The sequence below is a fragment of the Populus euphratica genome, unplaced genomic scaffold (assembly GCF_000495115.2).
Source record: "Populus euphratica unplaced genomic scaffold, PopEup_1.0 scaffold2.1, whole genome shotgun sequence".
NCBI lineage: Eukaryota > Viridiplantae > Streptophyta > Magnoliopsida > Malpighiales > Salicaceae > Populus > Populus euphratica.
In genome coordinates this window covers 5,449,751-5,520,193 of record NW_011499846.1, presented here as the reverse complement: position 1 = coordinate 5,520,193, position 70,443 = coordinate 5,449,751, and the positions used below count along the sequence as shown (strand labels likewise).

Genomic DNA, 70,443 nt, shown 5'->3' with positions numbered 1-70,443 from the left:
CTCATTCTTCAAACATTTGAAATCACCTCCGATCATGATTCTTAATTTATGCGAAATCCACTTGTGGAGTTTTTTTCTTATGCTGATGGGTCCTCTATACTTTATGTCAGGGCAATATTGTCTCTCTATCAACAGCAAACTGGCAACGGTATGTTAATCTTTGTCATCCATCACTTTGTTTTAGATATTCTTTGTGCATTTACATTACAGTCAACAGATATTTTCTGAAGTTTTATATCGGGCCAGAAATTTTTTATTCAGATTAGGCAGCCTTCCAGGATTATATTGTTCATTAATCGTTACTAATAAAATATAGTTCCTTTACATGTCCATCTAGTTTCAGATCAATGTAATGAAAAACAGAGTTCGGAGATTTGGTTTGCCTTATTAGTGAATTTAAATATAGAAGTCATCTTTCATCTCTGTTTTTCTGTTGGTATTCTCACACATATGCCACTCAATAGAGAAAATGTGAGCTATCTGAGACCTTCCCTTGTTGTTCCTGCAGAGGATGCTCAGCTCACTCCTCTTTTACGCCTTGGAGCTGGAGCATGTGCAGGAATTATAGCCATGTCTGCAACTTATCCCATGGATATGGTACGAGGCAGGCTAACTGTACAGGTATGACCACCGAGGTTCCATTGGAAAAGCCCTGGGCGAAGGATTTTTCCTTTTCTTGTATATGCTAAAAAATATTTTACTTTGATTTCAAGCCACAGGAAAACATTTTATATCTATGTAATAAGGCATGGAAATAAATTTATGCCAATAAAATAATTTATTGGAACAAATGAAAACTCATTTTTTTTTACTTGCCCTACTATTTTCTGTGACTATTTGGGGTTCTCTGCATCGGGTTTGCTACATAAGGTTTTATTTTTTCATTGTCTCGTCTTTGCAGACTGATAAATCTCCTTATCAATACAGAGGAATGTTTCACGCACTTTCAACCGTGCTCCGGCAAGAAGGCCCACGGGCTCTGTACAAGGGCTGGCTTCCTTCTGTCATTGGAGTTGTAAGTCATTAGTTGCCAAATAACACTGCATATTAGCATTCTCAATCTGTGAGGATAGCATCGAGTGAGATAGAGAAAAGGCCATCCATTGGTTGTTTTGATAGATTATGTACTATTATCTTCCCAGTAGAATTTTTGTTCCCTTGGATGATTGTGTTACTGCTGGCTAGCAAGGAGATGTTATTTGAGATCTTTTTCTATAATAGCCAGCACCCTTTTCTTGGTTATCCTTTTTGACAGATCATTTCTATTATTCTATTGTAGAGTTTCTTTCTCTCTTATGTTGTCATTCCTCATAAAATGCTTGCTCTTTTGAGGTTTTAGTTCTAAAAAGATACCCTTTTAAGGTTTCTTTTTTATCATATCTTGGCTCACATATATGTTAATTTCATGCAACTGATGATCTGGTATCTTCTTTTCTTTTTCTAAAGTTGGAAAGTAAAGACATTGCTTTATCTATCATGATTTATATGCCTGCATATACCATAGATATTTGTATTTCACACTTAGATGGAAAGACTATTTTGAGTCTCTTGATTTGATGATTTAAGTATGCAATCTTCTTTATATCTGGTATTATTAGCACTAGATGAGAGAATGTGGGAGCTATGTGTTGCTAAGATCAAGTTTTACTTGTGCAACTATGATGTATGCTTTGGCTTCACTCTCCCCTTCTCTCTTTCATTTCTCTTATATTTTTCAAAGGATCTTTAGGGCTTAATCCCATGCATTTAGCATTGTGTTCTTATGTTGTTTGGTGATATGTGGGAAGACAGCCCCCATTCTCCCGTTTCTTTGATATTAAATAAGTAATGTCATCTTTGCTGGTACTGTTAATATCACTCATCAGAACTCTTATGTGACCTGAGGATCAACTTGGTTTCCCTCAGTTTGCTGGCTGTAACCCTTTACTTGTGATGCTTGTTGGCAGGTTCCATATGTGGGTCTCAACTTTGCAGTGTATGAATCTCTAAAGGATTGGTTGGTTAAAGCTAGACCATTTGGACTAGTGGAAGATTCTGAATTGAGTGTAACTACAAGGCTAGCTTGTGGGGCTGCTGCGGGGACCATTGGCCAAACTGTTGCTTATCCTCTTGATGTTATTCGCCGACGGATGCAAATGGTGGGATGGAAAGATGCTGCTTCCATTGTCACTGGTGATGGGAGGAGCAAGGCCCCACTTGAGTATAATGGTATGATTGACACATTCAGGAAAACTGTTCGGCATGAGGGCTTTGGAGCATTATACAAGGGTTTGGTACCCAATTCAGTGAAGGTGAGACATTCTATTTTCAGTGTTTCATTTGTATATAACTTTCAGGATTGCCTTAAATTTTCCTGATCATCGTTTCCTAAAAGAAGGATTTAGCAAGGATGGGAAGACAGCCAATGTTGTCCGTTAGTTGCATAGGGCTTTCATGTTATCTTGTGGCATTTTCCCCTCTCACAAATCTTGGTATCTTGAGAATCAGTGTCAAGCATCTAAAATTCTTTTCATGCTCTATTATATGGAGTTGTTGTGGGGCTGCCGAATCATGAATCGCAACCCTCCACATTTTTTTGTTTTGCAAATTAGGATTGGTTGGTTGGTTCTGGAGTAACTGATTTGCTTTGATCCTGCTAAATAAGGATTTATGTCTGAATGCCTTGATAAGCAGAGTAATTGCCACCATAGTGATTAGTAGCATAAGTGACAATGATAACCATATCAATTAATACCTCTGTTTTGCAAACATTTTAGTGGAATTCTGAATGACATTTTTACGCATTTAGTTAAGCTATTTAAATCAATCCTAGAACAGGCATAGTTTAGATATTTTTAATCTTCTTTGAGTTCAATGCAGCTTTGTTCTGTGCATTTATTGCTATTTTTTTTCTACAAATTTTATAAGAGATCGCATTCCATTTATTTTCTTCTTTCCTTTTCAGGTAGTCCCATCTATAGCAATTGCATTTGTGACATATGAGATGGTGAAAGACATTTTAGGAGTTGAAATCAGAATATCAGACTGAAGTCTTGTGGTCCTGCCTGTTATTTGTTGAACCAGTGTGGTATTTTTGTAGGCAAGGGCACACAGAGAAGGTAAACTAGGAAATTTTTTTCCAGCTCTCTTACAAACAAGCGAGTTTAGAAACATGTCTGAGCCTGTGTTTATTTATGTATCATTTTCCCTCGTTTCCTTTCTTTGTTTCCTTGAGAACAAGCTTAGCCTTGAGCTTCTCATTCATATGATGTGTCAATAAAGCATGTTGATGGGACAACTCACGATTTTCAATTGTACGCCTCTTCATAAGAGCTGAAAGCATCTTCTGAGACTTGCTCTGCACTCACTGGCTATTAATTGAACTCCCCCTTATCTTTTGTGTGCATGCATGGATGGCAACGATCCTCAAACAATGCTAAAACTGTACTTGCGTTATGTCTGGTTTGCTAACAGCGTGCCTTAAGCTTAAGGTGCAAAAATCAAAGTGCTGTGTTATCCTAGGCAAAGCTCCTTCACCTACATGCACTCAAGCATGCGCCTTGTGCACCTAGGACTTGCTCAAGAGGTGCTTTTTTGTGCCTAGATTAAAATGTTTCTTGTATTATTATTAAATTTTCGTGAGATTTTATTTTTCCAATTTCGTTTTGTTGTGGACCGTATAATCATATCAATAGGATTGATGATGTTTTGCGGAATATTAGATACATTATGATTTTAAAAAATTACTGGGTTCACATTGAATTTGGATATGCAATCGTTGTGCAAAATCATAGTTGTGCTGATTATGTTAAGCCAGATCCCTAACAGCTCGTGATCATGTCTAAGCAGATGCCTTTCCCGTTAAAAAACCTGGGCGCATACGTATGCATGTCGCCTACACCTGCTAGGATAAGAATCCGGCATGTTATTGATTTATGATAAGTTGACGGCTATTGAAGTAACGCTTGACAGCAATACCAGGGGAACCGTAACAATTGTTTAGCGTGAAGAACCCAGGAGGGTGTTTATTTCATTGTTCCTGGCGGATTTTGTCACTCTCATTGCTCCTGATACCTTTCTCAAATTCTTCCGCCATGCCTGCACATGAGAGGAATGTTTCATCAATGTCTTTTTAGGAAGGCGGCTTAGAAATAATGGATTCTATTAATAGGGAGAACCCAAATGGCTCTTTGAAGTCTGGTCTTGAACCACAAATGGGCTGAGCCGTTTGCAATTTACTACAGCCGACAGGATTCACGAGTTCAGTCCAGAACTAGACCTTAGTGCTCTGTTAAGGTCCGATCATTGATCGATCAGAAGAGCGGCGTAGTGAAAGCCCACGTTTTGTGTCCGCCAAGGGAAACTGGTGGCACGTGCGAGCCGCTAAGTAGGGCCCACGACATGAAGGCCCTACCTCGCAAAATGTGTGCCACTAGTTCTCTTCCAATCCTGTAGACGTGTTGTCGCTAACTACCTCACGTTAAAAGCACGGAAAATCGCATATGCATAGCTAATGCCACTCTCTTTTACAGAAATTACAAGAAACACTCTCTCTCACTTGTCGCAATGGCATGTTAAGTAAATAATCGGTAACATCGGAGCGTTAACTAAAAACATAAAAAGAAATCCAAACGAGTGAATAAAAAAATATTAACAATATCTGAGTAACATATAATAAAAGAGCTAATTGGCTGGGAACTTAACTTAGCGACAATCTAAACAAACCAGAATCCATATAGAAATCCACCTGTCTGTGTATGCTATACTATACTATATTATTATTATTACTACAAATATTAATAAAAAAGTTCAAAAAAATATTGGCCAGAGAATTTGAAACGAGAGAGATTCTTCGAATAAAATATCTAATATTTATTCACTGTATAGTGCTATTCACATAATCTTAATTAATTAATGTTTTCATATGTTATTTTCTATATATATATATATATATATTATTTTTGCTTATAAACTTTAATTAATGAGAATTTAATTATGGTTGTTCTAGTTCTGGATATTGTTATTTAGAATCTCCCTATGACGTAGAAAAAACGGTGAAATTCCCTCATATTCTTGTATTGGAAGATATTTACGTTTCGTATCAGGTAAGTCCACCTCTCCACAGTTCTCTAGTGTTGGCATTTTTTTAAGACTGAAATCTTTTGCCTCTTTCGTTGGTAAATCGGATTTTTTTTTTATTTATTGCTTGCTGGAATTTGGTTGCTTTAAGGTTAACAGTTTTAATTTTGATGTTGCACAGAAAAATTCTGGAATGTTTCTTTCTTCTTCTTCTTATTTTGTAAGATTTTTTGAAATCCAAAACTTCTTATTAGAGTATTTTATTCTGCTTATGCAGAATTGGAAGTGTTCGTGGTGTAAGCTAATGTGTCTAAGCATGATGTTACCTAATTGTGAAGATTATAGGGCTTTTATTCTAAGTTCTAGTTTGGTGTTCTTGAGTAGCACTTTTTTTTTTTGGCTTCTGTTTGTGAATTGAATTGCAGGGTACTACTCTTTTTGGGTGCACAATTGATGACCTAATTTCACTTTTAAAGTCTGCATGTGACCAAGTGATGAATTTGGAGTTTAGGATTGAGCTGTGATCACTTCATGTTTGATTTGTTTGAGTGATTCGATTGTTTTTTGAGATTCCTATCACAGTGTTATTTTTCCATGAAAAACAAAATCAAGTACGCGTCCATCATCTTTGTGTGGTTTTGTAATATTAACATACGTTATCTATGCAGCGAAATTGTACACTCTTTGTTTAATGAAACTTGTTTTTTCACAGTATGGACCAAGTCGCAGAGGAGCTGGTTGCAAATGATGTACATGGGAAAGCAGACCTTCAAGCAAAAGGCTATGATCCCTTGACGCTAGAACCTCGCAATGCTTTGGGATCACCAATAATGTGTGCATCCATGAGGAGTGATTGGGCGGAGAGCTCCACCACTGATTATATGGATACAAGCAGAATGGAGGAAAAGGACTTAAGTAGAAGTGCAATAACTTTGGCGGAAGCTGAACCCCCTTGCAGTATCCTTAGCTCTGTGAAGGATAGTGAGCATGTGGTTGAAAAATTGACAGCGGGAAACTATTGGACTTCACATCAAGCTTTAGGTCGAAGCGTAGACAGTAACAGGCAACACAGATGGCAAAATATATATCAATTAGTAAATGGATCAAGAGATAAGGCCTCACACGGTGATTATGTGCACGAAGACAAGGAAAAACTGCTATCAAGAGCTGGAAAGCAGTTGATGACAATGCGTTCTGATCTATGGAGTGGCTTGAAACCTTTGTTGACGAAGCAAATTGGTCATGACAGCAAAGCAATTTCTCCACATTCGAGGGCTAGTGACAAGAGGGTTGTATCTAGCATTATACTGCCCAATGGGGAGACCTCATCCATGCCCGGCTTTTCTCAGCCACCGCTGAAGAAAGTCTTGAAAGGAAAGGGTGTTCTCTGCAGAAACCAAGAAGCTCTCCCTGAATGTGGGGTTGCAGATGCTGGTCCTATTGATGGAAAACTGGATTATGCAAGGAAAGTTGCTTCTGATGCACTAGTGAGGTCAAGTTCCAATAACGATAAAAATAGGGTTGATAGGTCTTGTCCTGAATCCTTGCATGAAGGGATCAGTTTGAGAGAGTGGCTGAAACTTGGGCATTGTCGAAGAGATAAAGTTGAAAGCCTGCTGATATTTAAGCAAACTGTGGAGTTGGTGGATTTAGCACACTCTCAAGGAGTTGCCTTTCAAGACTTACGTCCATCCTGTTTTAATTTATTGCCATCAAATCGGGTCATTTACACTGGTTCTTTTACCAAGATCGAACAAGGGGTTCCTATACCCTGTGCTTTTGTTAAGAAAAGGCCACTGGAGCAAGTTGCGAGTTCCTACTGTAGTTTAGTTCCAAAGAAGCAAAGAATGGTTGAAGAAACAAAATCACTTCAACGGCAGTCTCGGTATAGCTCTAGTTCTGGGTCTGGGACAAAGGCAATGGATGGAAATAATTTTCATGAAACTGGTGCACAAGACTCTAGATTTATGGAACTTCAGTCTCAGAAGCATTCTAATTACCAAAGTTCATGGATGGAAACGAGGCAACTGTCTTTGTCTTTAACTTTACAATTGGAAGAAAAATGGTATAGAAGTCCAGAACTGCTGAATGGAGGACCTAACACCTTTTCATCAAATATCTATAACCTAGGGGTCCTGCTTTTTGAGGTGACAAGATCTGGATTTTAACTTCGCATGCTGTTATTGAAATCAATTATGTGTCTTGCTGCTTAGCACACTAAATCAAATTTATGATTTTTTTAGCATGCCTGAGAATAATAGCTCAACTAAAACTGATTCACAGTCTTGACGCTCTTGGAAAGTAGTTTTTTGAATATGTAGTAACTTTTATCCTTTTTGTGATGCGTTAGAGCTTTTATTTAAACTATTTCAGTTTAGAAATTAGTCATTCTGTCATCTATTGTTGCTGAGCAATATTTGCCATCATACTCTTACATAGATGAGGAAAGAATTACTTCCCAAACATAAAAGTACTCCTGCTTAGTAGTTGAGCCAAAAGCCCATCCTTTCAATCTTATGTTTCTGTTGCTAGCAGTTGCTCTGGTTTGAGTCATTTGAGGAAAATTCTGTGGTGATGCTGGATTTGCGTGATCGGATTCTACCACCAAGTTTTCTTTCAGAAAATCCAAGGGAAGCTGGCTTTTGTCTTTGGCTTCTTCATCCTGAACCTTCATCTCGTCCAACAGCTAGGTATATAACCATGTCAGTATTTGATTTATCTACTGCCTTCTACTATAACTATTAAATTGTAATGTTCTTCAATCTCAATGGTGTTATTATTTCAAGGATCTGTGTCGTTATTGTTGCAATACATGATTCATTGAACATCAGTGATTATGAACATGCCTGAGAGAAGTGGAGATGTATTTCTGTATTCCTTTTCTTTAGTAGCCTTCCTGTTCCTAGCATAAACCAACCCACTTCTTTTTAGTATTTTTGTAGTGGTGCCACTTTTATGCCATCTACCGAGCATCATTGGCAACTAATTATAGGGATCCATATGGTGAACTTGAGCTGTTTCTTCAGTGGTGGCTTAGATTCTAGTTCAGCTATGATCATTCATTTGGATAGAGTGGCTTAGGTCAGCATGTAGTTCTATGCATTATTGGGCTTCTTATGATTACAGTTGAATGCCAACTAAAGTGAGCAAGGGGCTCTACTCATAACAATTAAGCTCTGTGTATCTAATTGCTTGTTTACATTGATCACTGATGTGTTTCTTATGCTTTTTATGTTCCTATTCCTATGTAACCCAAGATATAGTGGGTATAGCTTAAGTTATGAGATCTTTTGTGATGATCACAATCCACATGTAAAGAAAAATCATTAAATATTATTTCAATAGCCGACTTCAATGATTCAGAAGAAGATTAAAGCTCAATATTTGTTACTTTTTAATCTTTATTTATTGTTACTTTGGAGCCTGATGGGTTGGTTAATCTTCAACAAGGGCTAGTTTTTGCTATCTTTTTTTGAAAGTGGATTCTGTTATTTCTGCCAAAGAAACATGTCCTTCCATTACGATGCCTTTTACTCATTCTTGGTTTAATAACCTATACAACTCTAGCTGCCAGCAGTATACTGTTCGTTCTGTTTCATGTAGATTGTCAAACAACTGCGATGCATCATAATGATAGGTTAGTTTCTGTACGTTTTAGTATGTGAACATGTTTAAACATGATGCATTTCAAAGTCCTCTATTTGGTGTGCAACAGGGAAATCCTGCAGTCTGAATTACTATGTCGATCCAGGGAACTATCTTCCAGGAACAATGTATCAACAGCTCCTGACAATGATGATACTGAACCAGGGCTGTTGCTTCATTTTCTAAGCTTATTGAAAGAACAAAAGCAGAAACATGAGGCAAAGTTGCTTGTAGATATTGAATGCTTAGAAGAAGATATCAAAGAGGTTGAGAAAAAGCATTTAATGAGAACACCCAAAATTGTTTCTGAGACACAAGAGAGATGTCTCGATTCAAGAGAACAGGACCTGTATCCTGGTTCAGTTCCTATTTCTAGTTCGTTTTCAGTATCAAAGAAGAATGAGGCAAGGTTGAGCAGAAATATTAACCAAATCAAGAATGCCTACTTCTCCATGAGATCTCAAATCTGCCATACTTCTTCTGCCCCTCCCTCTGATAAATATTTGCTCAAGAACCAAGATAGTTTGCCTACAGTTCAGTATAACAGAGAGGACTCAAACACGAATCAGAGATCAGATGATCCCCTTGGAGCCTTTTTTGAAGGTCTCTGCAAGTTTTCTAGTTATAGCAGGTTTGAGGTGTGTGGATCACTCAAAAATGGAGATTTTATGAGCTCCACAAATGTAGTTTGTACTTTGAGTTTTGATCGTGACGAGGATTATATTGCTGCTGCTGGCGTATCAAAGAAAATCAAGGTTTTTGAATTTGGTGCACTTTTAAATGACTCCATAGATATCCATTATCCCACGGTTGAGATGGCAAACAAATCTAAGATCAGTTCTGTCTGCTGGAACAATTACATTAAGAACTATTTGGCTTCAACTGACTATGATGGTGTGGTTCAGGTCTGTAGTCTTTGAAAAGTATTTACCAGTTGAGCATTCAATTTTCTCTTGCATCCTTCACGATATCTTATCATGTTTTGATAAATACACATCGCGCTGTTAATAATGAATATCATGCTTTCCTCATGGATTATTGTCTATGTGAAATCTGTAACTTGAAGTTATTTACCATTTTGGCTTGGAAGGCATGAATTTTGATTTGTTTTTGGAGTTGGTTTGATAATTTTGCTCCAGTTATCCTCATCTTCAGAAGAATAATGCTAGTTCATGTCTTAAGTGTAGGGGATATATTACAGCATTATTACACAATTAGGAGCATATTTTCAAACACGCGTTCCCTTATGCCCTGCAACTGCAATTGTTTGGTAGTCAATTTAAGGATATATTTATTATCATTGTCATATAGGTTTTATGTAAATGGAAAATGAAAAGTCTTGTCACCTGTTTGACCTTTAAATTACTGTATTCATCTGGGGATGCTATGCAAGATACCATGGTTCGTATTTTTATGCTCATCATCTTATCCCTTTATAAATGGATAAATGGTTTATGGCATTATGTGAAATTGCATGGATGGTTTCAGATGTGGGATGCAGGCACTGGTCAAAGATTCTCCCAATACACAGAGCACCAAAAGAGGGCTTGGTCTGTAGATTTCTCTCTGGCTGATCCTATGATGTTTGTGAGTGGAAGTGATGACTGTTCTGTGAAACTATGGAGCATTAATGAGGCATGTTTTCTCCTCTATCATTCAATGTCTGGCCCTATTGTATCATCGATTTCATGGCACCAGCTTGCATAGCTATTTTCTCATAGCTTTCCATGTGCACCCCACACGTTCACATATGGGGGAGCAGAAAGTAGTAGTTGTTTTCTGTCTCAGTGCATGTGTCTAGGAATGTTTTCTGTCTGAACTATCAATTTGGTGAATCAACAGGGGAGATTTTCCTGGTCAAACTTACAGGCTGGATTGTTAGTTTCATAATTCTTTCATAATGTGTATGCTTATCAAATTGACTTTTTGCTGACTGGGGCATCAAATCCAGGCATTCAGATTTGTTCAGTCTTCCCTGATTCTAACCACCTCATCCTCTTGCATTGAAGTTTGGATTATGTTCATTTATAAAGCTGTCAGAAAAATTTGACTATAAGTATTTTGCAGAGAAGTTCTATTGGTACCATTGGGAACCCTGCCAACGTCTGCTGTGTTCAGTTCTCTCCCTCCTCTACTAATTTATTGGTTTTTGGATCTGCTGACTATAAGGTCTACTGCTATGATCTTCGGCATACTAAGATCCCTTGGTGCACATTACCTGGCCATGGAAAAACTGTTAGCTACGTGAAATTTTTAGATTCAGAGACCCTTGTTTCTGCATCCACAGACAATACTCTGAAGCTTTGGGATCTCAACAAAACTAGCTCTACTGGCCTGTCCTCTAGTGCTTGCAGTTTGACCTTTGGTGGTCACACTAACGAAAAGGTTGCAATAACTAGTACTGATGTATTGTAAGTTTGAACATCTACTATTTGTGTAGTTCTAACTGTTAAAAATTATGCTTCAGAATTTTGTAGGTTTGTCTGCACTGGATGGATACATAGCATGCGGTTCAGAAACCAACGAGGTAAAGCCATTTAATCTAAACAGAAACATAAATTTGAAAAATACGTTTTATCATAGGATTGTTCTTTGGTATAGCCTTCCCTACATTTGATTGATCCTGCTTAGTTGGCTGTGCTCATATGAAGCATGCTTGGTTCCATTCTGATTCCTGGTGATCATAAATGAAGAAATTCCTGGTCAAAACGTTCCAATAATGAAATTATATTTTTTGTTCGGGTATTTGGCTCTATAATTTTGTATCAAAATATATTGTCTCTGCATATATTACCCCTTTCGATAGGTCCAGTGCTTTTCTTTTTTGCCTGATTTTGGCTCCCATGGAATACGCCAGCCATCTTTCCAGTGTTGATTGATTTTGCGGAGTTCCCAGAGAAGATATACTACGCGCTAAAAATTTACTGCACTAAAAATAGATCATGGTTGGAATAAGATGTTCCTTGTTCCTGGATGAGGCATGGCCTAAGTGGTAGCTACACCTCTCCTTCAAAGAGGAAGTCCTAAGCTCGAATCTGCCCCTCCTCAAAAGTATTGAATTATGAGAAGAAGAAAGACAAAGGAAATTTGTGAAATGGACTGGGTGTTTGCATTTCATCCATCACATATTATGCACATGACTCATCAGATAGCCATTGAATCATAATTGAATAAGAAAAACTGTGTCCTGCAGCACTTCCAAGATTTCTTTCCTTTGAAAACTGTGGGAGAAGTACATGTCATCCTTCACTCTTTCTCGTTTTTCTTTGCTTTCCAGAATTCTGTCGATATTTTCAACTCTTCAAAGAAGAAACTTGGGAGAGGGAGGTTGAGATGAGGAAAAAGTACCCTAATTTATTTGAACTATCAGGTATGCAGTATGAAACCTCTTAAATGTCGAGGACGAAATTCCTATTAAAGGGGGGAGAATGTAAACACTCAAAAGATATATATATATATATATAGACAGAACTAAAATAAAATAATGAAAAGAGTGGATATCTGAAATCTTAACCATTCCCAGTTGTTTTTCTCTCTCAGGTTTATTGTTATTATAGATCTCTGCCAATGCCAATTACTTCTCACAAATTTGGATGTGTTGATCCTGTCTCTGGAAACGAGATTGTTGATGGTAGTGGACAATTTGTTTCAAGTGTGTGTTGGCGACGGAAATCGAATATGGTTGTTGCCGCCAACTCAAGTGGAAATATGAAGGTGTTACGGATGGTGTGAGGTGCTGAAAAAGTGCGCATGTTCTACTTTCATCCAGGAAACTTGCTGTTTTGTGAGCATTTCTTATTTGAATGTCAGTATCAAAAACTGCCATGTGCCTTCTTGGGGTATTAGTTGGAAGCTGAAATCTGGAAGGGTCAAAGAGTTGGAAATGGAGCTGTTCTCAACTGACGTGACTTTGTCTCGTATATTCTCCGCAAACAATCATTAATCAACAATGGCACGGATCATACTAGTTTATAGCTAAGCCCGTGGCGGATTTTAATGGGTTCAAAACTCCTGAAGAATTCAGCAAGAAATGTATGTAGCTGTTACAAGACCAGGGTTTTGATCTGTATCCCGTCAAAAAATCGGAGGCCAACTAAAAGATTATTCGACTGAGAGATTGAGCGAGTCCTCAAATCATTGAAATAGATCTTTGAAACAAGTTGATTTTGAAGGTCAATTTGAATAAGAAATTTTAATGGAGTTCATTTTCATGTAATCATTTGACTGTTGGACTGACGTTAAATGATTGAAACTCGAAATTTGAGAAAGGCTGATTGTTATGGATTGCTTCTGGGAACTGTAAATTTATACGCCCAAGTGTGCAGTCTTTTATTGAGTGAGGCGCTTATATAAGAAACAACCTGTTTTTTATACGACTATTGTCTAGTACGATTAATTTAATTATGTTCATGCTAATAATATACTCAGCCTATCGAGTTTTGCATGTACCTGTAATTTTATCTTGACGAGACCACCCTGTTGCATGGATTTACTACTGGAAGTGTATTGAACTTTCTGCTTTATTTCTAGTTATTTTTCAATTTTCAGAGAACTAACATTTATGCCAACGGAGATATAACTTGTGTAAACCGCTAATGAATAGAGCGTCAGTAAGATTTCTATTGATGATTCTGCTGCTAAATGAGATTGGAAGCTCACTCATTACAACTGATAAGATGTGCCGCTAGGATCACAGGAAAGTCATTACATGAAGTTATTCCCGAGACAGGAGGCGAGGTTGTGGATTATAGTAAGTCGCTCGTCACATCCTCCTAGCTGTCTACGAAGAGGGGGGCAGTCAGTGCAAGTTACACTGCTGTTATGCTGACAGACTTCTTTTCAGCTTTATCTGCAGATATGTTTTTTTTTTTATTATGATTTGAAAGCCATACTAAACCTGATCTTCCAACAAAGCAATTATCCGGTATGTTCTGTCTAGGAGATCTCTGAATCTGATGCATGACCAGAAGATGTTCTTCTGGGTCTTGGACTGATCATCATCAACTGGCTTTCTGATCCTGTCCTTAAACTACGCGTGCACTGCAGTTGGGGAGGTCTTGAACGGCCTTTTGGTGTTCCTATATGATCAGACCACAGGATGCTAGTAAACCAGAACTTAACCCTTGTCTATAAACAATTGTGTGACATATCATAAGATAATCAGCAAAGACCTGATTATAAGAAGCTAGAGTTACCTGATTGTTTGATGGTTTTCACATCTGACAATCTCTTCGATATTGAAGGTCTTCTGGCCATAGTTTCAGCTATTGACAACCTTCTTTCATTAGGAGATGGGCAGGAAGGGGATGGGCAGGAAGGCGATGGGCATGGATCATCTAGGATGGCAGAATTTTCATCCCCACTATATGAGGCTTTATCGCTCCCTGATTCTGAAGTTTCTTTCTGAGTTGTTCTTGCTTTCTCTTTTTCAACAACTCTGTAAACAAACATTTGAAATGGAATTTGTGCTACCATTGATGATTCTGCTGTATCCCAAGAAGGGAATTTCCTTAAGAGCTTCGTCTCCATGTCTCCGTAGTCTATCACTGGCATTGGCGTCTCTGGTTCTCTATTATAATCAGGGTTCATAATAAGGAAGCGTTTTACATAGCGAAGGATCCTACATATGGATGAGAAGCTTGGACGTTGATTTGGGTCTGTATGCCAACATCTCTTTGTCAAGTTAGTAACATATTTTGGTGAATAAAATGGAAATAGAGGCCTCTCTCCAGCTAGGATGTTTCGGCTCATGTTGTCTCCTTGAAGATGGCTATCCTCAAATGGAACTTTCCCAGTCAAAAGTTGAAAGCAAACCATTCCAAAACTGTACACATCAGCTTTTTCTGTGTATTTAGAATTCTTTTCACTTCCTGTCTGTTCTTTCTCTTCCAAAATTTCTGGAGCATACCATATGAATGAGAGCGTTTCGTTCTGGTTTGATGAGTTTTTGGGAGTGAAGTTCTTGATTGAAGAGAGCCCAAAACCCGAAACCTTAGCGTGCAGGTACCCTTCTGAGGTGATGTTTCTTGGTTTGACAAGAATGTTAGAAGGGTTCAAATTACCATGGTAGATTTCCTTTGAGTGGAGATATTCCATTCCTCTGGAAATTTGAAGCATAAGATCAACCGCTATGGGAAGAGAGAATGGAATGCGCTTTCTTGGGCCACAGGTTTCTCTGATGCAGCTGCAGAGGTCCCTAGTCATTAGTTCCATGACTAGAAAACACTCTTTCTTTTCCTCGTCAGTGAAACCACAAAAGAATTGCAATATATTCGGGTGGGAAAGGGATAACAATGAAGAAATCTCAGGAAATAGGGGCTCAATGTCTCCAAAAAAGTGTCTCAAGGCAAGGCTTTCACCCAGCCATAGTATCTCCTTGTACTGACTCCCACTCCCAAGGCGTCTCCTTACACTGTAGTCCTTGGACCGTACTAAGATTGAACATGGTAAGAGTTTCCCATTCACTGGCTCCGATCCTTCCAAGTTTTTCAATAGAATATCTGTAAGTTGCCGCTCTTGCTTTGTCGAGCCCGACATCTTCTTTTCCAGGATTTTGTTTAGGAGCACCCACCTATCTTCTTTCCAAACTGTATTATACCGATTGCAAAGTTCCTGAGAAATAAGATACTGCTTTGCAAACTTCCACTGGAAAAGTCGGGGATCTTTCCATTCCTTCTGATATTTGTTTGAGTACACAAGTCTCTTCTTCTGTATCTCATCCTGATCTAATCCAGAAAATTCTCCAGCAATTTCGATTGATTCAATGACAACAGGGATACATGATAATAAGTTATGGATGTAAAACTCAACGCAATACGAGTTCTGGTAGAGGGTAATGGCTTTGGCCCACCAATCCTTGGTTTCCAGGCACTGCTTGATGTAACCTTCTCCCTCTTTGAATATTCCATAAATCTCTCTCAATGGCTGTTCAAGTATTCTCCATTTCACGTTCTTCTCTTCAAATTTCAGGTTTTGTCTCATCTCTTCAGCTATTGAATCATATGCAAAACTGAATACATCTAGCAACAGACAGCATTGTCGTGGATTGATTTGTATATTGTCGCGAAACACCATCAATGCCTTCAAACTTCCGAGTACCTCTCCAATCTGCCTAAACTGCTCCATTCTGAAACTAATTAAAATTCGAAATATCTGCAAATGGGGTGTTGAGATTTAATATTATGCTCAAGCAAGAACTGAAAAACAAGAAGAAAGTTATCGGAACATAAACTTGAATTACATCAATATGAAGCAAATTGATATGACTTGCCAGATAAAAATGGAACAAATAGAAAATGTATAGCCCCTTCCAAGACCGAAAAACCAAAGTCCTTGAACATATTACAGGTTATTGATAAATCGAAGAAAATTGGCTGAATCCCCAAGAATTCCCACAAACTCAACCCTGAAGAACATCAGCAAAAACCATAGATTTCCTCCATCAACAACAAAGATAATCTAAAACATACCAATTAAGCTATTCTAAAACCAGACAAAATGGATAATGACAATGTAAAATGTATTATCGCATAGTTAGTGGAATTTCCAGGAAAAAGGTGGCAACAAAATTGTTCTATAGCTGAATCAAGAATCACCAGATCGAAAGAATGAAAGAAAAGGAATATTTTCCCAGGAAAATTGGGTTCAGTTAAGGGAAGCTGTTAGAAAGGGGACAACAACACTTTTGTTAATGGTTGTACGACCTTCTTGTGTACGGTCAATTTGTTCAAAAACTTTCCCGCAATCTTCGAACTCTGATGCTCTAAAAATAGAACCCGCTACGCGTTTGTAATTTCTCCCTAATTAATGTACTCAAAATCAATTTAAGCGTGGTTCGATAAAAAATCCTCCAATTATTTATTTTTTGTACGAGTGTGGTTTTTTTTTTCAAGTTTTTTTTTTCTATAAACAATCTTAAAAGATTTAAACATATTTTTAAAAACAAAAAAAAAAGTGATTTTTATTTATAAGATATTATATTATCAATATTACCACTACTATACAAGGGTGAGTATTTTCACTTTAGTTCGGTTTTTACTTAAAAAATAACCAAATTAATTTTTTTAAATTGAACTGAAACTGGTTCAAACCGACCCGTTTTAGTTTAGTTAAATTCGGTTAATTAAAAAAATAAACCGGAAAAAACCAATTTCATCTTAGCCAAGTATATTGAGCAAGTTTTTCTAAAATTAAAAATAAAAAAACTAGAAAAAACAAGTATTAAATGAAGATTTGAAAAAAATAATTCTCATTTTTCACGACATTGATGACAATAGTCGCTATAATACATGGCAAATTAGGAATTTCATAAATAAATATGAAAAATAAATATATAATAGATCTACAAAAATAAAATAAAAAGTCAAAAATTATTTTGTACATTTTGTTAGGTCTCCCTTGTTAAAAAAAAATCTTAACAATGATAATATTTTGTGTGTTATAAATAATTTGTCACTAGGCAGATGCTATTAAGATTGAATTTTTTAGAGGGCCTTTAGGGCTCCTGTTATTTAATCTTACTGGAAGATGAGAGAAGGATAGACAGATTGAGAGATGAAGTGGGGTACTCCAAGGCTACTTTTGGTTTGTTTGATCCATGGACTCTCCTCCTTACTCTCTAGCAATCAGCTGTGTAAGGGGGTGGCTAAGGTTTGCTAAATTAAAAGAAAAAACTAAAAAGTAGATGGAAGAAAGGTATTTATAGTATTATCTGAGTCTAAGTTTTTTATTTATATTTGAATCGGTTCGGTTCTGTCTAGTTTATTTGGTTTCAACTATTTAAAATTGAAATTGAACCAAACCAAATTGTTTTTTAATTTTTCTAATTAGTTTCTTTTTCATGATTCAGTTTTTTTTATTTTTCTCATTTTAATTGGTTTTTCAGTTTTTTTCTCACCCATACTAATATATCACTATCATTGCATCTACTATTTGTGTCTGTTTGAGATTGTAGTTGCGGTTATTTTTTAAAATATTTTTCTTATTAAAATGCATCAAAATGATATTTTTTTTAAAATTATTTTTAAAATTAGCGCATCAAAACGATCTAAAACAAACAAAAAAATTTAATTTTTAACAAAAAATTCTTTTAATTTTTTGAAAACACATGTTGGCTCGCGTTTCAAAACCGGCACTTAATAATATATTTTTTATATTTCTTAAATATTTAAGTATATATAAGAGTGTTTTTTCACTCATTCTGTTAAAAATAAATAAACAGCTTAAAAAAAACAAACAATAACACTTAAAATAGTTTTGATTTTCTAAGAACATAAAATGTTATCGAACCATGATTAATTGTTAACCCATTTATTAAGTTAGGTTTTTAATTTGTTAATCACTTGGAGAAGCAAGTCAACGGGGCTCCTTGACCAATATTGTAAAACAGTAATGCAAACACCTCACAGCAGGGCGTTTGTGAGCAAACACGGCCCCGCAACTGTCACCAAGCAGCAAACTAGGAAGAGGATGATTAGAAACAAACCCTAAAGTCCCCTGAAAAACGGCTTTACTGAATCTAATTAGTGATTTTTCAAACATTTCCTTAAAAATATCATGTATTGAATGATTGGGTCCATCAAATTCAACGGATGAAATTATTAAAAAAAAAAAAGATTTCGAAAAGGGTTTTCCAGTAAAATTAGCATCATTTCTTCTTCTTTTTTTTAAATAAAAACAAAATCCTTATTCGCATGTTTTCAAGACTTAAATAACATGATAAAAATAAGGAAATTAAAAAGAACTCGATCTGTTTTAATAATTTCAAAAAAAATATTTTAATTAGTAAACACAATTTAAGAAAGTTCCAAGTAAATCAAACACTTTTCCACGTATAAACATGTGTTGAGCCTTGGTGTTGTTAATTTTCGGGTTCACTACAACAATACCCTTAAACTATATAGCGTGTTTATAATGTTACCCTTTCACAATTGGTTGAACCAATTTCACTCTTAACATTATTCGATAATTTTAATGTTACCCTTAATCTCGTACATATTCCATTGAATTATAGTTCAACAAAATTTGTTATATATATTACATGTAACACATAAAAAATTGCACCGAAAGAATATCTTGACAAGATAATCTCTTGAAAAAGAAAAGAATATATAAACAATTGAAAATGATTACGCATGATTTTTTTTTATTAAATGATTTTCTCAGTAGATTTTTTTTTTTTGGGTACGTGCAGCATGTTCTTTTAACAGAATATGTTAAACCATTTTTTAACGAAATATGGACGGAAGAGCAATATTAAGATTTTTAGATAACATTAATGATAAACTTCTCCAATCCGTGGATAAAAGATAAAATTATTGTTAATTAATGAGTGTGAACGTACGGGACATTTTTATTGTTAACCCTCAGTTGATTTTTTCTTAAGTTCTTAGCCAGGCAGTATGTTGAGTTTTGTTACGTATGGAGAGAACACATGGACATAAGAGAACCGACTATGCAGGGAAAGGTGCTCAAGAGAGTGGAGATCAAGGAGAAGCATACGCTTGAGCAAAGAGTAAGAAAATCCTGAGTAGAATAGTTTAATTAGTTAAGTTTTGAATTTATTTTCTAAAAGTTATTGTTAAAGTATTATAAATTTTAAGATTATTGTAGATTTAACTAATTGTTATCTTTAAAATTTTAAAAAAATAATTAAAATACATATATAAGCTGGGTCAACAACTACAATTAAAAAAACAAAAAGAAAAGAAAATGCAGAGCATGAATTAATGTGAACAACTTGAGAGATTGCAGTAATGGAAAAACAACTGTATGTTTAATTATATGATCTTCCACTGGATTTTGGGTCAGAACGTTGGCCTGGTATTGCAGCCACCTATCGACAGCCGTGTACAAGAAGTTAGCCACCATGTGTGGTGTATATTCCTTTCTGGTTCTTCCAAACTCTTGACAGCCAGTTATTTTACCTGTAGATGTGCTAGCTAATAATACAATGGGCCACTATAATGTGTATAGTTTCCTGCTCGTAGTGAATGCCTGCTTGATCAATAATTAATGCAGTTGCCGCCAAGTCTGATTTTTATGGAGATGAGATGATGTGTGGTGGAGAGGATTTCGAGAAATAGGTGAGTTATTGCAATCTATTTAATCTACCTTAAGTTTGTGGATTTAATCAATCAATGAAAAAGTCTCGACGAAGATCAAATCAAGCATTGATTTATGTTAGCTATCTTGGCCAACGTAATGTATACATCGCCATTAATGTGGTTGGTGGGATTCACTTGTTATCTTAGGACAAAATGTAGTGGTGGTGGTATAAGTAAGTTTAAGTAGGAATATATAGGTTTTCCAAACCAAAAATACTAAACCTAGATTTTACTTAACTCCATTAATCCATTTGATTTTCCTGGCAACTTAAAAAAATTATTCTAGAGTTTTTAGATACACGAATGTTTGAGTATTTTGGATGGAAATCATTATCCAAAGTCTTTATATTCGATATTACATTTATATTATTTAAATTACATTTACGAATATATTTTATTACTTGACATAAATTTTATATATATATATATATATATATATATATATATGCGAGATATACAAATATTTTTTATTGCGCTGCAATCTTTAATTATAATATGATTGGTTTAAAGAAGAAAGAATTTTGTGGTTTCTAGCGTGTGTGCATGTGTATTGTAGAGGTTATGTCATAAAGTATAATCATAAACAAAATATATATTATACATTATAATTAATCTTATATTGGTAAAATATAATCTGTATAAACATTAGATATCTTTGCATTTGTAAACCCAAAATAAGATTCTACATACCAAACATTCTAAATTAATGGTTTAAATATGTGAAGGGAGAGTTAGATATGTGAACTTCTTTTGGGGTTTATATATATATATATATTTTGGATGGAAGATTTTAGGGGGTTTTGGTAAATTTTTATTTCATCTCAAGATTTTCTTCTACACAAGACAGATTGTTAATATTGCAAGTGAGGGATAAGAGAAATCTACATCTACAAACGATCCTCTTATACGAAATTAATTGATTTGTCGCAGTGATTGAATCAGGTGGTGATCTGAGGGTGGAAATCCACGTATGCTTTAGCTGCTTTAACTCCTTAATCTGGTGATTTGCTGAAAGGAAAACAAAGTTGCAACGATCAGCGTGTAATTGAGGACTAATGCTGAAGCCTTCAAGCCTGTTTTTGTGCATTATTCTGAAGGAAGGCAAGGCCTCGCTCACAAATAACCAGTGACCGGCCCTTGAAATGAACAATTCAATATATTTCAATTTGTCTTTTGACACATATGATTGGCGCTGGGATATATATTGGTTTAAACGTTGGCGTTCACTTACGCATCCAAATTTTGTATGTTTTTGTTACTTTACCACTAAATTTCGTTACTGCTTCCTATTCCCTATTCGTTGTGGAAGCGTGCAAGGCACTTTGTTTGTTTGTTTATTTATTTATTTTTTCAGGTTGAAATGGGTCTCAGTACTTCAGTCAGACGCCGGCAAATTTGGTTAGTATAATGAAGGAGCCTTCTAAATTATTATTATCATGTTTATTTCTCTTGCTTTTTACTTAATTGTAACTTGATTTTTTTTAATTAAAAAACACTGTTTTAATATATTTGTAATTTAAAAATATTTTTAAAAAACATATTTCAGACGTGCCTGCGCCACATCTGCAGCATTAGAGAAGACTTGGGGATTCTCCATAAATCTTTTTTTCCTGAAATTTAAATAAGCCGCAGCTCGGAAGTCACGAAACAATTATCATTGTTTTCTCACCGATAAATATTGCAACGTTACCATACCTCGACGATGTCGTCTGGGTCCCTCACATTCCGCAGTCTCTCATTAAAACCTCTATAAAAGCCACCACCATTCTACAACTAACTTGCATATTTGGCCAAGTAACTCGAGCGCATAGAAGTTGTTGGGCAAAATATAAGTGGAGGTGGAATGGAGTCAGTGGTGAGGCCAACTTCAAACATCGGCGATGGACCAAATGGGCAGCACGCAAAGGAGCGGTGTGGGAGCTTTCAGATGCCACTGCACTACCCAAGACACACCCGAGCCGAATATGAGACCATGCCAGAATGGAAACTTGATTGCCTGCTCAGAGAGTATGGGTTGCCCATCACTGGGGATGTTGAACAGAAAAGAAAGTATGCCATGGGAGCTTTTCTTTGGTCCCGTTAGACTTCTAGTTTATGTTTTGTGGTCAGTCTTTGGAACAGTGTGCTAGCCGTGTAATCTCTTTCTCTTCTGTTGTGCGATGAACCATCACTATGATCTCCGTTCGGGTACAAGAGATATGGAAATTATTGTCTTGCACTCTACTATTCCATTTTTTTTTTTTTGTCAAAATCACACTTTCACCCCTTGATCTTGTGACAAATGATTGTCTTATTCCTAGTGTTTTAAATTTGGTCTATTTACATCAAAAATTGTTAAAATAGTGGTCAGTTGATCCCAATCAATAATTGCCATGAATTATATAGATATGAATAGACTGAATTGCTGCTTAAGAAAATATGAGGACTGAATCAAACTTTTTCTAAAAAGTCCCAGCAGCTTCAACATTGCGATCTTCATCATCCGGCCAGGGTGATTTAGTGGATGCAGATATAATGAGGACGCATGAACAATATTACTGTATGCAGAGGAGAATTTCCAATAAAAAAGGTTTAATTGAGCAACTATTTGTGTATAGCTAGGTTAATGATGAAATTATAATTTATTGTTTTTAATAAAACTAAAAAAAAAACTGAATAAATTTAGAAATTTTTTTAAAATATTTCATATTAGTAAAAATTAATGTCAATTACTTATTTTCTTTGTGATAGTCAGATATGATCTAAATGGGTATAACATAATGAATAGGTATAACATAATATGTATAATAAAAAGTCTAGATATATATAAACACAATATTATTAAATACTTACTTTTAAATGAAATATTTATTTTTATTAATTATATAAATTTAAAGAAAAATATTATGAATGCATAAACTAAAAATTTGTTGAGAAAACTTGTGTATAGTTCATTAAAAACAATGGACTTAAAGCCTTTAAAATACGAATGATTGAAGATCTCAAGATCTAAATTAAAATAAAAAAACTAAATCATATAATATTTTTGGTAGCATCAATAAATTATAATTTTTTGTTTATTCATATAATGAAATAATTGTTAATTATACAGTGATAAAGGATATGATAAATTCTTAATGATTTTCATATCTTGATACATTAAATGGAGTATCACAAAATAATCTGAATGAAATATTATATATAAAAATGAAAAATATAGATATTTCTTTGAGAATTTCAATAAAAACTCAATTATCTAAAATGTTCATGATTTCAAAAGTTGTTCAGGGTCAAAATGAAGGTAACAATGATAACCAAAAGAGATTAATCTTTTTGTAGAGAACTATATGAATATTATTGTCTTGGTTTATGTCGCTACACAGCGTCGGACGACGGCTCCACTCTTTTTTGTTTATTTAACAAAAAGAATAAGATTTTTCTCGATTGGGGGAAACAAAGATTTTATTAGAGTCGCCATCTAGTAATTTGAGACAACTAGAAATTTAAAATTAGACATTGGTCCCAGAGATTCAGGTACTGGGTTAGTTATGATTAAGGGAAGGTAGACACCACCCTTAAAACATCCTTTTAGAGAAAGGTTACCCTTACTTGTGTGTTTTTTATTTGATTCAAATGCTATTATATTTTGAGCTTATTTGCAAATTTTTTAAGATGGTTAATGTCGGTCCCTAAAAATAGAAGACACATTAAAAATGACATCAATTCCTAAAACTAGGAGACTTTGTCTAAAATATCGACGTTTGTCCCTAAAAAGAAGAGTTATGTCTGATTTACCAAAAGAAATAATAATGGACATAATCCATATTTGATATTTAAATTTTTGACATCGGTCCTTTTTTTTTGTAAATAAAAGAGACGTGTCGACAAATAATATTCATAGGAGAAACTTAAAAAATGATATTAGTCCTTAAAAAATAGAAGACTTGTCTAAAATATTGACGTTTGTCCCTAAAAACGAGAATTACATTTGGGTTACCAAAAAAAATAAAGGACATAATCCATATTTGGTATTTGAATTTTTGACATCGGTCCTTTTTTATAAATAAAGGAGACATGATTATTTTGATATCGTTGAGAAATGAGTATATCCATACTTGAGAATCGAGCTTTAAACCCACGAACGATGACATGATAAGATGGGTGTTGGACCTGCGTCGTTATTTCTTTTATATTTATTTATTTATTGTTTTTTTTACATGCAAAAAAATTTACAAGTTACATGAGTGCCACTGTATAGGTAAAAGACTGAAATAACCTTGAACTTGTTGGAAATTTATGAAAATGCCCCCGATGGCGCGTGTGCCTCACGGGCGGGTACTGTTGGAGGCAGCGAAATTTCTTGGCGAGATTTCGGCCAGCAGATGGTTGGTTCTGGTAGATCTGAGGGAGAGGATTCTGATGACGGTGGTTTCGACTTCCGTTGATGGCTGATGAGGGAGAATCGTTGGTTTGGAGCTTCGAGTGGCCGATGACAATCACGGCCTTTTTCCGGCCAGATGAGGTTGCGAAAACGCGTACAAAGGCCGGGGTTCTACTTCAAATGGGGCGATTCACCTTTCTGTGGTGGTTAGGAGGCTTAAAACGACCGAAAATGGGAGATCGGATGAGAGAGAGAATCGCCGGTGAGAGGAGAGAGAGGCTTCGAGATGTTGCTACGGTGTGAACGCGAGCATGGTGCACCGGTGCCTTTGAAGGCTGTGAGCTGTTGGATTGCAGATGAATTGATCCTGCGGCTGTGATTGACTTGATCTGCAAGTTGGTCGGACGGTCCAGATGGGCTGAGTTGTGATTCGGTGTGGCGTGGTGCACCGAGTGTGTGGTACACCGGATGACGTGGCACAACAGGATCGAAGGGTATATTATTTTAAGGGCTGAGATGGATTTAGGTTTTAATCTAGTGTGGTAAGCCTTATTGTATCCTATTAAATCAAAGGCTCAGAATTAAACACTATTACATCTAATAGTTAGGATATTTTTAATATTTTTCAAATTAATTTTTTTAAAACAATCAATATCTTACTCGCGTAAAGAAAAGTAGAAAAAATATAAATAGTATCTAAATAGTAATAAATAGTAAGCTTTCTCATGTGATGTGCAAAATTTCAATGTTACAGCTGCACCGCCTATCATCGGCAAAAATCCTCCGCCTACTATGATAAAATTGTATTATTTTATTATTTTATTATATATAATAATAATAATAAATATTTATAGGGGTAAAATTAAAAACTCAAATCAGTATTAGAAAAAGCTCATTTCAACCACTAAAAATCAATTTTAATTAAAAAAATCTTTATATGGGTTCAACTCGGTAGACTGGGTTTTTGACCAAAAATAACAGTTTTAACCAAAAATAGGGTTACAACAGTTTATATAAAAACAATATTATTTAGTAAAGTAAATCCAATATTATTTCACTAAAAAATATTTAAAGCCAAAAGCTACATATACTTACCTAGTAAATAGCCAAATTATTATCTCTTAACAAACCTTTGAGTTATTTTCAAACTAGTGAGATAATTTTTATTTATACGAGGGATTGATGAAAATTTATTTTAATTAAATAAATTCTAGATGGATGAGAAACTAATCTCAAAGAACCCTTTATTTTTCTAGATTTAATTTTTAATTTACGGTAACTAATTAAAGGTTGATAATGATAGAAATTAATTCTTTAACCTTTTAGCTTTTATGATCCACTTTAAAAATAAGAGTGAAGGAAGAGTTTCTAACTTGAATTTTATATATTTTACACACTCATCCTCACCTAATTTTTAGTGTTTTTCTTCTCCTTTTATGCTTTGATTTTGCTCCCAAATCCAAAACTTAGTGTGCATGCTAGTATTATATAATGTTAAGATATGTTTGAGTTACACAATCTTTGATTTAAACACTTTGTTTAAAAAAACATCTAAAAAAAGATGATTGGAATATTGAGAGGTATATTGTGAACGTCATAGTTACATAAGTGAGGAGCAATTAAACCTTAAAAACAAAGCATTCATCGTTAATAATAACAAAAGATTCATTACTTTAAGAATTTCAAAAATTAAATATCTATTTTATTTTAATTTAAGCATAATTGATTTTATTATTAGTATTCAAACTAGTTTTTTTATATATTATTATGAATTTAAATATATGCTTAGTGCTAATATTATATTATTATTTTTATGTTAAAAGTAATTTATGAATTATGTTTTTGCATGTTTATAAAGTTAAACTTACATAAACTTTTATATAGTTAACAATGACTTGTTGTAATAAACTAAGTATCTTGAATTCATGGTAGCTTTTCTTTGGCCTGTTGGACTTCTAGTTTATGATAACTATCATATATTTGTGATATTGTAATGTTATGCGTTACATCACATTCCTATTGATTTGTTTTTGTCTAGCTTGGAATGCTCGGACTGTGACTGTATAATCAAATTGAAGGGGGGCTGATATTGCAAAGGCATGATGTCTTATGGTAGGAATAGTTAATTAACTAATTAATTTACGACGCTTGGGAAATTAATTTAGTCGTTAGATAATGTGTGAGGTCAGCCCTCGGGCCAGTGTGCTGTGGAATGACGTTTAGTAGAATAATGCGGGTGTTATTCTGTAATCTCTCTCTCTCTCTCTCTCTCTTTGTTAGTGTTAAGCATTGTGATCTCCGTTTGGGCATGAGAGAGATGAAAATTACAGTCTTGCACTCTCTTACTCCATTTTTTTTTTTGTCAAAATCACACTTTTACCCCTTGATTTTGTGATAAATGTTAGTCTCATCCCTTGTTTTTCAAAATTGTTAAGATTTTTGTCGGTTAATCCCAATCTATAACTGCCATGGATTATATTGTTATAAATAGACCGAATTGCTGCTTAAGAAAATATGAGGACTGGGTCAAAGATTTTCTAAGAAATTCCAGCAGCTTCAACATTGGGATCTTCACTATCCGGCCACCAATAGGGTGATTTAGTGGATGCAGAGGTGATGAGGAGGCATGAACAATATGAAAGTACTGCATGTAGAAGAAGATCTCCAAAAAAAATTTAATTGCGCACCTATATTCTTAAAAGATGCAATCTTATTCTTTTCTAATAGCAATATTGATTTGAGCTAAGTAACCAATGTTTTATTGATTTCAGTGACAATTAATCTAAGTTGGTTTGTTTTTGTGTATTAAAATATTTTTGAATTGTTTTTTTGTGTATTTATCTCATTTTGATATTTTAATATCAAAAATAAATTAAAAAATATTGTTTCAATATATTTTCAAGTAAAAAACAACCATTATTATAATATCAAATAATATTTAAAAAATGTAAGGGTAAGATTTGATTTTCCCTAAAATAATCGTTGTCGATAATCTTATTGTCATTAGATATTGAATAAAGTAAGATAGCATCGATCATCCGAGTAAATGAAAAGGAAGGTCATTGATAAAAACACAGAGAGTTACTCGAGACTATGCTTATGTATCAGCTAATATTTTTAGATAAATGAGTCGACAAATTAAGTTTCACTTTGCATGGAAGGGCCAATGAACCATCTATGTAAAATATTTTACCGAGAAAAGTCCGTGGAGTGATAGAGAATCGCTCGTGTTATAAAAAGTCGGAAAGGGACTGTGGACGTATTTTGCTTAACAAATAATTTTTTTATTTGCACCCTTTAGCAGATTTTATCAGGCGTAAAAAAAATAATATATTAGTTTTGTCAGCTGTCATGGATAATATTTTTTCTTTAAAAAAAAACCGAAATACTACAATTTGATTTTTCTTTCGTTAAATACTACAATATTTCTTTTTATTTATTTATTTACGAGCATGGATAAATACAGCACACAAATTAAATGCTTGATTCATTGTAATTATAGATTAACTAAAGTCTACTTGCTCTGCTCTCCTTTGTTTTCTTTTAAGAGATGGAAAAATTAATCAGTAAGATATATATATTTTTTTATTTTTTTTATTTTATTATTCAATATTAGATTGATTGAAAATTAAATTTTATAATTTATTTTAATTTATTTTTTTAAAATTATCTCGGTCTCATTATCCATGTTTGACAAGTTAACCCGAGTTGATTTCATTTATTTTTTTAGTTGAATTTTATTTTTAATTTCATTATTTAATATTGGTTAATTAAAAATTAGATTTAATAAAAAAATAATTTATTTTCTATTGGGTTATCGGGATTTCATGATCTAAATAATGAATTTGACAGGTTAAACTGATATATTATTGTTTTTGTTATTTTTTTTTAAAATATCATCTTATTTTTTTATTTAAACTATATTTTTATTAGTTGTTTGGATTGTTTTTGAATGTGTCAAGTAGATCAAATTATACAAGGTCAATTATTATATAGTTTAAATTTTGTTTTATGCTAAAAAGCATATTAATAACACCTAAATATATTTTTTTTCCTTCAAAAAAATTTTGATTGACAGGTAATATACCTATGTTAGCAATAAAAATTAACATACTCTTAGATAGAACCTATTAAATATAAATATATCATATCAACTATCAAGCACCTACTAATAGTAGGATTAAAATTTAACAACATCAAGGCAAATAAATGTTTATGCATCATGAATAAACAGTAGTTCAAATTTCCCCAAATAACTAGGTATGTGATCATGTTTAATTTATAATCATATAAAAATTATAAGTTTATTATAGACTTGCAATCATAACATATATAAGACTAGTATATATACAAAGCAAATAATAAGTCATACATAAGAGATTGAAACTAACTTCTAATTTATTTTGGTTTTTTCTGTTATAAAAAGTAAAGGAAAAATGGGAGAAGCAGGTAAGATGGGCAAGTTTGATTATAAAATAAAGCATAAAAAAAAACAAGTTAATTGAGATTGTGCGACGCTAGCTTATCAAGGGATTATATAGTTATTTTATATACTACAAGGATTAATGAATTAATTTTGGCAAACTATAAGAATTTTTAGTTTTTACGGTGTTGTGGAAATATAATCAACGAGTAATGCTATTTTTAAAAGAAAATAAATAAGAATAGATCATAATAAAAATACAAACCATCCAATCACACAAAATCAATGAGAGAATTATTGGTTGCTTCCACCAATCTAATGGCTTGTAATTTGTTTATTTATTTATTTTTGCATGTGAAGTATTATTAATAACTAATTTCCTTGGCAAATAAATGAGTACAGAATTTAGGAATATTCAGTACAATCTAGCCGGCGTAAAGACATTGAATTAATTAATATACCAAATTCCACCATATTTTCACCAGTTCCGGAAACTCACTCTGGTTGAATACGACTCCCGGATATGTTTGGTAACGCAGATCTTATCTATTTTTAAAATGTTTTTTAATGTTCTGATATAAATAATTAAAAAAATATTATTTTAATATATTTTTAATTAAAAATTACATTGCACTGTATTGTAAACACACACCTAGACGTGCTTACGTCTCCTAGGCCATAGACTTGGGACTTCTCCATTATTCTAATGTTCCTGAAATTTAAATAAACCCCAACTCACTAGTCACAGGGCAATTAGCATTGTTTTCTCAACAATGATTATTGCAGCATAACCCTACCTCGACGACGGCTGGGTCCCTTGCGTTCCACAGTCTCTCATTAACCTCTATAAAAGCCACCACCATTCTACAACTAACTTGCATATTTGGCCAAGTAACTCTAGCACATAGTTGTTGCTGGGAAAAATATAAGTGGAGGTGGAATGGAGTCAGTGCAGAGACCAACTTCTAACGGAGGCAATAATGGACCAAATGGGCAGCACGAAAAGGAGCCGCAGAGTGGGAGCTTTCAAATGCCACTGCACTACCCAAGATACACCAGAGCCGACTATGAAACCATGCAAGAATGGAAACTTGATTGCCTGCTCAGAGAGTATGGGTTGCCCATCACTGGAGATGTTGAAGAGAAAAGGAAGTATGCCATGGGAGCTTTTCTTTGGTCCCGTTAGACTTCTAGTTTATGTTTTGTGGTCAGTCTTTGGACCAGTGTGCTGGCTGTGTAATGAACGCTTAGGAGAATAACGTGGGTGTTATTATGTAATCTCTTAATTTCTCTTTTGTTGTGCGATGAACCATCACTATGATCTTCGTTTGGGTGGGAGAGATGGAAATTATTGTCTTGCACTCTTTTATTCCCCTTTTTTTGTCAAAATCACATTTTCACCCCTTGATCTTGTGACAAATTAATGTTTTTCTAATCCCTCGTGTTTTAAATTTGGTCTATTTACATCAAAATTGTGAAAATATTGGTCAGGTGTTCCCAATCAATAATTGCCATGAATTATATAGATATGAATAGACTGAATTGCTGCTTAAGAAAATATGAGGACTAAATCAAACTTTTTTCAAAAAGTCCCAGCATCTTCAACATTCCGATCTTCACTATCCGACGACCAATAGGGTGATTTAGTGGATGCTGAGGTGATGAGGAGGCATGAACAATATTACTGTATGTAGAGGAAAATTTCCAAAAAAATGTTTAATTGATCACCTATATCCTTAAAAGATGCAATTTTATCCTTTCTAATAGCATTATTGATTTGAGCTAATTAACCAAAATTTTATTAATTTTGATGTGAATCTGACCAAGTTAATAAAACAAGGGTAAGATTACTACGTGCCACAAACACAAGGGACAAATAGTTGATTGTTCTTAAAATAAAGTAAGATAGCATTGATTATTAAAGCTTATTAAAGCAGAAGAGAAGAAAACAAAATCTCATAGATAAGAATAAGTTCCTATTTGTTTTTGTGATTCAAAGGTATTATTGAAAAAAATTGAAATTTTTTTATTTTTTTTTCTTTAAATTAATATTTTTTTAATATTTTTAAATCATTTTAATATATTAATATAAAAAAAATTAATATATTTTTAAATAAAAATATTTTAAAAAATAACTACAAACACACCTCAAACCTATGCTAAAAAAGAGTTACTCAATACTTTGCTTATACATCAATATTTTCCTTTTTTGGGCTTAGATTAAGCATTCTTGATAAATGAGTTGACAAATTGAGCTTCACTTTGCTCGCTACTTGCTAGCATCGGCAACCCATTTATGTACAATATTTTATCGCCAATGGAGTGGTGGAGAATCTGCTGTTGAGCGTTGCTGCTATATAACTTGTCATTTATTATATTTATCCTAATTCTCTCTACAAGATAGGATTAATACATCATTTATGGTAATGGAAACTAGATAGAATAAGGTGTTTCTACGTATAAAATTTGGATAAAAAATTGCATCTACTCAACATAATTTTTGGTTTGAACAGAGAAATCTATATCAAACATTTAAACTAACGACATTTAATCAAATACTTTAAAATCATTAAACATCAATTAAGCATTCTTAATCCATTTTACAATTTCATAGGATTTATTATATTTAATTATTCATACAGATACTATTTAAATCTTTTTAACTTTATACACTTTTCATATAGAAAAAACTTTAATCAATTCAAAATCTTTTTAAATAAAATTGAATCATATTTTTTTACCTTGAAATCAATAAAATAGAATAAAAATTCAATCTTTTAAATCAGTTTGTTTCACTTTCTTTCTTTATATTATCAAAAAACAAGTGATTTTCAGGTTTGAACTCTCAAATTATATGAAATTTACATAGCAAAGTCAAATATCTATAGGTTTCATCTTTTTTCTCTCTTTTTGAATTATACATGTTTATCACATTATTTTAAATGTCCAATTTACCTCTCAATCATAAATAATCATAATTATTCATACAAGGGCTATATCATCCTTTCAACCAAAACTTTCCAGGATATTACACTAGAAACCCACCATGACTATATTGAACATGTTAAATATATACATGTGTGTGTATGTGTATATTCATCATTGACTTGGTTAATGGTAATATTAAATTTTTAAAAATTCAAGACAAATAAAATGTTTTTCTCATCATGAATGGACTCATTGCAGGAAGGCGAATGCACTTTTTTCAAACTAAGGGATAACAGGGGAATGCAGTCATAACTTGACATTCTCTTCTCATTTAAAATTTTGTCTTGATTTATTATGGATTGTAATAATAGAATTTTTATTTTACCTTTATTAACTGAAAAATTTTGCATGTCACTCAAAGGTTGCGTGTTTTTTTTTTTGCATGGTCCATTAATAATTATAAAATTAACTAGGGATATCTTGGCCTTTTCAAAAACAATTGCATGGTATAATTATTTAAATGACTTTAAAAGCAAAAAAAATACATACCTCTCGGGTCTGAGGGTGTTTTCAATAATTTATTTTAAAAAACCTAAACATGGAAAAAGTATTGCAGATATACCTTAATTTATTGTGGATTGTAATAGTAAATTTACTATTTTCCCCATCTTAACCAGAAAACTTTGCATGTCTTCTAGAGGTGATGTGATTCTTTCGTACGGTTTATTGGATTATAAGATTAATCAGAAGTATCTTGGTCTTCTTAAACTTTTTAGCATAGTATAAATATTTAAATGTCCCTAAAAAAAAAATATACATCTCGAGACTAAGGGTGTTTTTGATATTTGATATTTTATAACATAATAAAATAACTTTATTGCTATTAAAATTAAAATTTTCTAACATTGCCTCTAAGGTCTAGTTCATACTTTTTTTTATTTATTTATGTGGGGTGTCCGGGCCAGCTTACGCGCACCACAACTAATCCCCACGGTCCACTGAACATCCTGCAAGCCCAGTGAGCAGGTAAGGCACCGTGGAGGTGACAGACGTGCATAATAAGATTCGAACCCAGATGCGGAGAAAGGGGACAAGCCTCTCCCACCGCTAGACCAGAACCTCACTTGCTACTTTCTTTCTTTCTTGGTTATTGACATGTAATTTTAAGAGCAGTTCGTTCCTTTAATAAATATAAAAAGGATGGCCTGTTCATTGAACACGCCATCAAGGAAACTATCCTATCATGTTTAAGTGGTGCATATTGCGACTTATAACAATTAAAAAAATAGCATTTTTTTGGTGTTTTTCAACTGGTCATGGCAAGATTTATCTGTCTAGACATCTTGTGTGGTGTAATTCTCTTTCGTTAGCTACCCATTGGCTTCCCCCTTTTTTATTTTTTCTATCATCTGCAATTTTTGCACTAGCTTTTTAAAATTTCATGATATCTCTTCAATTTGGTTTTTTATTAGATTTAACATTTATTTTTTTAATTTTAATTATTTTAAAATTTATTTTTAATTTTACCATCCTTAAATTTTGTAATTTATTAATTTTAGTTTTTATTCTTTTAATTACCATGTATTTTATTTGAGTTTTTTTATGATTTTATCTTCTTTCATTTTTTTATTGTTATTTCTTTGTTTTGACAAATATTTTAAATTAATATATATCTTTTTTAATTTTATTATTCAATATTAAATCAAATTTCTTGATTAAGTTTAAGTTTAAGGATCTCACAAGTTATAAATTTGAAAGATTAACTGGAATCTTATTTGTGTATATATATATATATAAAGCTTGTATTTTTTTAGTTTTATCTTTTATCATTTGATTTAATTGGAGATCGAGATCCATTAATATTTTTATTTGTTATCGATAGATTTTTTGTTAATTTTAAAAATAACATATGTTATCTTGAGTATTTTTATTTGTTTTTTTTGGATAAATTTTTCTTTTAAAAAATTATTTTTTAATTTAATCAGATAAATTACTTAAATATAAATATAATATACCTATTTTATAATATTTTATTTGATTTTTATCGGATTTGTAGCTCAGCTGCAGGTGCGATTTCTTTCTTTATTTAGCCTAAAAAAACCACTTTTTGTTATTTAACTTTAAAAAACAGGCCATTTCTTTTTTGTCCCGCGCTCTTGTCCTATTTGTTCCCTTTTAAATTGTTTTTATTCGATAAAAAATAAATATCCACGTCATTGACTGTTGCGTGACCAAATGAAAAATAACTTAACAAACAAAAAGTTTTTGTTCAGTAGGATGGATGATCCATATCCCGGGAACAATCGGTTGACTTGGTTCACTCTTGCTTTTTTTTTAAAAACCTTTTATTCTCCCAGTATTTTTATTTTCTATATCTCTTTTGATAAGATGTGGTGGATCATGCATCTTCTGGCTTGATTGTTATTTTTTTATAAAAAAATTACTTAATGCATTTTCAGCCCCGAGAACTGTTAAAACAAAATAAAAAATCCTTCTTTATTAAATTATATTTTTATTATATAATCAAATGCAAAATAATTTAGGAGATAAAAAATTTATTAATTTCGATAAGAGGAATAGCCCAAACAAGGTTACTCAATTTTTTTGCTTTTGTGTTTGCCGTGGGATACAACCCTTTATAGCAAAAAATACAAGAGTAAAAATAGTAAATTCATGTTTTTATTACTGCTTTTAGTAATGAATTCTACCATTAAACGCAACAACAAAAACAAATATACGTTTAAAACACAAATGAAACCTGCTCAGGCCCAATCAAAATTAGCTAAAAAACCCCATGGTATTAAGCCCATACAGTGAACCAGGCCCTTGAGCTTATGCTACGCATAGGACGCACATTAGCATCCGCTCCTGGCCGGCAGTCCAGCGAGGGAGTTGCTGCTTCACTTCAGTGTATAAAAGCATTGATATTAAGCGCACGCAAAACCAAAATTTCGGGGATTCCCTTTTTCCCTGATTTTTTTTATTGCATCTTTTCAAAATCCTCTCCGCGCCAGATTCATCTCTCACATTTCCATCTCTCTCCCCGTCGATCCCAAAACCCTAATTTTCCCGAGAAAATAAGAAAAAGAGAGTAAAAATGCCGAGAGAAATAATCACGCTGCAAGTAGGACAATGCGGGAACCAGATCGGTATGGAGTTCTGGAAACAGCTTTGCCTCGAACACGGCATCAACAAAGATGGCATTCTCGAAGATTTCGCTACTCAGGTAGGTCTTCTATTCTCACTCTTTATCTTTTGAAAGATTGTATTCTATTGTCTTGACCTAAATCAGGGAATTTAACTGTCTTCTTTTTATTGTTTTCCTTTTTCTGCTGTTTATTTGGAAATGTAAAATAAAAATATATAATCTGTGAACTCTAAGATGATAGTAGTAATAGGATTTCGATCAATGTCTATTTGTTGAATTTGGTGTGATTCAGGGAGGTGATAGGAAAGATGTGTTTTTCTACCAAGCGGATGATCAGCACTACATACCACGAGCTTTACTAATTGATTTGGAGCCCAGGGTCATCAATGGAATTCAAAACAGTGAATATCGTAATCTTTACAATCATGAGAACATCTTTGTTTCGGATCATGGTGGTGGTGCAGGAAATAATTGGGCTAGTGGATATCATCAGGTTTGTTGCCTGGCTGTCCCATGTGCTAGATAATTTGATTTCTTTCTTTTGGGATATTCAGGGTAAAAATGTTCTTACCTTTCTTAGAGTTTGGCAATTAGGTTCTTATTGTTATCGACTGATTTTTGTATGATTTCTGTTTTCTTTATTTGTTACCGGTCAGGGAAAGGGTGTTGAAGAGGATATAATGGACATGATTGATAGAGAGGCAGATGGAAGTGATAGTCTTGAGGGTTTTGTTCTATGCCATTCAATTGCTGGAGGAACAGGCTCAGGTTGCTTTACTTGTCAATTTGCCATTGCCTTTTCTTGTCTATTAAAGTTCTGGAGTGTTGATGCATTTGTGTAGTTCTGAAGTTTTGATGCATTTGTGTAGTATTCTCACACAAACTATATTACCGATATTTTTTGTTAGAATTTGACAAGTGGTCATGATTTGAACACTTGAATTAACACAGTTCTGGTAAGCGTAGATTGGTTCAAAGTTAGATTGCTCTTGGTTTATAATAGATAATTTGTGAATCGTACTTGATAATATTGTGGCCACTGGCACATAATCAAAATGGCTGCACAATATGTCAACTTATTGTTGCTAATATATGATGGAACCCAGATAGAGCTCTTGGTTTCTGGTTTGCTTACTTCTTGAGTGTCTGCATTATGTTTTGAAGGTATGGGCTCGTATCTGCTGGAGACTTTAAATGATCGCTATAGCAAAAAGCTGGTCCAGACATACAGTGTATTTCCTAACCAGATGGAGACAAGTGATGTGGTAGTCCAACCCTATAACTCACTTTTAACACTCAAGCGACTGACTCTAAATGCAGATTGTGTTGTTGTTCTGGACAATACTGCACTGAATAGAATTGCTGTTGAGCGCCTACATTTGTCAACTCCCACATTTGCTCAAACAAACTCTTTGGTATCTACTGTTATGTCTGCTAGCACAACTACCCTGCGGTATCCAGGATATATGAACAATGACTTGGTTGGTCTTCTTGCATCTTTAATTCCAACACCAAGATGTCATTTTCTCATGACTGGATATACACCGCTCACAGTGGAGCGTCAGGTAAGATTCAAACTTGATTTCTTTATGATTTTATTTAATTTGTTCGATAACAATACTGTTTCATTAGTAGTCTTATAATTGATTATGTAAAAAATGAGTCTCAGTTAATAGATTATTAGAATCTCTTCAGTAGTTTGATGGATTTTGTCGAGACATAGTTGGATTATTTCAGATACACCAATTAGCAACTCCATCAAATTATATTATTTTGGTTTGTCATTTCTTTATATATTTTCACTTGGCATGCTTATGCTCTTAAAGGAGGATTTGCTGATGATCTGATGCAAATAATCTCATGGCAGGCTAACGTGATTCGTAAAACTACTGTACTGGATGTTATGAGAAGACTTCTGCAGGTGAGAAATTTCATTCCTTTTTGTTTAACCAAAGTGTAGTTAGGTATCAAACTGACCCTTTTTTTTTTTTTCAGACCAAGAATATCATGGTTTCCTCTTATGCACGAACAAAAGAAGCTAGTCAAGCAAAATACATTTCGATATTGAATATTATTCAGGGTGAAGTGGACCCTACTCAGGTAATACTTTCTTATAGTTTATGAACCTGTTAGAAGTCTCTTACTGTAGAAGACTGCTTGAAAAGATGAATGAACTTGTTAAGTTAATCACCATGAGGGCAGCACATTTGGGAAGTCAACCCTTAGCTGCTTCCATTTTCTCTCTCCATAACTGCCTCATAATTTGGCTTTAGTTATGTGATACTTTAGTTTCAGTAAGTTGGCTTTTTGTTAGGTCAGCCCAGCTATAGTGTCAGTGTGTTGATCCTGTTTTATCTTTTAGCTTTGTCTAGGGTCTCTTTGTGCCTGTTACATGGTTTTGCATATCATTACATGGAGAGGCTGCTATTAATAGAGATGGTTTTTTGCATATCATAAGCGCAAGCAGTTTTTTCTTTTTGCACACAAGTAAATTCATCTATATTGCATTGCCTGCTCCTTTATCAGGTTCATGAAAGTTTGCAGAGGATTCGTGAAAGGAAGCTTGTTAACTTTATTGAGTGGGGCCCTGCAAGTATACAGGTCTTTTCCTATAGTACAGTGAATAAAACCTTTTTCTTCATTCCATTTACTCTTTTCCTCGTCTAATCAGATTATAATATCTACTCATGTTATATTTTTTCTTTTTCTTTTTGAAGGTTGCTTTGTCTAGAAAGTCTCCTTATGTTCAAACTGCGCACAGGGTAGGAACAAAATCTGTGCCCTTACTTTCTCTGTTTTGGTTTATTTTTCATTAGAATCTTACGAAAAACATAAATCTTTCTAGAGATTATGTTATTCAGTTTCATATGTCAATTTTGAAGATGTTGAATTTCTCATGCAATGTTTAGTGTAACTAGAATGTTATGCAAATTTTGTGAAAGAATAAATGAGCAAACTGCATTTGTAGGTAAGTGGGCTTATGCTAGCAAGCCACACTAGCATCCGCCACCTCTTCAGCAAATGTTTGAGCCAGTATGAGAAGCTGAGAAAAAAGCAAGCTTTTCTTGATAACTATCGAAAATTTCCAATGTTTGCTGTAAGTTGCCTTCCTCATGTTTCTCACATGCCTCTGGTCAGTTGTCAATACATGGATTATACTATACAGTCCCTGTTTTATCTTCAGCTAGTAATCATGAAAAAGGAACCCATCTTTTCGATCAGAAACATTACGGTTTTATTGTTCACAATGCTCCATTTCAGATCAGCAACATGATTTTGTTAATCTCCACTAGCCCTTTTTGGCTGGAGTGTAGAATGCTTCGAGATAAGGTGCACTAGCTTTGTACACTGCTTTTTTATTATCTGTTGCAAAATGTTTTTTCAGGACAATGATCTTTCTGAATTTGATGAATCACGGGACATAATTGAGAGTTTAGTTGATGAATACAAAGCCTGTGAGTCCCCAGATTACATAAAATGGGGAATGGAGGTATATGACTACTGGCCCTGACTTTCCCCAGATTACTTCTTATCTTTATGCTGCTGATTTTATGTTATATTGCAGGATCCGGACAACCTTTTAACAGAAGAAGGTAATGCTAAAGGAACAGTGGATCCAAAATTGGCAATTTGAATTACCAAGTAAGTTAAAAAGTTTATGCTTCTTGGTAATTGCTATAATTATAGGTTCTATTTGTGTTTCCTCTCATTGAGAATTACTTCAGCGAGCTGAATTTTATCCGACGTATAGTTCAGTTGGAGTTTTTTGCTAATTTTTTCTACATAGAATGCCTTTCTGAAGCGTGTTTTTGTAACTTTAGCATGTATGAGACTGCAGGCTGCAAAATAGCATCTTTATGAATGTTTATGCTAAATAGATTGGAAGGTCCTGTTAGCTTGTGGTAGTTTCACATTGAGTGAGTTGTTTGTGTCTTATTTTGTTCTCGGATCCCTGTATCTTGTATTCCTGTCTCTGTTTCCTTTCTGCAAAAAGGTGACTAGTTTTGAATTTTACTCATTTGCAGATTGTAGTTATGATGCTGAAAGCACAGTTGAAAACTGATTGTAAGTAAATATGACAAATTTATGGTTTGAGATCTTTTTTTTTGGGTGTGAAGATTGGTGATTTTCGTGGTGTGTCGATTGCTTGGGTGTTTGATTTTGTTAGTCTTCAAAAAAAGAAAAGGAATCCCAACCCACACCTTGCAGATTTTGAGTTTTGTTGGATCAGGTTTTTCATTATCTTCCAATTATTACTAAATTTCCTGGAACCTAGAGGACAGAGACTACATTTGCAGTCAGATAATGAGATTTCCTGCTTGGATGTCTTTGATGCTTTGCAGGTGTTAATTCTATTCGGGACTAAATTTGTAGTATTGACAAGTAAAATTATTTTCGTGATTTATCACACCCTTTTTTGTGTAATATCTCAAAACATGGCATGTGAAGCGTTTTCTGTGGTCCCGTCCACATGGTAGGTTGGTAATGGTCCAACAGTGTTTATTGATTTGATGGTTATCCATGCTGCTGGGTGGCGTTGTGATTGTCCTGTACGGTTTGTATAAATCATGAAATTTATCTTGTGGTGTCAAAATTCCAGATTTGGTGTTTGGTGTTCCGTGCTGTCTGAATCCATTGCATGTGTTGTTATGGTGGTTTATTTCATGTGATTTTGAATCACCCGAGTTACAACTTACCCATGAATTGTGTTTGCTTTCTTCAACCTGTGCATATATGACTAGCATAGGATGGGTAGAAGAAGGGAAAACAGATGTTTGATGATTAATTGCAGCTACCAGACTGGAAAAATTTGCCTTGTATTTTGGGCTGATTCTAAGTTTGTTTGCTTGCAAGCAGAGCATTTAAAACAGGATATACTAACACGATAATTTTTTATTTATTTATGTAACCATCTCCTTCATATTTCCTAGGGAGGTGAGAATATCCTGCTTGACATTATTGCTGTTGACTCAACATAAAAATTGAGAATACCTCAAGGTCATCATCCATGGACATCTATGGGCTTTTTTCTTGATAGCGCAAGTTGTGCAGAACCATTTAGTGAGAGCATTTTGAATTTGAATTTCTGGCTCCCAGCCCGTTCTCATCTGGAATCGCCTTGCGGGCAAAGGTGAGAGTGACAGAGCAGATGTGGCCAGGAAAGACAACCTGAACGAGTTGCTAAAATCATGAAAACCGTCATTTGGCTCCCCAATTGCTTCATTTTTTCCCCGAGGACTGTGGCTTAACGAATGCAAAAATCATCATTTGAAATGTTTCGCTAAGAAACTCTCTCACTGGATGGATGTGCTCGTGAGATGAAAATTATACAAGTTCGATTTAGCATTACATTTCAGTAGACATTCAGCCGCTTGAGTTTAGTTCGAAGCCACCTCTACGGTTTGCCACCCACAAATTTGTGTGGCACTATTAGCTTAGCGCTTCTTTAACCACATACGGGCATGGTTCCGAATAAGCCAGTCAATTCCCTTCCTTTCAGTGTTAATCCATGTGAAAAAACAAAAAACATTGTTTTCCATTTAATTGTAGTCTTCGAATGTTGGATTCTTCCCACATGCATTCAAGTTTTTTCGGTTTCAATTTCATATATAAGTAATCCACCCATAGGTAATTAATATCCTTGTCAGAATTTTCAAATTTACGATTGTCAGATCGAATACAAATCTGTTGTCAATTATTATTAGCTATTGAGATTCGCTAGTTTTAAAAGTAATTTTTCAATCCTAATTTCAAAGTCATATCTCAAATTCAAATTTCCACGCAACCACATGTCGGTATCAAAAAACCCCTCGGATGCCTCACCAACGTTACAAATCAAATTTTACAGATATATATATATATTATACAAAGTTGAAGAAATTAGCCGTTAAGTCCGTTACAAAAACGACAGAAGGTGAGGTGGGGTGAGGTGAGGTGACACAAACAAAAGGGTCAAGCGACAACTCGACTGACAGGCTGTTAAAAAAAAAAAAAAGGAGGAGGAGGAAGGTCCGACCGTCACATGGCGCATTGTAAGCAAAGCCAAATCTTAAAAGAAAGATAGATACCCTCAATTTCTATGGACCCCGCACTCACTGCTCTCAATAGTAAACACTGCGACGTGCCAATTCTGACTCTAATTACCAAATAGTGGCTTCCCTCTTTCCTCTCTCTCTCGCACATTCACCGAGCCTTCTTGTATTTATACACTCCTCCCTCTATTCTCTCCTTATCCTCCCCCCATCTCTCTCTCGCAAAGACGAGCACATTGTTCTTATTTCTGTTCTACCTCTCTTTGCGAAGCTAGTAGTAGCTAGATCTCTCTGCTTTTTTCTTAGATCTTAAGAGTTAAAAAGCATAGCAATGGCAGTTTGTGCTTCATTCAAGGCTTTTATTGCCGTTTTGGCCGTTGCTTCTCTTATTTTGGCTGTTGTCTCCCCTTCTGTTGAGGCCCAGTCTCCTGCTCCCGCCCCTGCACCTACCAGCGATGGTAATCTCCTCTTCTCTCCGTTGGCTTTGATTTTTGTGGATTCTTTCTGCTTAGATTCAAAACTACGAAAGCCATTGTAGTTTCCTTGCTACCCTCCCCTCTTCTTTTAGATTCTTCTTTTGAATCCCCTTGGGGAGAGATTCTCGTAAATGCCAGAGATTCTCTTAGATGGTCCATTTAAAACCTAAACAGGGAGGTGTTTTCCATTAATTAAGCGTGATAGCAGCTCTCTTTGAATTTATTTTTTTAATAGATTTTGCTTAATGTTTTTGCAGGGACTTCAATCGACCAAGGAATCGCATACCTGCTGATGCTTGTGGCTCTGGTGCTCACATACCTGATTCACCCGCTGGATGCTTCATCCTACACTTTCTTTTGAATTTTCTAGGACTTGTAGAGATGGATAGTGCTCACTTACCTGGTTTCAGAAGGAATTTCTTATGAGTGATTGATTGTGGTGGCGGCATTGGTTATCAAAAGATTGATTCAATTTTATTTTTTTCTCGAAGTTGCGTTTTTATTAAAGCTTTCATTTTGGTCTCTAAAATGTAAATACTACTCTACTCCGTTGATATTAGACCGTGGTGAGTGGCCCTAAGGAACCCCCTCATCGGGCAATCCATCCCATATTATTATGCGTTAAAAACTTGTTTAATTGGGTAACCTTCTCTCCAAATCTTTTTGCCCGTACGATCACATGCCGGTAATTGTTAAAAGAGGACAAAAACAATAAAACAAATCAAGGCATAGTTGCATCACTAGAAATGATTGTTGTGTGAATAAAAATCTCTCCCGGGATTCCCAGGCCCTAAGAAGGGGAGTCTAATTCTTATACTCTGTGGCTACCCTGGAGCGAGAGGATGACTCTTTACCTTTTTTTTTCCTTTCTTTTTTCGTAAAGACAAGACAATCAATGTCGTACGCTACGCTGCAATCACGCATGCCAACGTTTCTTGCAAATGCGAATCGCAACATTCTCAATTGACGAACAGAATCAATGCCGAGAAACGCGGGAACCAGCTCTTGCAAACAGTCCCTTCACTTCCCCCTGTTCTACAAGGAAGCTAGCAAGCTAATATCTAGAACACTTACCAGTTGAAAAGATTTCAATCAGCAATTGTTCTTCTTCGGCTTTGACTATCTGGCTCATGCACAAGTGGAGCATGGATATCAGGCAAGTGTGTTCCGGGCAGACATCTATCACCACCTTCTCCAAATAACCTCAGATAAATCATGGAATTAATTGAATATTTCGCATAAATGAAATAAAGAAATGGAAAATTGGCCATATGACAGTCCAAGCAGATTGTACGACATAATTGCTGCCACGAAAATTCAAAGGCAAGAATTGATTGTAGACGTGGAGCATTCTAGTCAGCGGGAATGGACAATGGACAATGGACAAGGGAAACAGAACAAAAATGATCGGACCACTTAGTTCAAATTTGAAGTTTTTACATCTGATCGTTCCTGCGAAACTATCCCACAGATGATGCTCTCTGCAGGTGCCTATGGTGCTTTTCACGTCAGGAAACATCTGGAATAACAATTTTAGATCAGAAATTAACACTGTTCAATATGCTATTTATCAGGCTCCTGATTTTCTCATTAAAGCCAATTACAATAAAATAGCAGCAATGAGCATACCGTATTCGATTCAAAACGCGCCGATTCACATAGAAAGACCTTGGTAAGGAACTCTTGCTGCCTGAGCTTGCAACCTTGTCTACGAAAATACATAATGAATAAATCATCAATTAAAACATTATCACTCACAAAAGAAGATTTAATTAAAAAAATGAAGAAATGAGTGGTAATTAAAAAAAATAAAAGGAAGAATTGGAGGAACTGAAATAGAAAATTAGGCACCTTGGCGACATCGAGAGGATTAACAATGACGGCGGAGAGAACAGCGGCACCAGCTGCAGCGAAAGCTCTGCTTCCAAAACCTAATTCAAAATCTGATGGGACTGATTTTGATTCCTCAATGTTAATCATAAGAATATTACTACCTTCTTTCGAGAGTAGCTGTTGTCGATTTCTTCAATATCAACTCTTCATGTTGCTGCTGCATTTATCCATGAAGGCAAGCTCTCCATTGTTAAAATTGGTAATATCTCTACATACAAAAGTAACATTTCATTCTCTAATTTATAGGATTATGATTTCTTTATAGCAAATCTTATAACTTTTATAAGATATGACTTAATAAAAAACACTTTAAGGTGAAAAAATATATATATTTTGAATTGCTTGATTCTTACAAAATTTATAATTCATTATTAATCAACTTGTTGAGATTCATTATATGCAACAAATAATACCTGAAACTTAAAAAAAATATAATAATATTTATAAAAAACATATTAATATCTAAAAGTAATATATTATTTATTAAGATAAAATAATATTAAATTAACTAAAATGGAATATTATGACTAATGTTGGCCAATAAAAAAACATAGTTGTTAAAACATATATGTTTTTAATGTCTTATGAGCCAATTTTTTTTTTTCTAGATCTTGCATGATAGGGTTTTATCATACAAAAATAAGTGCATCATATTTTTATTGATATAATTGATTATTATTTGTATTAATTATTACAATTTTATGATTTATTTTTTACAATCTAAATTTATATTATATTTTTCATATTGTGTTAAAAAAAATAATTTCCCGACAGTTATGATCCCACCACCATTTGCTCCACTTTGTATTGTCTTTCTAGTCTAAATTTTATTTATTATCCATATTATATAATTTTTGCAAGTCAAGCTTGGTGGTGTAGAATGCCTTGATTTTTATTTACTAGGGAAATTAAGTTGGGGTTTGCAATGAATGGAAGGGAAAACGGAGGGGCAATTGGTTATAAGAAAGGGCGGCGGTTAGTTAAACTTGTTTTAAACATGTCTCCTTATGAAATATTTAAGTAATACTGTTTTAATAAAAAATAATATACCTAGATTCATCCAATAATATCTCTTCTTCTTCTTCTTCTTCTTTTTTCAGACGAGTCCTGAGTCGATGACAACTATTTATGGTTGTGAGGTGTAGAGACCATAAAAATAGAAAATGACTGGCTCACAAAGCCGCATTAGTGGACTGCACTATAGAAGGTGACCAGGAATTCTTTGACAATCTGGACTTGGTATTGGTTCGGTCCGTACAAGGAGATCACCGTTTAGCCCAGAAAATAAAATGCAAATCATTACATTCCGCTCTTGGAAGCAAGCTGGTCTCCAGAAATACGGACATTTTTAAAAATTAGCATAGCTCTTAAAAAAAAAATTATAAAAAATAATATCATTTAAATTTATTTAAATTTTTTTGTAGTAAAATAATAAATCTTCTCACACTATCATATGATTAGGTGAAACACTAATTATCTAGCTCAATTGATTATATTTAATTGAAAAAATTAATCAATTATTTTACACAAAAACTATGATTTAATGAATTTTTTTCTAAATATATTTATGAGATAAAATTATAAATTTTTATCCAATTTGTAGACAAAAAATAGACTCTGGTTAAAATCTTAAAAAATTATTGTTTACACAGTAATTATTTTTTATTTTTTAATATCTATAATATAGTCAGACTTATAATAATATGTGATTTTGAGTGGTCAAATGTGAGTTTATCATAACTAAATAAAAATATGCTTCAAATAGATTAATTAGATGACCTAACAGATATATTTATAGACTAGTAGGATAGATCTAAACTTAAAAAAATGTATAATCACATCATACTAGAATAATAGTTTAAAATGATCATAATTTTTTATTTAGTCATTGAATTACACTCAAATTTTTACAAGAATTTCTGAAAATTATTTTCTCAATATTAGTTATGGCATTTCTACCATGACTGTTGGATCTTTAAATATTAAAAATCTTGTTGAGCTATTTAAATTTTAATAATTTTAAAATTTTTTTAATTATTTTTAGAATTGGTTAACCGGTTTCACTAGCCATTATAAAATATCGACCTATTGAATCAAAAAATTTAAGTTTCATCTTGTTATACTTTAAAAACATGACATTTTCTAAATATTACTATTTTATAAACATGATAAAATAAAAATATATTATTTCACACGAACGTTTTGCTTCTATGTTAATTCTTCAATTGTTTTGATTTTGTGTTCTTATTTTCTAATTTATCCAAGATATAGCCACCTTTCTTCTCCCCAACTGAACTCCTGGCTTAGTGGAAATTCCCTAAAAACATGTTTGATTCCCTAACCTAGTAGAGAAAGAGAGGATGTTGCATTCTGATTGCTGTTGCGTGATTTGTTTGGCCGACGTAATTGCCGTTCAATATTCAATATTTAATTATTTTTATGGAGGTCTGTGTTTCTAATTGTCTATGGACTAAAGTTTCCGCTGTTTTCTTTTTCTTTTTGCTTTATTTAGCAGTGAAAAGAAACACAGAGTTAATTACGTGTAAAGAACAAGGTGCTAAAGGAGTAAAGCAATTTCAGAATGCATAAAAGTGGGATGTGCAATAAGCACAACAACGTGATCCATGAAATTGATCCTATACGAAGTTTTACTTTCTGTTCGATTCTGAGTAGATAAAATCATATACTATCGAGGTTGAATCGAGTAGTGGTTAACCGAATTAAGCATAATAAAATCATCCCCTGCCATAAAAAACATCTAGAGGACTGTTTGAGGGGGATAATGCCGTACTGTTCTCTTTTGTTCTTGAATATACTGGTTCAACCAATGAAACAACTTTCCTTTGTGAACTGCAGCAATTTAGCCTGCCATGGCAGAATTTTACTGTAGATGAAACGCTAGCTGAAACCAAGATCAGTTTTGCTGCAACTCCAATAGCTTTTTGCCACCTCCACTGGTTGAATAACATTCTAATCCAACAAACAACAAAACCTGCAGTTGCCGTCCTCTTTTCCTCTTGAACATTGGAACCATCACCGTTGATCTTCCTTTTCTCACTCAACTTCCAGTCACAAACAGTCTTTCCATTGCTAAAACAGGCGTTCAATTCTTCCACCACAGCAAGTGGTCTTCCTTGATATTGTGCCACCTTTTCTATGAGAATTAACCAGCTTCCTTCTAATCGTGTAATTGCCCCTTGCCTATCAATCGGTTGCCATGATCGTAATCTCTGCATAATGGTATTACGGGAAGGAAGGTAAGCCTAGCAACTTCATGAGAAAAGGATATAGAGTTGCCCGCTGACATTTTGTGATTTCCACTATGGGAATACAAGTAACGCTACTTTGCAGTTCATTACATCAAGAAATTTCCATCAGTATTCGATCTCAGTACCTTGACGTAGTCGGAGCCTGAAAATCAATTATGTACTCTCTATGTTTATTTCTTGTGCAGTACTTCAAGTTCGAAATAAACTAGAAATTATCGAGTAGAATCTGGTTTTTGAAAGACTGCGCCTTTATTTATGGGACCCTGGTCTGCCTGGCTAACAATTTTTCAATAGTAGTTCAAGCTGTTACTGTTAAGTAACGTGCAATGTAGAACTACTATATATGAAGAATGCCAGAGGACTTGTGTGCTGTATATACAACTATCAATATTAATTACCAAAGAATTTTCATTTAAGTACTCGTTGATTCGAGGCGCAATGTCTCTAACATGTGACTGTAATGTCAAAATCTGATAAATCCAAATGAAACTATCTGCAAGACTAATTTCAGCACGCTAATTCTGAGCTAGCTATCTCGAAATAAGTAGAGGAAAAGAATGGTCAACGTACCTGTAAAATCATAAGCACGTTCCTTACTTCCTTTAATGAATCCTTAATGGCAATCAATCCTTCCTTCTCCTGAAATGGGGTCTCCACTATGCTATAATAACGACCATTTTCTGAACAGAACCTGCAGAAGTAGCTGTTAATGTTTTTGATTTCCTCAGCGAGCCCGTCATGCAAACCCCATGCTCTCTCAATGAGAGTCTGCAGGTCCCTCCTTAATTCCATCGAAGAGGAACAGCAGAGCAATTAAAACCTTCTCTTTTAGTTCTTCCAGCAATGCTCACTAACACTTTTCAGACTTTGCCGGCTTTGGTTTTATTAGGTCTGTGGTGGGAATGGAAACTGGAAGGCAGGCCTCTTCCTACTTTTTGTATGGTTGGCGATTTGGTTTCTTATCGAAACGAAACGGATCATACTGTTCCTTTTCCTTCTCTTCTTTTTTCGCGTGGGTTTGCTTTAAAGAGAAGTTTGTTTGTAAGCGAGAGGCTTAGTTGTTTATACCCCACAACCTTGCTTTCCAGCACATGGCGCCAAAGCAATGCATCTGTGTCATCATTTGCATATGCACCATTACATATATATATATATATATATATATGGATGGTTGGTTAGGGCCGAAGGACCATTAGCCAAGAAATTTGCTGTGGCAGTGCGAATTGTTCATTGGAGATCACGGAGTGTCAGCAGCAGGAGCATGCTAAAATTATGGCGTGCCATCATCGATCCCTCATCATTTAACCCGAAGATCATCCATAACATTGTTCTTTTCAAAGATTTGAAACACTGGCATCTATTACTGAGAAGGTTACTGCGATCACTCGAAAATCAAAGGGTAAAAAAGGGGTCCAACCCTATAAAGCTAGAAGCAAACTCATGACAAAATGGGATGGGCTGCACTTCATTGACAGAAAATTATGAAATCTTATTACCTACTCTCTCCCTTTACGTTTTAATCTCCGCAAGATTATCTTTAGCAGTAACTAGCTCTTCGCAACGCCATAAGGCTTGGATTCTTAATTTATCATTACTAACATTTCTGGACAAATTCTTGAGATTAATCATATACATAACCAGCTCCAGTAACTTCACGGGATAATTGTTGTCATTCCCAAACGACGAAGATGGACGGAACGCTAATCCTTGGATCTTGGCAACCGGACAAGCCGATGACCAATAGCGGGACCACAACCACAAGGAAAGCGGACTTTAGAGTCATTGAAAACACCACGCCCATGGGCTGCTTCTGAAAATTGACTAGGCCCAAATTGAGACGACGCCAATAATTCGCGTCTTGCTCAGTTTACTCATTTGAATTTTAAAAGATAGTATTAGATGTTACCGTGATTATTTTTTTAAAATATTTTTTATTTAAAAATTTATATTTGATATCAATATATTAAAATTATTCAAAATAATTACAAAAATAATATTTAAAAATTTTCAAAAGTATTTTTTAAACATAAAAATAAATATATCAAAATAATATTTTTTATTCTTTCAAAGAATTTTAATGTGATAATATAAAAATTAATAAGATAAAAAAATATTTTAATATATTTCCCCATGAAACATTTATACAAAAACCACCTATAGGCCTATACTACAATACCAAACACACATTTATAAAATATAAATTCGTGTCTTCTATTTTATTATTTTAAAAAAAATCCCTACCTAACTTGAAATAAAATAAAATTAAAAAATTACCTTGATCATTTTTATTTTTATTATTTTTTTATTTTATATTTATTTTAAAAAAAAAATATAATTTATATCCTGAAATTTACAAGGGACTTTATATCTCCATGCATCTGTGCAAAAAAGCCAATAAAAAAGATTGAATTATTTATAAAATTATGATTATATTTAATTCAATAACTCAATAGCCCTGTAATTGTTAAAACTACAGAATTATAAAATTGTCATAAATTTTTTTTTCTTTTTTCTTTTTTTAAGAAAATACATGTCTGCTTCTCTTCCACCCTAGCCGTCCTCACCACCCATTTTCTCATTTTCTTTCTTTCCCGAAGGCCACTATTGTCTAGCAACCATGCATAAACACCCCACATCCATCGTCTTCCTTATCTCCAGCGAAGCATCCACCACCAAAAGCAGAGAAACCACCAATTCCTTGCTGGCTACCTCCGGCATTGCTAGAAAAGGCTGAAAAACCACCATTACCTTGTTGGTTTAAAAAGGCCCCAAATCCACCACATGTGAAAATTTTCATTGCAAATCAGCAAGGGCATAGAATGCTTAAACAAAATGAGGAAAATAGAATAGTAGCCAATGTGCTTAAACAAAATGAGGAAAATAGAATATTATTCAATATGCTACCTGTTGTAGCTGCAAATTCACTACGAGAAACAATTTTCTGCACTCTTTTTTTATATAGTTATCATCAATCTCACATTCTTAACACCAAGTCCTTTTGCAGTTCTGACAGTACTTGATACGTGCGTGCTTTTGATTTTTTGTATTATCTATGATTAGTTGGTTAATCTGCAATTTGTTTATTGCCTCGTAGTTGTTTGGAAACATGCAAATGAGCAGAAATTGTTGCTTGTTGCCATGTTGTGGTTCTGTTTTTAATTGTTGCTTGTTGCCATGTTGTGGTTCTTTTTTTTTTCCTTTCCTTTCCTTTCTCTAGTGTTTTGAGGCATGATGAGTACTAGGGCAGCATCTCTTGACTTGAAATAAATAAAAACAAATTTGCATGATCATCAAGCCAATTTTACATATGAGTATATACCTAGGTAAGATTTGATTATTATGCATAAACTTTTTCGACTTGTGATCACGTGAAATTAAAGAGTTCATTAATTAGGGCAGCTATCCACTTCTTTACGCATCACTTAGTGAAATGCCCTTATGATGTCTGCTACGTATCCGGCATAAGGCTCAAGTCGTAGATTTGTGAAATTGATCTCAAAACTATATCATTTTAGCTTTTTTAAATGAAAATGCTTTGTTTTGGACGCAAAAAAATGATGTGGTAAAGTCTCACCGAGAATTGATTGAATTTGATAGGATGAACTTCCAAACTAGTTTGAAAGATTAATTTAAATTGGATCGATTGTTCATGTAGAATTGAATTTAGCAACTATACTATTTACATGCATGCATGCTTTGAGTTGCTTAGAATTCAACGTACGGAACTTTTATAGCCTTAATTTGATTGTTAAATGAGTTTTATCCTCAAGTCACCCCTAATATTGAAATCTTACGATAGGTTTATTAATACTACCATTAAATTAAAGAGTAGATGGTCGCCTCTTGAAATCTAATTTGAAAAAAAAAAAAGAGTCTTGGTACACTGTAATTGGCTAAAAATACCTTTATCATCAAAACCAAAACAAACAATAAAAAATTAAATAAACGAAAGGAATATTTTAGGGTCACTTGGATTTTAACATACACGACAACTCATGTTTGCTGAGTGTTATTCTTTTGATATCTTAAAATATATATCTTTTGTCTGAAAGTTAAAAAACTGAATACCAGATTTTGCTATTTTAACTCACTCTCAAAATTGAACTCTCATAACTTTCTATGTTCAACAACATTAATTTAATTTTTAATAAATATAATAAAAAAAATGTATAAGTTCACACAATTTTAACATATCTTTCTTAATTAATACATGAAAAAAAATCTAATAGAATTCTCAAAACAAATAGAATTCTCAAAACAAGAGAGTGTATTAACTTTCTTACCCCTCATCCATTCGTTACAATCAGTGTGATAGTTTGAGTATTTTTGCTAAGCAATGGGTGGCATGTCGGATAAAGTTTTTTTTAAAATATAAAAATAAATATTTAGATATTATTGATATTTTTTTCTAGTTAAAAAAATTAAATCGTGTAATAGTTATCTTGATATGACTCAGTTGAATTTGTGGACACAAAAACAACACAAACAACTTTTTTTCTAGTTAAAAAAATTAAATCGTGTGATAGTTGTCATGACTCGGTTGAATTTGTGGACATAAAAACAACACAAACAACCTATAAAAAATAGTTTAACTAAAATAAATTCAAAATGATATTATTTTTTAACATTAAAATAATAATATATTGAATTGACTTGGATCAATTTGGTTAACATGTCAAATCTATAACTCATATTAACAGAATATGATAACTTTATAGAAAACAAATCAAATCAAATTATAAAGCTTCATTTTCTATCAATCTAATGTTGAATCAAGAAATTGAAAAACAAAACTCAAATAAAGAAAGGACTTTGAAAAGAGAGCCAAGTTAACATGTTAAACCCGCAACCCGGGTCACAAGGATCAAGATAACCCTATAGAAAACAAATTGAAATAAATAACAAAATTCAATTCTTAATTAGCTCAATATTGAACAATGAGATTAAATAAATATTAAAAATAACTTAAGTTAATCTATCAAACTCATAACCCGAGTAATGAAAGCATGATAATCTCGTAAAAAAACAATTTAATTTAACCCGGGTTAACCTATTAAATATGTTTTTTTTTATCATGAACTCAAATAACACTATAGAGAGCAAATCAAAATAAATCGATTATGTTATATATAATGTTGAATGATGAAATATGTAAATTAACCGGGTTAATCGGATAAACACGATATTCATGTGTCATGAAAATAAAATAATTTAATAACAAAATAAATTTAATATTAAATAATAGTTTTTTTTTTTTTGGAAAAACAACGTTGATAGAAAAGAAAATCAAAGATAAGAAAAAAAAGGAGCACTACTCTTGAATAGGGGTGACGAATACAGTAAAAATCCCACGTTTTTTAGGGTGGTTTTTTTTTTTTTGTTAATATAACTTTTCCTTCGGTACCTTCTTTTTTAACCATGATTTCCATGCAAATGATGATTATTCACAGCAAGAAATTCTCCTGTCCCCACACCCACGCGAGAATGTCCAGAGGATTAATCCGAGTGCTTATTTAAAACTTTCTTTTATAATGGATCCAAGTTAGTTTCACTGTTAGAAAATCCTCATGCTAATACATGCGGCCTTCCCTGCAGGGTCAAAAGGATATCGAGCTTCTTTGCGATGGTTGTCGATATTATGTTTCTCCCACTTTTAAGTTTTCTCTTCTTTATTTTCCTTGCCCATTCTTTTGTTTCTCGTAGTGGATCCTTTCTGTCTAGCCATTTGAATTCTTGAAACAGGAATACTGTACATGGCTGTGCCTGTCTGTCATCAACCTTCCTTAACACCAGGGATTAGTTTGAGAAGAAAAGAAAGTTTAGAAAAAAAAGAGAGAGAGAGAATCAGAAGATAATAAAGAGAAGAAGTTATGTAAAACTTCGTAGAAATGTCAATTCATACTACCTGCCACTCCCGGAATTACACATTACAGTATCCATGCTATACATTCTAATTAACTATATTAACTGACTTTTCGTTCCGACCACCTCTGATTGCCAGCTATCTACAAATCACGTGTAAACTGCTAACTCTGTTAGTGGGACCGTTTCTTTCTTCTTTGGGAGCTTCTTGATTGCTATGCGTGCCCACATCCTTTTCGACTGATGGAGTATTCAAGATTCCCTTGAAGTTAGCTCCAACTTCCCTCCCTGCCATCTGATTATTTTGCTCCATAGTCCATCAATTGCTCTTGCTATCGAGTTTCATATCTAACTTTCAAATTAAAAATCACACTCGCAGGACGATTCTGTTTTCTTTCTTTTTTTTTCTTTTTTGTTTTTGGCTTATAGAAGAACATTTAACACGTGTATAATGCCTCCTTTAGGCACAATAAATAAACCCAGAACAAGCTCATCGTCCGGCGATGTTTGATCGTTACCATATGCGGGGAAGGGTTTTTTTAATCTGTACGGACTTCCGAGTCTAGGGCAGAATTTGAAAGATAATTATGGGTTGATTAATGATAAGAAACGCAAAGAATCCATGGGTTCTAGCAACACGGCTTCACCCGTGACTGTGCCTTTTGCACAGAAACATTTGGACCAATTTTGCAGCTGCACTTAAGGATTGATTTCCAGACCAATAATTAAGTTCTTCTCCTTGCGCAGTGATTTTTTCTCAACAAAAAAAAAAGGAATTCAGATAATCTAAGTAATGGATTTGTTGTAGACATTAAGAAAATCCCAACGAGAAATGAAAAGCAGTAACTGAAATCGTCAAGATACCATGTGTTCTACACTTGGCTACTGTAGCCTACAGTCCAGATGTCATGATAACCAGTATATAGTTTTGCCTTGCATGGTTAGGTCCTTCACAAATATCTCACCGCCCCAACCATTTCACATGGGACGCCAAAATCTCAAGAAGCTAGACGAGCGAGGAGAGAGAGTTTCCCGCTTTCGACAACTAGACAATGTGTCAACCGCAAGAACCGTAACTGCTGGTAAAAGTTTGGGGAGCGAGGACTGTAGCGTTAAATAACACTTGGGTAAAATTATTTCCAGAGGTGACCAAATACAGACTTGCAAATTGCTAGTGGGTCTGAGTCTGATTTTTCACATCTTTCTTTTAGATCTCTCGTTACAGGCTTGCAAGTGGGTCTCTTTTGTACACAAGAGTAATAAAAGCAAGCCTGCAATGCCAAATTACCTCCCGAAACGTTTTGCAATCTTTGACCAGTGGTACTGTCAGAAGATCCCTCTTGTACAGTAAGGAGATCCCTATTTTGGGAGAGCGGTTTCAGCGCAATTTTTAGATTTTTTATTTTAAAAAAAATAAAAAACACTTCAAAAAAAAAAAAACAATTTACAGCACGGAGTCGAGGCACGCCGGGTCGTGATCAACATAAAATTAAAGCAGGTTAGAATTGGCATGTCTTGGAATTTCTAAAAAGGCCAATGCTACCCTAGGCACCTACACCTCCCTTTCCGACGTGTTTTGTGGGGAAAGAATTTATGGTTCCATTAGTGCCTCGGACAGAGCAAAGCTCCCTCCCGTCAGGAGAGAAGACAGTTTGTTGATGCCTTGATGGTTCTCGTCCAAGGATCACACTTGACCAGTGGGTAATTTCAGTGGGCTCAAGTCATAGAAGTAAAAGCCAGGATTCTGTATTTTGAATTCAAAGTCCAAAGCTTGGTTTAAGTACACTGACATGTTTTATGTTTTTTTTAAAAATATATATTAAAATAATATTTTTTATTTTTAATATCAACTTATAAAATAATACTAAAATACCTAAAAGGTAATTTAAAACTAAAAAAATTAAAAAACATGGCATAATCTGCTAGTACGAAACTATAGCTGGCATCCTCAGCTGGACAATCACATTTTTCCCAGAAGGATTGTTAATAAATAAATGCCTTGTCAACAATCAGTCAATAAATTATATTATTGGAGACGTTACCAACAACATACTGATTTAGACCCCAACTAGATCAAATTGATGCCTGATATTTTTGTAACACTATCCACTAGACACCAGGAAAAGGCGAAGCACGATTATAGGCAGGACTTTGGACTTGTTATCACTACCAAAGAATGGCTAACAAAACGCAGAAGGAGCGGGTGGCTCTCGAGAGTTCAAGGTGGCCAACCGTCGAACATGGAAACCGCTTTAGACAATTGGTAGGCTTTTTTCAGTCCAACAAGTAAAAATATCTCACTCTCCGAACCCATAATATTAAAACATGCACAAAAACATACAAAAAGTAACATAAAACAGTCAAGATTTAAACTCCCAAACCCTGAAATCTTGCCTGCAATCTTCGCAAACGAACACTTACCATAAAGAAACACTTAAGAGATTCAAAATCTTGAAAACATAAAGAAAGAGGAAAGGATTTACATATATTTCCAAATTGTAAGCTAAACCTTACAATCTTTATACACAACCACTATAACTAAAATTGAAAACAGTACCAATCCAAAACTCCCCTCGGAATTTACCAAATCATCGTATCATTATGTAGATAGCTTGACCTTAAACCCCAAATAGAGAGTAATTAAGGTTTTTATGATCCTGGAATCATGCCTCAAAATACTTGTCAACATCCCATAAACAGGAACCAAAATCACAATCTAAATGTACCGGCATATCAGCATAATCTTCTCTCAAAACAGTACCCGGTACACTACACTCCTCAAAAAAAATCGGTGCAGGACTTTCAAAGTCCCAAAACTCCTTCAAACACAGAGGATCCATCACCAAACACTCATCATCACCACCCTTCAATATTTCTTCTTGAACCACCTCTTGATTTTGTCTCCAGCAACAGTCACTCTGTACAGCAGCCTGTGACTCTGGACCCGGTTCCCCAGTGGAATGAAATCTAAGTACAGAAGTTGGAGAGCATAGACTATTATGAGACTCTTTACCAGAATCATACCCAGAAATGTTAACGTTAATATCAACATCTGGGGCATGTTGTTTGCTCACCGGAGGTTTTGTGAAATTGGTTTGTGCATCAGGTCCTTTAATACGAATAGCAGCCTGATCATAAACCATGGCTGCCTCCTCTGCCGTGTCATAAGTCCCTAACCATACCCGGGTTCTCCTATGAGGGTCTCTGATCTCTGCTGCCCATCTCCCCCATGGCCTTTGTCTCACACCACGATACTTTTTCCCTTCTGGATAATAATACTGATCCCTTGAGTTTTTTTTCACAACTTGTTGTCCTGGTGATTTTTTCGCAGCCTCTGCTTCCCTGGCGCTGCAATCTGTCATTCTTATCTCGTTGATATGCTTTTTAATTCTTGGATGTTGGATCTTGGGTTCCTCGTTTTCATCTCCAGACGAGTCCGTTGCATTCCCGTCAGTCACTGAAATCCTTACAATTCTTGTGGCTTTTGGGTCCTCCCATCTCACTAGCTTGTTGGTCACGGTTTTATGCTCTGTGTATTTGGTAGAAAAGCGATCCATTTTTTTAATGCAATCAAGTCTCTTGTGGGTTTGGTTTTTGGGTGAAAACATCATAGGTTTTTAGGAGAAATTTATTATAGGAAACGTTAGAAATAGGAAATATCAAGGGGGATTTATAAACACTTGAAGATATAACTGATCTGAGAATTAAAGAGTATAAGCAAAAAGCAGAGGGGGTGGAGAGAGAGAAGGCAAATGAAGTACCAACAGAGAGAGAGAGAAGAGGACTGAGGAGATGTTAGAGGGAGTTTCAGTTCCAAGGAAGAGTCAAAATGTCATTAGGCTTGTGAATCCCAGTTTTATAGGACGATAAACCGAAGAAAGCCCAGCATTTTTTTCCTTTTTCTTTAATTTCTCAGTTTTATATATATAAATGAAATCTCAATTAGATTTATGATATAATTGGCTGATTTTTTGGATTAAAAATGCTGCAGATATTTACAAAGGAGGAGATTAAAATGAGGGGAATCCCTAACGACTCGCCGCATTTAGAAAATTAGATGTCGGGTTGCTTACACGTGGCAAATCTGGTTGGCCTGGTAAATGAGATAGTTGAGAAACGGAGTCACCGATTGAACTTGTTCTCCAAGTGTCACGCGCCAACGCATTTCGTGGCGAGCAAAGTTTGATACCTGAGAGAATGACAGTTGTTCAATTCTCAGCGTTTTTGAATTTTCATAGGAGCGGGGGAGACTGACATGTAACTGTAGTGTAAAGCTAGAATTGGGCAAATTGCTAAATTATCACTTAAATTTAAAAAATAATTGACACAATAATTATAAAAAAATTATAAAATAGCATTTTTTTACTTGTCATAATTAAAAACCATGCTATTTATTAAATATAATAATTAATTGCTCACATCTTTGCAATGGGCTTGAGGAAGGCTTTGCCAATTTTCATAGCAGCTGGAGCCATGGGAGTGGGCACTTACCGTAGTGATGGCCAGAGAACAGTCTGTGAAGGTACTAGCGAGAAGGATTTGGAAGAGTTCTTGGACACATTCACAATACCTGGAGGGCTGAGATCAAGGGAAGATAATTTGACCACATTATTTTTTGCCCATCAGATCGGCAGCTCTATGATGGGTGCCACGATGGAATTTGTGTAGTCAAGCGCAATAGCTATTAAATATTATTTTTTAAAGTGTAATAATTATTTTATTATATTTTAAAAAATAATATTTATTAAATATCATGTTTCTCAACCTAACAAGGTGAAAATGATGTTATTTTACTCAACTTTTTAGTTAGTAAGGTAATTTTTTTAATAAAAAAAAAACCGTTAGAATTCTAGCTTTGAATTTAAGTCGAGTGGGTTGAGAGTTGAGAGAGCCAAGATCTGTTGCAAACGTTGGTGAGATCAAGTGCTGGGTCACAGACATGTCAGATGGGATCTTTATGACTGTCGAGTGAACCAAGGTCAAGCAGTTTTAATTCTCCAAGACAATTTTACTTGTCAATGAAGCATCAAATATTTAATTGTAGCAATTTTCGGAATTGATTATTGAATTCATTCACCCGCTATTATGGCTGTGGTATCAATTTATTATATTTTATTTATTTCTGGGAGGATCTTCAGTGGATGTCTGTCCATTGAATATTATGCCAAGTTCCACTTGCATTGACTGCAGTTTGGGGATAGATAAAAAGTCAATACGCATCCACCTTTTTTTCATTTTACAATTGATATTATTTTATAATTCCAGAGTAATTTTTTCATTTAGGTTTGTTTGATAATATAGTTATGATTATTTTTTAAATATTTTTTTATGTTAAAATATATGATAATAATTTTTAATTTTAAAAAAATATTTGTAACATCATTACATCAAAATTATTTAAAAACACTAAAAATATATTAATTAAAAAAATAAAAATAAATTTTTTAATATTTTTAAAATTATTTTTAAAATATAAAAACAAATAGGTGTGTGTGTGTGTGTATTGTCTTATATTTGTTTCAATTTATCAGGCAAGAAGCCTTTCTTTTTCTCCATTGTTTAAACAATGAAATTCAATCTATCTTCTACACGCACAAAAAAAATTGAATTTTTAAAAAATAATCAATGACATGTACACATGATATAATATTTGATTGTCCAATGTATAGTCAGTCGAAGAAATTGTGTCATGAGAGGGAAGGGAGCAGGTAATTTACGTTCGGATAAAAATATGCATTTGGATCTTTTGTTGAGGGCGTGCATCATAGTATTAATTTTGGTCCGAATTGATTGGTGTTATTGATTTATTTTTTTGTAGTTTGATAACACAGAGACTAGCTAAAGTTAAATTAAGTCCGAATTGATTGGTGTTATTGATTTATTTATTAATAGTTTGATAACACAGAGACTAGCTAAAGTTAAATTAAGAATAGATTATATATTTTTTAATTACCAAGCTTCGAAATTAATTACAGATATTATTAATAAATTTAAAATAAACAAATATTTATACGTGAAAGAGTTAATCGGGGTAGCGACATAAAGAAGGAGGTTAATTAAAATTAAAAAATTTAAAATAAACAAATTGATTGCAGTTTATGGCTTGGGGATCACGAAACATCAAGGCATTCGTTGAAATAGTTAGGTCGATAAGGAAGCATCTTCTTCCTTGTTCCCGTCACCGTTTGAACTTCATTTCATTCACGTGACCTTTACTTAATTCTCTCGCCTGTATCTGTGCCGCATACTTTTTAAACCTGTTCAATTTGAAATTTCAAGGATAAAACATAAAAAAACAAAAGGATGCATTACCATTTTTTTATCGTTGGAATATTTATAATATACTCATCCTGAAGATATTAATAATTTGAAAACACATATATCAACTCAAAGCAGTTCATTTTTTATTTTCATTTTGAATTTCGATTTTCAGATTTTTTGAAAAGATCTATTATTTAAAATATTCCAAACTAGCTTAAAAGATGTGTGCTTAAAATTATATAAAGACTTAATTTAAATTTGATTAGCATATAAATTAAATAAAAAAATCTCTTATCATATATATATATATAAAGATTGCACCTACTCCCCTGAACTCTCCTCGATTGCACCTACTCCCCTGAACTCTCCTCAACTAAAGCAATCACCATGCTAGGCATACATAAAGAAATAAATAAATAAATCACATTTATGATTTAAGATGTTGGGTCAACGAATGATACCATGAAATAGTAAACTTAGGCTATCATTGTTGTTGTCTCGTGCAAGGCACGAGTGGATAGAATAATAAATCACAGGTCCCTTGGTTAAGGCGAGTGTATTAAAAAAAAAAAAAAACTCTATGTTATAAATAAACAAGTAAAAATATATATCAAAATAAATTAAGCTTGCGATTCACCTGATATATTTTATGACCCTGGAGTTTGTTATTTCTATTTAATATATTACCAACGAGATTTAGTATGTTTTGATATCTTTTTAAGAATTTTTATAAATTTATAAAAAATATATATTAATTATTGAGATTTTGTAGTTAATAACTGAAAATTATTTTTGGAGAGTAAAAACCTTTTATAATTCTATTTTAAACATTTCAATATACTAAAATTAATTTATTATTATGTAGAATTTGAATACATGGGGAAGGTAATAGTAAAGAAGTTTATTTCTATATATGAATTAATTTACTTACTTAATAAATAATTTTTTACAAATAGTTTCGGCTCATAATTAAGTGTCACTCAAGCGGGTGGTATATTTAAGTTTTGATAAGGCTCATGTATTGTATTAGGTATTAGTAAGTATAAATTATTTATGGTGGTTTGTTAGTGTTACATTATTAGGAATGTTTGATTATTTCTAAGGTTAATATTAAATTTGCATATCAGGTGTGTAATTTTTCATATCTTTGGTTAGTTATTTCAGTTATAAAAGATATATTTATATACTAAATAAGTTTTTCTTACTAAAATATGTATTCTTTTGTAAATTAGATGGATGAAGCATGTAAATAATTTATAAATAATATTAAATTTTTTGTGAAAGCATGTTTATAAACATGATCGCAAAAGTATTTTGAATATAATTTTAAATATGATTTGTATTTGTGAACTTATTTGTGGATCGACTACTTTTGAGGATTATACATTAACATCTATAAATATATTTGTTTAGAATTAATATCTAGTCATAGGACAAAATATAACCCATAGTTATTGTTGTTAGAGAAACTATATGCTCTAGACTTAGTTTTTTTAAGGTTATATATTAGCATCTATAAACATGTTTATTTAAAATTCAATGTTTATTCAAAAAAACAAAATATAATTCATTGTTATTATGATTAGAGTAACCGTACACTTTGGGGGTTATATATTGGTATTTATAAATATATTTATTTAAAATTTGATGCTTGATTATATAGCAAAATATGACTCATTGTTATTTTGGTTAGAGTAAATATAATTCTTTAATTTTGAATATAAATACACAATTCGTGTTTATCTTTAAAATAATTGGTTTAATTATTTAAGTTTTTGAATTTTTAATTTATGTTCCATGAATAAAACGATCATCAATTTCGTATTTCATTACCAAGAGAATATAAAGAAGAAGAAAAATCCATTAAATCTAAAAGGCACGGAGGAGCACAAGTATTCGTTTAAAGAAGGAAAGGATCTTGTGCCTTCGAGTATTGCTCTATTTGTAAGGCCACGATTTCACTGCCAGGCATAACAAAGCCCGACTTAAACCCAACCAAGTTACTCGAGAAATATGCCCAGCCCATAAATTCATCAGCCCACGATCATCTGCCCTTAGATTTTTTAATATACGCTACTCATAATCCCGCTGCAAGAAGGATTGGGGGCGAGAACCGTTCTTTTAAAATGGAAAGTAGCCTGTGTGTTAACGGATGGGTGTTTGAAAACGGTGGTGGTGGATATTATTTTTTAAAATAATTTTTTATTTTAACGTTATTTTTTATATTTAATGTATTAAAATGATCTAAAATTATAAAAATATTAATTTATAAAAATTCAAGAGTTAGCAAATTAAATTACAGTTGAACCGCTGACCAAAAATACACAAGTTGGGAGGAAACATGGCTGTAAATGAGGCCATTGAGCATGTAAGACTCTTTATAAGGAGGTGGGTGTTTTTAAATGAGGCCACCGAGTTTGCCATCCTCAAAATAAAGAACACTACCAAAGCTAGTGTTTGGCAATTGATTGGCTCTTGAAACGTCGCAGTATACTGTCTTACTTTGGATCACATATAAGAGGTGTTCTACCATTCCTTTTAAAAGTGATATTTAATTAGCTTTTATTGAATTTTTCATTACCTTTGTAATCTGAACTTACGAATAAAGCATAAAAAAGATTTAAACGTTGTCTAGCCTTTGTGCTTGTAAGTTAATCGGTCGTTGCTATAGGCAAAAATGTTGAAAAATAAAGTTGTTTTAATAAAAATTGATGAATATTTGGTTACAATTGTTGAATTTAAAAATAAATACTGAGTTTTTGGTTAACTAATATTAAGAGTGGGGTTGAAAACCAAAAGCAAATAAGGGCACAAGGTAGATATGAAAAAAATGGCATGTAAAATTCAACAAAACAAGTAAAAATTAACATTTTTCAACCATTTAATCAAAAATATTTTTTTTTTAAAAAAAAGCATAGTTGCCATCAAATGATTGTTAGTATTTTCTTTGTAATTATTTGAAGATTGAAGGATAGTTTTTTTCATATAAAAAAAAATTAATTGTTAATTACGACAACATGTCCTGTTTTTAAACTAAGCAAGTAATATCATGCTTTTAAAAGTTAAAGATGAGAGGAGAGCTGTGATGGAAACACTGAAGAGTTTGAGGACCAAGATGACTAGAATGTTAACATTCAAACTCACTTAAGAGGTACCATAATGTTAATTCCCCACCAGGTATTTTAAGATGCAAACAAGATTTGTGCAATTAAATCTCTATAAATTAATATTTTAGAACTATGAAAAATTATTACTTAACCGAGATATTAATTATTTCATAAATTTTAATCTGTACATTAATTAATAAAAATAATAATTTATCAAGGTATCCTTTATTTTTTTTTCCTTTCATATACTGTGATTATATGAATATTATCTAATTACCGTATCAAACACAAATATCTCACGTCCATAATAATTTATATCTTAAAATAACATCTAAAAATTCGTGTTCGAAACATCCCTTGGATCCATGCTAAATCCATTCCCATGTGCATTAGCTGAAAAGGAATTTTTCAAGACAATGTCACGAAGCAGGATAACGGGTTTCATGTCTCTCTCATGCTATACATATCCTGACTTAGCGAGGCATAAGCTGTTCATCCACATTATTTTTTAACTCCTAACCTAACTTGGAAAAAAATAAAAATAAGAAGCTCACACGTTACGCCTTGTTTCAATTATGTATCTTTGCTTTTCCTTCAACAAAAAAAATAAATAATAAATAATAAAAATAAATAATATCTAACTTTGAGAACGGCAACCAGTCAGCTCCACCAGGAATTCAGATTCTTCAGCAGAAAGGGGTAAAAAAAACAGTGAACAAGATATAAATAGAAAACTGAGCGGGTCCAGCCACCAAAAAACAAAACAAATAATTTAAATTCCACCCCATTTATGTATTTTTATGTATCCTATTACATCATAGAAGGAATCAAAGTCTAGACGAGGACCCACTTTGACTGTTGAATGATGCTCTCTGATCTTCCACTTCTTCCCACCATAACCCTCTTCCAAGTAAAGAATGTAGTGTAAAGGAAGCATTCAAGAGCATAAAACTAGCATGCTGCAGAATCCGATATAGGTACATGTGTTTGTCTAGAATCATGAATTGCCTCGTCAACTTGATGCTACCAGTCTTTTTAATTTATACCATCAACCCTTCACACACAATATACTGTCAGCGGATGATGATCCTGCACCCAAAGCAACAATCTTAATCAGCATTGTCAATTCATTAACCAGAATAGTAACTTCAGAGAGCAAAAATGCTGTGGTGAGGACAACCGTCGCTGTAGGCACATTTTTGAAATGTCTTCTTCCAAATGAGAAATTAGGCAATTGATACATATGGATATGATTAATTGTATCCAGTAAGTGAAAAGATTCCTGATCCTAACTTAACCTGTGTATATGGGCAAGGGGTTAAATCCTTTACCATGAAATATAAACATAACCTCGCAGTTTTGCAGCAGATGGATGTCCAGCAAGTGTGGTGACAACGTAAGTCATTGCCTTATCATTTCAAGGGAAAAAAAGAGCACTCCATGAAATGCCTTGAGAAAAGCCAACACGACTACATCCTGCCCTAACAAGAAGACAGGAAGATGAAGAACATCTAACTTTAAGACCTGACATTTGGAGCTTTCTTGATGCAACGTGCTCCAAAGTGTCATCACACAAAGGTGGCCATCATCATTTCCCAGATTCTATGAGAATTTTATTCTTCAAGTTCGAAGTTACCAATTATCTAGTAATAAACAATCTAAAACAAATTGGGTTTATGCAGTCTAAAAAAACAAAGAACAAATGCAGGGCCATCCTATTAATACTCGCCAAACGAATTTAAAAATAATAATAATAATAATAAATCAGAATGAACTAGAAGTGTTACCATTGAAGTATTTTCATGACGCATCTTGGCATCTCACCACTTTCAGTCTCCTTCAACGTTACACCTCCGCACAAAACTTCCGCCCCCAGCAACCCTGTCTTCATCCCCGCAACACCAATTCCAACTCTTGTTTTCACATTCATCTTTACCTTCAATTTCTTGCTCGTGAACTGATGAAGAATCTTGGATCCAATTCGATCCTCAATCAGCTCGTTGTTCACATTAGTCACGGCTTTCAAACTCGTCGCATTCCCTTTTTCCTGTGTGAACTTAGGCAAGCTCGTCGATCCCAAATTAACCTCTTCGTCTCCCGTTGTAGTTTCCACCTTAGACTCTCCGAAATGATATGTAATTTTTTCATTAGGATTCCTAAATTCAATTCTTGCAACCATCTTGGCCTTAAGGTACGTGCCATCTGATTTCTTTGTGACGCTAAAAGTGGGGAATTTAAAAGACTGGAGGTGGAAAACGGGGAGTTTAGGATCGAACCAGATGTAAAATAGACCACCTGAGATTATCAGAAGAAGAATGACAACGATAAGGAGAAGGATTAAGCAGCTTAAAAATAGACGACACCAATGCCTGGACCGTCTTTTCCTTGGCCGGAATGAATGAGGCACTAACGTCTTTGTAGGTAGCGGTCTCCGGGCAGATTTCACCGGGTGATTGGGGTCTCTGTAACCTGGTGGTCTTGGGAGAACTGGCTTCACTGGTTTGTCTGCCATTAATTATAATGTTGAATTTTGATTCTTCTGTTTATCAAGAAATTGACCATTAATCAAAACAACGATTTACCCACAGCAAGAAAGACTAGCTAGGACTTAAATTCAAAGTCCAAATAGATTAAAAAATTCATCGTGAAACTGAAGCAGTCCCAGTTTCTAAACAAGATTCGTCAGAGTGAAAATGTGCTAAGAATTGAAGATGAATTGTAGACATGCAAAGAGGCAAGATTACCTTGATAGAGAAATGGCAGAAGTAAATGTTGATCTAGTTAATTTCTTGTTGAGATTTCAAAATCTGGGGCATGGAGAGATCTGCAGTGGGATCTGAGAAGATGATTTTTTTCTGAGATCATTAATTAGAGAAGGAAAGTTGAATTTTGAACATTGGATCACGAGGACAGAGTCACTCTTAAATATGGAAAGCGAGAGAGAGGGAGGGAGTAGGATGGGGGTGTTGTCTCTTGTTGAAGCTTTGTGGCATCGATGGCAGGAATTCAGCATACAAGATACACGCGCGGCGTTGCACTTGCTGACATGGCGGGAAGGTTTTTGATATTTTGTAGTTTGTACTAAACTGGTGGCCGGAACATGCCGTGGGAAAAAAAAAATTAATATAAAAAAATGTTTCGTTACTGTGAACGTGTTTTTTAGAAGCAAGAAAAGGTTGTGATTCTGATTAACTTAGTTCACTCAATTTGCTTGATTGAATTATATGATATGATAAAACAGCCACGGTAAATAAATTAAATTAAAACAATAATAATCATGAAGACATGCCCAATACAATGCCCATTAATATTATAAAAACATTTACATAATCTTACTTATCTTGCTTGATAAGAAAGCTAAAATCAAATGAATTTTGATAGATAACATAAAAAATATATCTTTAATTGATCTTAAAATATAAAAAAAATATTAATAAATAAAATATAAAAGGAAAAAACAATAAAAAATATTTATTTAAAAAAAAACTCCATCTGAATTTTAGATTATTTTAAATGAGCTAAATTGAAATTAATTTTGTTAAATCTACCATCAATATTAGAACTTCACGCCAAGCTAGAGAGGACTAGTCAAAGAGTCTGAGGCTAGATCAACCTAGCATATTAGCATCGATCACGCATCTAAAACTGTAGCTGGTGGTTTTCATTTTAGCTTGCTTGGATCGTCTCCTAGGAAATATGTTACTTTAAGAGCTAAATTAATAAAATAATATTTTAAACAATATAAATATGATTTTTTTAATTATGTATATTCTAATAAAAAAACTATTATTAAAGTCAATTATAATATTAGAGTGAAAAAAATAAATATTTTATTTTTTTAACGTGTTTAGTGAGAAAAATAAATGTTTTATTTTTTTAACGTGTTTGATTTTATTTTTTTCACATGACTATATTGGTTTATTTTTTTCTGCCCTGCCTTGTTGGTTTTAGTTTTTTTAAGAGGTATATATAAATAATATTTTATAAAAGAGAAGTAATATTTTGGTATTTTTTTTAACACCCCTCTTAGAACATACAGAACAAGCATAAAAGAGTCGAGTAATATTTTTTTAATTTTTAGCTTTCCATTTAATGCACACCTTGGAGTTTTTCTTATATTAAACGAGCCAGATTAAATGCAATTTAAAATTTTGATGATTTTATATAATATTTAAATAGTTAATATTAATATAAATAAGATTTAATTATTTTAAATACGTATGGTAGCAGCATATATCTTTGTTAAGTGTGTGTCTTAGAGAGAGAGAGATGTGTTAATTCTAACCATATAAAATCATTTTTTAAGAAAAAAACTCTTTTTATTTTACATATACCTTGTTTGTTACTGAAAATCATTTTTCTTACTTTTTTATGTTTGGTAACCGTACAAAAAGTTAATAAAAAAAAAGGAGTTAATTCCAATAAAAAAAAATAACCTTTATCACATCAACATGAAAGTGTTTTTTTTTTAATAAAAAAAACATTTTTTTCTTTACACAAAACACAACATCTTCTCAAATCCCTGCATCTCTCGATCTCTCTAATCTCTTTTCAAGAACAGTTGAAGCAGAAACAATTTAAGCATATTAATCTTATTTTAGGTAGTTTTTTCTTCTCAAATATCTCTTTATTATTTGTTTTATATTTTCATCTTCTTTATTTAGATATATAGTTATAATTATGGCATAAATTATTTGATTTTGTTTAATTTATTGTGTCTGTTCCAAACAAAACTCTATATTTTTTTCCATGTTATTCATATAAATCAAACAAACCATGATAAATCTGCTATATATTATATTTTTTTCATGACATAGTTTTCTTCTTCATCTGACCTTATACTCTATAATAATAACAATGAAAAACATGATAAATGCAAGAATAAATTTATCAAACAAGTTATAAAAAGCAGCAGCAAATAAGAGCAGCCAAGAGAACCCACATCACTGGGCGGAATGAAGAAAAACAGAAAACTGAAGCATCCCTCTTCCTCAAAAACATCAACAACTGTCAAGCTAGTCTCATCCACTGCAATAAACCCCTTTGGAACAATATATTTCAACAACCCCTTCTCTGTTTTTACTTTGATCCACAATGAGTCACCTTCTGGCACCTTCTCGACAGTCACACCCTTAGTTTCTTTTATATTTCTATACATATTTAAATATGTTCCTTGTTATGTATTCATCTCAAGTTTCAATACACTTTTTTTATATATTTTATTAACTCATGTGAGCAAAAAAAAATGATTGAAATATTCAGGGAGTTTTTGCTGCAAATGAATTATTCTATCTTGAGAAAGAATCTTATTATATTTAAAACTATTCTTGTACGAAGAAAGTGTTCTCTCTAAAAATAGCATTATTTTATGCTACAATCCGAAGTTTTTTCTAAACTTCTACTCTTTCTAATATTTATTTTTAATTCTAACTATTTTTATTATCTATTTTGGTTGCTGATTTAATTAAAAAAACAAAAATCTTAGTTTCGTTTGTTTGTCTAATTCTTTCCATTTAATTTCCTAGCAGACTATCCACGTGGCTTTTCTCTTATTTGTAAAAGAATCTTGGACATGCTGCAACGTTACACTAGGACATTAATTAGGATTTAATTTGTTGATGCTTTATATATATATATATATATATATATATATATATATATATATATAATTTGAAAAACCACAAGCAATAATCTCTCAAATGTTGAAAAGGAGGAAACTATTGACAAGTAAAACAATAAATAAAATACATAGTTGATGCAAAGGATAAGAGAGAATTAATAGGTATGGTCCTGGCCAGGGATCGATTGCCGCGGAAAAAGAAATCTAATATTGATGACCAATTCACTCTAATAACGTGTAGAAAATAAAAATAATTGAATTGTATCAATTGATTGCTGTTACGGAGGTGAGTCGAGAAAGCCTCTTTCGATTTTAACATCGCCATAGACGTTGAAGCAGTCCCAGGCGCCTAAATCCATCATATTACGATTCCAGAATTTGCGATGATTGCATACTCAGCTTCTTCTTTTTATTACACGATCATGGTTTGCTGAACTGCGTTGTGTTACGGGTCTAATAGAAAAATATTTACGTTACAGAAAATTATTTATTGTTATTATTAAATTCAACACAGTAGATTACTCTCTAAGCTTTTGAATCCAACTCTTATTTTTTTCGGGTTTAAATTTAATTTATATAAAAATTATATTATAAAATATTATTTATTATTATTATTAAAAAATATTGATAATTGATAAAAACATGATTTATATTTTTTTTAAATAAAATAATATCTTTTTATTTTAATATTTAGACAACAATAAATCTTATCAACCCAATCTTCACAGTTTAACCCGTTAAGTCCATAATCTTGATTATGAACTTTACTGGGTTTAATTTTTTTTTTAAACTACTTTTTACTTGATAATATGATATAAAAAATAAGCACTCGTAAAATTAAATACCAATCAAATATCTAGATATTCATTCGAGATTGTGATCACCTTGTAAAAAATAAGCCAAAACAAATTATTATGATAAATTCTAAATTAACAAATTATTAAATGATAGAATTGAAAAAAAAAATGTAAAGCGAATTCCATAAAATATGGAAAATGAATTTAAAAAGAAAAAAAGAAAAATGAGGGGCTTGATTAGGTGGGTCAATTTTGAAATCTCTCAACTTGACTTTTTATCTAATCGGCATTTAAAATTATCCCACACAAGAATTATCCCTACATGACCTACTTGACTTGACGAGTCTAGAAGCAATTCAAATTGTTGATAAAAAAAAGTGGTTTGATTTAAAAAAAATCAAGATTGTATTTTATTATTATTATTGAGATAGCAATATATTTGATAAACTTGGACTTCATCACTTAACCCGTCAAATTCATTATCTGGATTATGAAATCTACTAAATCTACTAAATTTATTTTTTTAATTGTTTTTTACTTGTTGCCATAATAGAAGAAATGTACGTTCATAAAATTAAGTATAAATCAAATATCATGATTTGCTTAAAATTAAAATAATTTTATAAAAAATAAATTGAAATTAACTAGGAAGATTAATTCAAAATAAACAATATAATAAAAAATAAAAATAATTTAATTGGAATAGACAATCATATGATCAAGTATTGATGAAATATTAAAGTGTTTGTTTAAGATTATGGTAATTTTATATAAAGTAAATTAAAATAAATTATAAAAATATATTTAAAATTAATAAAATATTAAAAGATTGAATTGAAATTAAAAATGTTAGAGAGGATCCCATAATAACAATAAAAAAGGATGGAATTTTTTAAAAATAAAATAAAGAAAATGGGGGTAGCTCCTCGTAAGAACATTTAATGTATTCTAGAAAACACATGAAGAGTGAAGGAGTAATCGAGGGGGTAATTCATTTCCATCCCATTTGTTTTTGAATTTTCAAAATATTTTTTTATTTTTTATTTTAAATTGTTTTTTACTTCAAATCATATTGATATATTAATATTAAAAATATTATTTTTTAAAAAATATTTTTTTAATATATTTTTTTAATATAAAAAAGCATCTGAAATTTCTATAATAATTCTAAGATTCAAATTCACGTTTACCGATCGCAAGGAACCGCTATCGAGAGATGAACTGAAAAATCATTTCACTCCCGTCGGCACTGGCGTGGCCTTGCGCTTTGATCATTTACAAAATACCGTAGCAAAAAAGCTACCATGTAAGAAAATCTAAACAGCTCATAATTGTAAAGTATTAATTTAATTGCTAGCTAGCTCGTCGTTTTCAAACAATGAAAACATTTTCATATTAATTTTCATAAATTAAGATTAAATTCTTTTTCTTGGCTATGAAAACTCAAAACTAGAACTTTTAAACAGAACATCTAGTCATTCAAATCTCACATATTCATAAAAGAAAATTATTCTAACCTCTCCTAGAATTCAAACGATGGCATGGGATGAACTTATTTATCAATTAAGGTTGAGAGGAGTAGCTGCTAATTGTTAGTGTGGTAGTATATGATGTTTTTAAAAGATATTTTTTAATTAAAAACATATTAAAATGATATTTTTTAAAGTTTTTATTTTTATTTTTTACATAAATACATCAAAACCATCAAAAACACCTAAAAACCCATTAATTTAATTATTTTCTTACAAAAAATAATTAAGAAAACTAGAATATTCTATTATACTCCATACTAGAAGAATTGCGGTGCAATGCATCTATTTCGTTGTTCAGGTTAGTAGCTAAACATGTGTTTTTTATTTTTTTTCCTTTTAATTTAATTGTTTTTCTTAATTTTATTATTAAATTTCTTTTAGTGGTTATTTGGATTGTATGTGAATCAACCAAGTTGATTAGATTAAGTTAGATATTATATAATTTAATTTTAAACTAAAATTAATAGAATTAAGTAAATTGCTAAGGGAGGCTTTTTTTGTTTTTGTTAAATTTGTTTTTTCTTCCTCAACCCAGTCCTGCACTTTCTTTTATTGGTTTTTTAAATTGTTTTTAATTTAATTAAGTTTATTAAGTCATATCAAAATAACTCTCAAATAATTTAATTTTAAACTTAAATTAGGTAAGAAATTATGTTAAGAGATTTTTTTTCTCAATTTTATAATTTTATTTTTAAAATTCATTTTAATTTTTTTTTATTAATCAATCGAGTTGCATTTAAACTAGTCAAGTTAATCAGGATATTTTATAGTAATTTTTATATAATTTAATTTTAATTTTGATTTAAATAAAAAGTTTAATTGAAAATTGTTAAGATTGTCATTCTAAATCAATTTTAATAATAATATTAAATAATTTTTTATAATTTAAATATTTTTTATTATGTTTAAAAGAAATTCTATCCAATT

At 33.0% G+C, this 70,443-nt stretch overlaps 8 protein-coding genes and 1 long non-coding RNA gene across 18 annotated transcripts in view; 4 read left to right on the top strand and 5 right to left on the bottom strand.

Moving 5' to 3' along the window:
• Nucleotides 1-3,385, top strand: part of LOC105134878 (mitochondrial adenine nucleotide transporter ADNT1) — a 5,556-nt gene extending 2,171 nt beyond the window's left edge. The window contains exons 4-8 of the mRNA XM_011039456.1: nt 111-148; nt 509-621; nt 902-1,015; nt 1,947-2,291; nt 2,945-3,385. Coding sequence (XP_011037758.1) covers nt 111-148; nt 509-621; nt 902-1,015; nt 1,947-2,291; nt 2,945-3,028 — 694 coding nt within the window. The 3' untranslated portion in view covers nt 3,029-3,385. The remainder of the gene's footprint in view (nt 1-110; nt 149-508; nt 622-901; nt 1,016-1,946; nt 2,292-2,944) is intronic.
• Nucleotides 3,386-4,935: 1,550 nt separating this feature from the next.
• Nucleotides 4,936-12,983, top strand: LOC105134849 (protein SUPPRESSOR OF PHYA-105 1). 3 transcript variants are annotated; one of them, XM_011039415.1, is made up of 8 exons: nt 4,936-5,084; nt 5,771-7,205; nt 7,594-7,760; nt 8,774-9,608; nt 10,192-10,338; nt 10,771-11,088; nt 11,171-11,230; nt 12,244-12,983. In XM_011039415.1, the coding sequence occupies exons 2-8, from the start codon at nt 5,772-5,774 to the stop codon at nt 12,433-12,435; spliced, it is 3,153 nt and encodes a 1,050-aa protein (XP_011037717.1). In that variant the 5' UTR covers nt 4,936-5,084; nt 5,771; the 3' UTR covers nt 12,436-12,983. The 3 variants fall into 3 exon arrangements, with proteins under 3 accessions (XP_011037717.1, XP_011037733.1, XP_011037725.1); XM_011039431.1 differs by having other exon boundaries at nt 4,938-5,084; nt 7,594-7,748; XM_011039423.1 differs by lacking the exon at nt 4,936-5,084 and adding an exon at nt 5,088-5,156.
• On the bottom strand, nt 12,538-16,405 carry LOC105134871 (mitogen-activated protein kinase kinase kinase 7). Its single transcript, XM_011039443.1, has 2 exons — nt 13,899-16,405; nt 12,538-13,781 (listed from the first exon to the last, which is right to left on the bottom strand). Exons 1-2 carry the CDS (start codon nt 15,826-15,828, stop codon nt 13,639-13,641), a joined length of 2,073 nt encoding a protein of 690 aa, XP_011037745.1. The 5' UTR covers nt 15,829-16,405; the 3' UTR covers nt 12,538-13,638.
• Nucleotides 16,406-34,367: 17,962 nt separating this feature from the next.
• LOC105134817 (tubulin gamma-1 chain) lies at nt 34,368-39,704 on the top strand. 7 transcript variants are annotated; one of them, XR_844089.1, is made up of 14 exons: nt 34,368-34,745; nt 34,960-35,160; nt 35,324-35,435; nt 35,832-36,232; nt 36,535-36,588; nt 36,663-36,767; nt 37,194-37,268; nt 37,385-37,429; nt 37,636-37,764; nt 38,053-38,157; nt 38,233-38,309; nt 38,693-38,732; nt 39,354-39,508; nt 39,539-39,704. XR_844089.1 is itself a non-coding variant. In XM_011039398.1 (13 exons), exons 1-11 carry the CDS (start codon nt 34,617-34,619, stop codon nt 38,299-38,301), a joined length of 1,425 nt encoding a protein of 474 aa, XP_011037700.1. In that variant the 5' UTR covers nt 34,368-34,616; the 3' UTR covers nt 38,302-38,309; nt 38,693-38,732; nt 39,599-39,704. The 7 variants fall into 7 exon arrangements, 4 of the variants coding, with proteins under 4 accessions (XP_011037700.1, XP_011037692.1, XP_011037684.1 ...); XR_844083.1 differs by lacking the exons at nt 39,354-39,508; nt 39,539-39,704 and adding exons at nt 38,836-38,898; nt 39,011-39,285; XR_844079.1 differs by lacking the exons at nt 39,354-39,508; nt 39,539-39,704 and adding an exon at nt 39,011-39,285 and having other exon boundaries at nt 38,693-38,898.
• Nucleotides 39,705-40,839: 1,135 nt separating this feature from the next.
• Nucleotides 40,840-41,677, top strand: LOC105134808 (arabinogalactan peptide 20). The gene is made up of 2 exons (XM_011039360.1): nt 40,840-41,157; nt 41,433-41,677. The coding sequence occupies exons 1-2, from the start codon at nt 41,031-41,033 to the stop codon at nt 41,534-41,536; spliced, it is 231 nt and encodes a 76-aa protein (XP_011037662.1). The 5' UTR covers nt 40,840-41,030; the 3' UTR covers nt 41,537-41,677.
• Nucleotides 41,678-42,610: 933 nt separating this feature from the next.
• Nucleotides 42,611-43,258, bottom strand: LOC105134802 (uncharacterized). Its single transcript, XR_844072.1, has 3 exons — nt 43,027-43,258; nt 42,805-42,883; nt 42,611-42,694 (listed from the first exon to the last, which is right to left on the bottom strand). It is a non-coding gene; the product is annotated as an uncharacterized LOC105134802 (long non-coding RNA).
• Nucleotides 43,259-45,627: 2,369 nt separating this feature from the next.
• On the bottom strand, nt 45,628-47,348 carry LOC105134795 (uncharacterized). Its single transcript, XM_011039343.1, has 2 exons — nt 46,908-47,348; nt 45,628-46,298 (listed from the first exon to the last, which is right to left on the bottom strand). Exons 1-2 carry the CDS (start codon nt 47,127-47,129, stop codon nt 45,804-45,806), a joined length of 717 nt encoding a protein of 238 aa, XP_011037645.1. The 5' UTR covers nt 47,130-47,348; the 3' UTR covers nt 45,628-45,803.
• A 7,241-nt stretch (nt 47,349-54,589) lies between these two features.
• LOC105134788 (ethylene-responsive transcription factor CRF5-like) lies at nt 54,590-56,008 on the bottom strand. Its single transcript, XM_011039329.1, has one exon. It carries the CDS (start codon nt 55,808-55,810, stop codon nt 54,863-54,865), a length of 948 nt encoding a protein of 315 aa, XP_011037631.1. The 5' UTR covers nt 55,811-56,008; the 3' UTR covers nt 54,590-54,862.
• A 6,260-nt stretch (nt 56,009-62,268) lies between these two features.
• On the bottom strand, nt 62,269-64,529 carry LOC105134772 (uncharacterized). 2 transcript variants are annotated; one of them, XM_011039318.1, is made up of 3 exons: nt 64,312-64,529; nt 63,355-64,110; nt 62,269-62,656 (listed from the first exon to the last, which is right to left on the bottom strand). In XM_011039318.1, the coding sequence occupies exons 2-3, from the start codon at nt 64,077-64,079 to the stop codon at nt 62,641-62,643; spliced, it is 741 nt and encodes a 246-aa protein (XP_011037620.1). In that variant the 5' UTR covers nt 64,080-64,110; nt 64,312-64,529; the 3' UTR covers nt 62,269-62,640. The 2 variants fall into 2 exon arrangements, with proteins under 2 accessions (XP_011037620.1, XP_011037615.1); XM_011039313.1 differs by having other exon boundaries at nt 63,355-64,106.
• Between the last annotated feature and the right edge of the window lie 5,914 nt (nt 64,530-70,443).

What these genes read in the sequence shown, in the direction of transcription:
- LOC105134849 (XM_011039415.1), top strand. Translation starts at nt 5,772, where the DNA reads ATGGACCAAGTCGCAGAGGAGCTGGTTGCAAATGATGTACATGGGAAA. An exon ending in ACAGCTAGGTATATAACCAT is followed by an intron (nt 7,761 to 8,773) that starts GTCAGTATTTGA and finishes GGTGTGCAACAG; the next exon opens with GGAAATCCTGCAGTCTGAAT. An exon ending in AACTATGGAGCATTAATGAG is followed by an intron (nt 10,339 to 10,770) that starts GCATGTTTTCTC and finishes AGTATTTTGCAG; the next exon opens with AGAAGTTCTATTGGTACCAT.
- LOC105134871 (XM_011039443.1), bottom strand. Translation starts at nt 15,828, where the DNA reads ATGGAGCAGTTTAGGCAGATTGGAGAGGTACTCGGAAGTTTGAAGGCA. An exon ending in GAAAACCATCAAACAATCAG is followed by an intron (nt 13,782 to 13,898) that starts GTAACTCTAGCT and finishes CTGATCATATAG; the next exon opens with GAACACCAAAAGGCCGTTCA.
- LOC105134817 (XM_011039398.1), top strand. Translation starts at nt 34,617, where the DNA reads ATGCCGAGAGAAATAATCACGCTGCAAGTAGGACAATGCGGGAACCAG. An exon ending in GGGCTAGTGGATATCATCAG is followed by an intron (nt 35,161 to 35,323) that starts GTTTGTTGCCTG and finishes GTTACCGGTCAG; the next exon opens with GGAAAGGGTGTTGAAGAGGA. An exon ending in ACATAAAATGGGGAATGGAG is followed by an intron (nt 38,158 to 38,232) that starts GTATATGACTAC and finishes GTTATATTGCAG; the next exon opens with GATCCGGACAACCTTTTAAC.
- LOC105134808 (XM_011039360.1), top strand. Translation starts at nt 41,031, where the DNA reads ATGGCAGTTTGTGCTTCATTCAAGGCTTTTATTGCCGTTTTGGCCGTT. An exon ending in CCCTGCACCTACCAGCGATG is followed by an intron (nt 41,158 to 41,432) that starts GTAATCTCCTCT and finishes ATGTTTTTGCAG; the next exon opens with GGACTTCAATCGACCAAGGA.
- LOC105134795 (XM_011039343.1), bottom strand. Translation starts at nt 47,129, where the DNA reads ATGGAATTAAGGAGGGACCTGCAGACTCTCATTGAGAGAGCATGGGGT. An exon ending in ACGTGCTTATGATTTTACAG is followed by an intron (nt 46,299 to 46,907) that starts GTACGTTGACCA and finishes ACCATTATGCAG; the next exon opens with AGATTACGATCATGGCAACC.
- LOC105134788 (XM_011039329.1), bottom strand. Translation starts at nt 55,810, where the DNA reads ATGATGTTTTCACCCAAAAACCAAACCCACAAGAGACTTGATTGCATT.
- LOC105134772 (XM_011039318.1), bottom strand. Translation starts at nt 64,079, where the DNA reads ATGGCAGACAAACCAGTGAAGCCAGTTCTCCCAAGACCACCAGGTTAC.